General features: G+C 39.2%; 1 protein-coding gene and 1 long non-coding RNA gene across 4 annotated transcripts; one reads left to right on the top strand and one right to left on the bottom strand.

Moving 5' to 3' along the window:
- Positions 1–2,538: 2,538 nt before the first annotated feature.
- On the bottom strand, positions 2,539–39,582 carry LOC149794274 (uncharacterized). The gene is made up of 3 exons (XR_016422986.1): positions 39,198–39,582; positions 8,620–8,680; positions 2,539–2,912 (listed from the first exon to the last, which is right to left on the bottom strand). It is a non-coding gene; the product is annotated as an uncharacterized LOC149794274 (long non-coding RNA).
- On the top strand, positions 8,645–54,464 carry LOC149794275 (uncharacterized). Of its 3 annotated transcripts, none has more exons than XM_089968431.1 (4): positions 8,645–8,682; positions 40,125–40,549; positions 52,286–52,480; positions 52,989–53,381. In XM_089968431.1, the coding sequence occupies exons 2-4, from the start codon at positions 40,199–40,201 to the stop codon at positions 53,364–53,366; spliced, it is 924 nt and encodes a 307-aa protein (XP_089824557.1). In that variant the 5' UTR covers positions 8,645–8,682; positions 40,125–40,198; the 3' UTR covers positions 53,367–53,381. The 3 variants fall into 3 exon arrangements, with proteins under 3 accessions (XP_089824557.1, XP_089824556.1, XP_089824555.1); XM_089968430.1 differs by lacking the exon at positions 8,645–8,682 and adding an exon at positions 32,652–32,955; XM_089968429.1 differs by lacking the exon at positions 8,645–8,682 and adding an exon at positions 37,048–37,237 and having other exon boundaries at positions 52,989–54,464.
- The last annotated feature ends 11,069 nt before the right edge of the window (positions 54,465–65,533 follow it).

Here is a 65,533-nt window from a genome sequence, read left to right on the forward strand (position 1 = left end):
TCCAAAAATTCGAGGACCTTATACCCACCACTGTTTTTTAAACACAAAATTAATATCATTCGTATACTAGCATTATATTTGGGGTATGGGGGATGTATAATGATAATCCAATTAGTTGGTAAATGTGTTATCATTAGTGAACTCCACAATCAAGTACCCCAGATTGTATGTACAAATTTAATGCCGCAATCAGCGACCTACTATAAAAAATTATACAAAATCAAATACACTAATGAGGTCAGAAAGGTCCATATTTTTATACCTATATTGAAACAAAGCATAAGAAATAAGAATATTATCCACTTGACTAAAGAAGTCAATGGCAGTTCATAGGAGAAGAAGTGTATAACCCCACCCCCAAATTTCTACCTGCATTTTTCACGTCCGAAGGTCATTTTTGGCACCATGTAATGCTCACAGTGCAAACAGAAGCCCTTTTCCTAGATGACAATTCTGCAAAACCGTGTGCACTAAACAGGCTAATGCAACTGGAAATAGTTGTCATCCAAGCCGTTTCTGAGATATTCTTCTTGCCCCAAACCCATGTGCTGACTGCTATGGGAGGCTAGCTCTTCTTCCTAGCCGAATTTTGGTATTTCATTAGCAACATACTGCAGAGTAACTATGGAAGGTGTACATGCCTGACATCAATTTCGAGAACAACACAAGCCTGAAACACCTAGTTCACAAATATATCCATGTCTTTAAGTAGTAAACAATATTAGCCTTAATTTAAGAAATTTGCCAGGGGCCAATTTACGAAACTGGACCCTGCCACCTTAAAGTGTCGTGACCGCTATGATACACTTTAGATATAGTAAATGAACAGATTAGTTGAAAAATTATACGAAATAATATTTACTAAATGATCTTGAAAGAAATTTAACCTAATTTTAATTTTAAGCTTGATCGTTTTTATTTATATGTATCCGTTGTTTATTTACATCCTGCCAAATAAGCGCATTCACTCCGAAGTAGACCGGAAGTTGATCTTTGGAATGGTCGCCTGTGTGTGGAAGACACGAAGCTATGGATAAACTTTTCACAAAATTGGCCCTTCAGAATCAGTAATGCTGCTTAAACTGGGTTGTTTACGAACAATGGAAAAATACATTACGGACCCCCCCCCCCCCGGGCACGATTATGGACAAGGTTTTTAAAAATCACCCTGGGCACGATTACGGTTAATGGGAATTTAACATGGAATCTATATATTATGTATATTGGACCTGTTTACGGACAAGGGAAAGTTGGGTCTGTATAACGTCTGACGTCACGGTACGGGAGATTGGTAACAATGTTGCAACAATGTAGGAACAGGTAAGGTGACATCACAGTACTGGAGATTGGTAACAATGTGAGGTAACGTCAATAGGGAGCAAAGAGCGGGTGTGCAGGTGTGCACCGGGCTGACCTCAATCGGGAATGAAGAGTGGGACTTCGATTTATATAACACATACAACATACAACATACAGTCACAAACACTTATACAACACAATTTTTAAAAAAATGTTGAGGCAAGAAAGCAAATCTTTTCGAGGCATATGAGAGCAACGCATAGGTCTTCTTCTAGTTCTAGAAGTAGGTCTTGGCCGTGGCAAAGGCTTAATGCAGTTACAGGTGATTACGTCCAGTTCCTGAGTTTGTTTTTTAAACAAATACCCAACAGTCCTTTTCAGGGCCACCCACTTCTCTCGAAAAGAGATAGTATTTCAATTGCCAAAATCAATTAAAACTCGAAAGCCCTTTTTTACCTATGATGTATGTGTGTGAGTACGTGCGTGTAGGCCCATATTCTAAAAATCAAAACCAAGAGACACCTACGATTTATGCCTAGTCGATTCTGGTACAAATTGTACAATCCAATTCACACCACAACACAAGACTTTAAAAAGTTCATAGACTTATTCTGTGTCTTTCTTCTCTCCCTCTGTTTTTTGAATTTCTTCACTTTCACAGTTTTCCCTCCTCTTCTTCCTCACTTTCTCCTCTTCTTCTTTTCTTTTCTTTTTTCTCTTTCTGCACGTTTTTGGGATTGTCCCTTTGGGGAGTGTACCTCTTCTTCCTGTTCGGAGCCCTCCTCTTCCTCTTGCTCCTGTTGTTTCTTAGGGCATTCTGAAGACCAATGTCCTTTTTCTTGACAATGATAACAGCTATCTTGACTTTTGTCTCTCCTGGCACCTGTCTTGCTTTTTTGACGTTCTGGACACTCTGAAGACCCAGTGACCTTTCTTTATACAGATATAGCAAGTATCATGACTTTTATCTCGAAAGGAGGAGGAGTAGTCCGTCGGCTTATCTGAAGAAAATTTTCTTATGACACCTCGTAAATCTCTGATCATATGTTCTATCTATTTTGGGTTTGTGACGGTTGCACGCATTGGGGTGGGGTTCTTCCAATATATATTAATTAAATTATGATGAAAGTTCCACCCGGGCTCGTGGGGTTAGAAAGTTAAATTAGTGACGAGGTAGATTTACAGCTCTGAGCCCCCAGTCAGCAATGTCAACGGCTAAATTATAGAGAACACGAAGATGAAATTCAATTAATAACAATTTAATAAATTCGATAATTTAAAACGATAAACTCTCAATCACCCTTCTTTCCCTCGACCAAGTGACAGCCTAATTCATCCCGTGATTTACAGTGTGAGTTCGATTTTCCCCCTGTCCTTGCGTCTACTCATCTTTTTCTTTCCCGCTAATTACTTCCTTCCTTCCGTTCCTCCAACACCTCTTTCAACTCCGTTTCCCTCTCGACTATCTCCTCCTCTAATTTCGCTCCCAATTTCCTCTTCCTCCCTTCTCTCCCCTTTTCCTCCTAGACTTCAACTTCTCCTGACTTCTCTCCTTTCTTCTCCTATCTGAGACTACGGGACCAAACCGTAACTGGTCTGTCCCTCAAAACTTCCTGTGAAAAACCACAAGGCGTTAACATATGCTTTATCGAATCTCACCTCACACTAGATCAACAATTAATCATCAGATAAGGCTATTACGGTTTCTGTCACGCATGCGTACACATCGAAATTCCCACACACTTCTTGCAGGGTAAACAATGGCGTAATAACACGGTATCAGCGAATTGTCATACAGACATCAATACATTGCGTCACATCAGTATATACACATATATATTTAATCTCATTGTACTACAATCTGACAACAATCAGACGCATGTCTGTACATTACACTCCCACAAGCGTACACACATATTCAACAATGGCAAAATCTATAATCACATGAACACATGTGCTAGTCTACTATAAAATACCACATAGCGAATTACAATATTAACTCTTACGACGGCTAGCAAGCTATATAATTCTTTACAAATATCAACTCATTCCTTCAAAATATGCAAACATATTAACACCACAAAGTAATTCTTCGTACTACGATTCTAGTAATAATAAAGTATACATACGACCTTGTGAAGTGGCAAATTTTATGTCGATCTAACAAGAATACATTAGCTGAGACCAGACAACAATTAATTAGATTTATGGAGACAAGCGCGTATCATATCGCCATACTACCGTGTACGGTAATGTCCTTTAGAGGGAGAATTCTGTTCCTAATTAAACATTTGTTTATACAGCAGCCAGGCGGACAATTTAGGACAAGGAAAACTTCATTTTCATGGTAAAGTTGTCACAATTGAGAGAACGCAGAAACTCTGTTACTCAAACTACCAGGGTCAAGTTGACCCTGACTTTGGCGCCTCTGGAAAAAAGGCGGCAGAGATATTTGATTCTGATTGGTACGTTAAATGAGAGGGCGTGTTCCAACACAAAATTTCATAGGTTTTAATATCGCCGCATCGAATTTTAATCAGTCTAAGCTTTTCCTACAAGAGGAGACCCAAAGGTTACGACTCCGGGAATTTGCAAGAAATTTCCGTAAAACTGTTGTCCAAAAAGGGGACGATTGTCGAAAGGAACCGACGAACTAATTTACCGATTAGAGGGAGAAAACGTTGACAGCAAAGGGAGAAAATAGCTCCAGAGACGTATGGAACGAATGAGGTGATGTTATTCTGAGACCTATACGGAGAAGCACAGAGAAGAGTGCAGTGAGACATATAATCCTGTGACGCAACCCTGCGACGTATTAATTTCTGAAGAAGTATTTTGAGAGTGTCCTGAGACGGGTGGTAGAAAGTATCATCCCGAGATCCAGGGGTCTGAACAGCGACAGAGGAAGCAAAAACAGACTGAGGACGAGCAGGTTATGAAATCGTACAAGACGTTGACTTCGATTGTTCACTCGATGCTATGATGAACTAAATCTATCAGTAACAGATCGACTATCTTATTTAGATCTATTTGCGTTTTTTCTTTGTATTTCGGTGAAAGTTAAATTTCTAAAAGCAGAGTACATTCCTGATGTAATGAATTTTCACAGTGTTTGTATGTAATTGATTAAATTGTTTGTTTACATGTACGGGGGCTCGTGTTGGTTTGTTCTATATACCTGCTCAGATCTCTATCTATTCCACCTATAAGTTTCACCACTTATATTTATATTTACTCGAACCGGGCAATAACATCGAGGGCGGTCAACCCCCTAGATAAGGAAAACCAAATACGGAGGGACATTCACTTCCCCCGTGTAACAGACCTACAATTAAAAATGCAGTCGCATTCCGCAAAGACCGAACAACTAGCTCACTGACCTTATTTGAAGCTGTCTGTACTTAGAATTTCCTGTTCTAAGATATTCCCGCCAATAACGAATGGCTGTTCGGAGTTACTCTATCCTCCTCTGGGCAATCTCTCTAGCGAACTAATTCTTGCCGGAAGACGCGGAGATATCATTCTAGCCAAATCAGGGTCTCTCCGCAATCTCGATTCTGATTGGGTGGCGCTGTGACCCTATCCAATCATCTTAGCGCCAGTTCAACCTGGCTGTCTGTCTGCAGGGAAAATAAGTTAAGACACTCCCACTTCTTCTGGCAACTTCTTTTGATCTGGACAAACGTTTCCACATCTAGGTGATAATTGATTATCTGGCGGCCTCGCAGCTCCTAAGTCTGGCTCTCCACTTCTAGCCACGGCAATCTTACGTAAGGGATTAGTGCTAGCCTGCGGCAATGTTTAACATCAAACAATGGCTTGTCAGAATTACCTTGATTATGCATGTTTCAAACTGGGGCTACTCTGGGTCGGGGTAAACGTGATAGGGTTCTTCCATCGTTTTGCTCAGTTTGAGAGTGAAATCAATATCGGAAGGGACGACACACACCCTTTGTATATATACTCTGGTTTGGCATGGATATAAAGTGACCTATGATGTTTAAAATTTAGTCATTTGACTTTTCGCAGTCAAGATGAAACGATCGCATCATTTCGTGAAGAAAGGAGAAGAAAGTAAGAGGCAGAAACGTGATTTATCACCTCGTACAGTAGCTGAGGTCTTGGCACAAGTTCATGCCAGTGAATTTGAAGATGACATGAGTGAGCCAGAATCCAGGCCTACACCTAGTCAAAGTTCACCACCATTAGTAAACCCTGAAAAGTACTACCACACTGGAGAGACGGAAAAGTGCTCCTCTAGAAAATTTAGAACGACAGCTTACACGTACACGGTGAAGTTTAAAGATTTCAAGTCAGACGTACCGTTGTAGAAAGCAGAGGGGTTCATCACCGAAGTGTGGAATTCTTTGATAACCATACTGAAACGGCAATGTCAAGCCAAAGAAGACGATCGCTTGAGACTTTCCATTCATCACGACAATTTAAAATGCCCCGTTTGGATCGGCTTTAGCAGCCCAGCAGAACTGAGACCTTCCAAAGTCATCGACAAGATTCAACCCGTGCAACAATCCATCGACAAGTTTCACATCACCGATGGAAAAACCACACTGTTCATGACCCACGTGTCTCTTTCCCAAGGGACAGGACGCAAAAAGGTGCTTATGGTGGACGAACTTCGCAACACCAAAAAGAGCGTCGTCCAAATTAACAGCCCTCAATACCAGATGAGTTTAACCCGTGCAATGGTGGTGGGACGAACGTATGCCAACAAGAACGACACGGCAGGATGGAAAAGAGCTTGGCAAACAATTCAAAAATCGAACCGAGCCAAACAACGAAGTAAACGAGAACTCCTGTTACAGCAAGCGGGGCTATCCAAAGACACACCCTGTGGCATTCCTGAAATGCAAAACTTGCAAGACGTCTTGGCTCCACGCTACACCATGAAAGTGTATCCTCAAGAAGTGCGCGGACCTCTGTTGTTTCGAGGCTAAAATTTCAAAGACGGAAAATGCATTCATGTCTATCATCACGATGAACATTTCGATACCATCACCAGTATCGCTCCATTCCTGGGATACAGTTATTATTGCGAGAAATGTGACTATGGCTTTAACAATCCTCAGCAACACAAGCATTGTGGATCGAAATGCTTAGGATGTTTGGCCTCTCAACCCTGTCTGGACGAAGAACAAGAACGAGTGTATTGCCCTGCTTGTCAGAGCACTTTTGTCAGCCCTACCTCTTACCAACAACATCTAAAGACGCAAGGTTCACAGCAGAAATGTGCTTGTCAACTCCTGTGATTGTACCCTACTTGTGGACAAGGCATACGTACCAATAGTGCCAAGGGGCACGTATGTTCAGGAAAGAAACGATGTCACATTTGCAGCCAAATAATGGACTTGGAACACCAATGCTACATTCAAAAATACCATTCCAAGCATCAAGAGGAAGACGATGACCAGAAGAAAAGGAATTTCATCTTTTACGATTTCGAATGCATGCAAGAGACCGGTATTCACATTCATAAATTCTGCGTGGCTCATCGAGCGTGCAAGAAGTGCATCCAAGAACCTATCTTTAATCATTGCCCTCACTTCAGCAAGATTCCTGGAGGACTTGAAAAAGTTTTTCGGGGACCGAACACGCTGGCCGATCTTAGATCCCATCGACGAGACAAGGAGCCAAGAGGACATCGAACGTTATGGAGATTGTCATCGCCATGCCATGGTGATGGCTCACGATTTCTACGGATACAATTAAACGTTTCTTTATTTATCGTCTCGATGTTTCAGACACTTGACTGACTCTTTACTTTCTCATTGAGGTGTGTGTGTGTGTGTGTGTGTGTGTGTGTGTGTGTGATTTGGATTTTTAACGTAGCTTTAACAATTTTTCAGTCATATCGCTACGATGTCTGCAGTGTGACCGTTTGTAGTGAATGTGTGTGTGTGTGTGGTTTGGATTTTTAACGTAGCTTTAAAAGAATTTCAGTCATATCCCTACAATGTCTGTAGTGTGACAGTGATGTCTAGCACTGGGGCACATTATCCTGACACCAGGCCGACCAGTCCTTACACTAACCTCTTAATGCTGAGCGCCAAGCGAGGCAGCTGTTAGTACCATTTTTGTAAGTCTTTGATATGACTCGGTCGGGGATTGAACCCACGACCTCCCGCATCCGAGGCGGACGCTCTAACCACTAGGACACCGGAACGGTTCGTTTATAGTGATGTCTAGCACTGGGGTATCATGCCGCAGACATGTAGCATGATATCCCACCCAGTCACATTATTCTGACACTAGGCCGACCAGTCCTAACACTAACCTCTTAATGATGAGCGCCAAGCGAGGCAGATATTAGTACCATTTTTGTAAGTGTTTCGTGTGACTCGGCCGGGGATCGAACCCACGACTTTCCGCATCCGAGGCGGACGCTCTAACCACTAGGCCACCGGAGCAGTCTGAGGTGAAGGAGGGGTGTGGATACACACATTTAATTAATAATAAAGGAATACAAAAAACCCAATGGTTTCAGATAATTATCTTCGGATATATTCATTATACATTTACATGTTTTCATCAACATACGTCATTGATAAAAACTCCATCTGACAAATATAGTAGAAATGTAAAATTATTATGCATACTTCTAAAGAGTAATTACTTACTATTTTGTCATTAATTTTCAATTTATTTACTTCTAAGGCAGCATACAAATTAAATTTATAGGGATACGATTATATCCTAAACACATTAACATCTTTTAGAGCGAATTTCCTTTCACATGAATAATTCTCAAACAGCTTTAAAATTATTTATTGATATAAAACTATAGGTTATTATTATACGAACTTGAGCCACACACACACACACACACACACACACACACACACACACACACACATATATATATATATATATATATATATATATATATATATATATATATATATATATATATATATATATATATATATATATATATATATATATATATATATATATATATATATATAGTCTACCGCAGTATAATTTATGCAACTTTAAATTTTACATTTTTTAGAATAATACAAATCAGTTTTAATAAAAATCACTCTAAATGAAGCATGTTTTTATGATGATATTAAATTCAGGAGTTTTGCTAGGTTATACTTCCGCCTGCATGACTATTGAGAATTTGCATTAAAAACAAATTATGAAAAACGATTAGACTTCATAATCCACTAGTAAAAAAATTAAAATATCAGCATAAAAGAGTAAATATTGAATGTTTGGAATGCGAATGGATAAAATAGTGTACCAGTATTTTATAGTACTTTTAGTACTTTGATTCATTGCAACTGGATGAATTACCTGCTCTTGGTATCTGTCCATACGGATATGTTCATGGATGCGGATGATTCATTTACTCAAGCTGTAAGTACAAGTATGTTAAAAAATTGTGAGTAAGCCAGACCCTGGCATATAAATCATTTTAACTTAATGTACCAACAGTGTTATTTGAATACATTTTAAGACAATGGTCTTTTAAATCGGGACTATTCTTATTTGTATGAAAAGAAACATTATTGTTTATGAATTCCACCCGGACTTTCCTTTGTTGCTTGCTACGATGGCTGACTCACAGACTGTGAGTGGTCATATAAGCCCAACCAAATGTAGAATATAATATTTTATTTAACTTTAAATATGCACAATGTTTAAAACCCTAATGTGAACATTGCTAGCATAGTTTGCTTATTTCAGGCCCTGAATTCGGGAAACTCGTCAACCATGAAAACTCACTCAAGCTCAAAATTACATTCTCATCAGTTTCAATATTTGCTAAACTGTTCAAAAATAAACTACACATATTTGCTACTTTAATATATCTTATATTTCAGTTAGTTTCTTTATTGTAAACTACCAAATTTTAGCTCTGGTCCGCAATCAAGTTGAGGAAAATTGTGAATCACAGAAGATTTTTAAAAAAAATAACGACCTAGGCGTGACCTTTCTGCATATGTTTACCATTGTTCCCGAATGACGTCATCAGCCGCCATATGTGTGGTCAGCGGGCAGATTTATCGTTGACTTTATGTGGTGTTTGGAAGTTGAAGTAAATTCATTGAATCTCAAGATACTTTTACGAAAATTAGATGCATAAAGCTTTCTGTTAGTATCAATATTTGTGCCTTTGCTTCAGTGTGCCTTGTTAAAAATGGGAAATTTTGGTGATCGCATATGGAGAAACTGCCAGGTTACCCATCGTCCAGGTATAATTGGCAGAATATCGTCTGCTAGTGACCTTATCGGGAAGCATCTATTAATGTCATTGCTTTCATGAATGTTGAGTGCTTTAAAGTAATCCTGGCTGAATATTAACTAGAATATTGCTATTACATCTTGCTTTTTTGTTCACTCTGAATAATTTACAGTCTATGGTTTCTGAAACTTCACCCCAAAATTTACCCTGTCCAAAACATTCTCATGCACGTGTGAGTTGACTCATTAAACCTGAAGTTAGGTTCAGGTTACTCACCCGTAAAATGGCTACCAGTATAGTTTCAGTACATGTATAATCTGGCGTGAACTCGTGTTGGCAAATCATGCGTGGATGTTGCAATAAAAATAGTTGACATTCAAAATTTGATGTTGCAACAAACACAATTTACACAGTAGAAATGCAGATTCAGTGTAATACAAAATTAGCAGAAATGAATACATTAAGACATAGTGAATGAGGTATTTGTAAAGAATTTTGTCAAAATGACATCATTTTTAGAATTATAGTTGTATTTAAAGTAAGTTATTTTTATGTTTGTTTATCTTTTTCTTGATTCATTTTAAAGATATGAAAATTGACACAAACTATCTTTTCGTAAGTAATTTCTAAAATGGCATTTGTTCTCTAAAATATTGTGATTTCAGATTAATGAAATAGCAGAATTAGCTGAACTAGAACACTGTAATGAATATACACTAGTTTTAATGGTAAGATATAATTTTAATTTGTGTATTGACTCTTCATTATCGTATTGGGGACGGGGTCACTTTAAAAAGGCACAAATAGGCTACATTAGTACCTAAAACAATGTAAAAGTGGAATCTGACAAAATCTTGGGAATACACTGAACATGTTATTGATTCTAAATATTTGTTTTAAGACAAAACAAGCATGCTAGAAAGGCATTTTCTCTGTCAAAGACAAAGGTTTAAAAGGGATTTAAAAAATGAGTAAATCACCTACCTATTCGGATGAGTCAGATAGCACAGTTTGATTAGCTGAATGCCAGGAGTAGTGAATAGGGCCACCTTACGTACAATGCAAAATAACATTACAGAGACCCCTGGGCCACTTTACGTACAATGGAAATTTAACATGGCGAAAAATCGTGTACCACTTTACGTACAAGGGGAATTAACATGGGAATAAATTGTGGGTCATTTTACGTACAAGGGGAATTTAACATGGGATTTTTTTTTTAAAAAAAAATTTTAAAAAAAGGGTAGGCAATTGAAAAGTCATTCTCTTTTCGAGAAATATGGCTGGCCCTGAAAAGGGCCTTTGGCTTTCTTCTGCTTCTTCTTCTATTTCCTCCATTTTCTCATCCAGCCCCTAATCTTTCCCCAAATTCCTTTGTTCTTCCTCTTTTCTTTTTCAGGTAACCAGTCTGGGTGACCCATAGCCCTGAACTTCTCTTGTATCTTGATCCAATTTTGATTGACTTTGTCAAAGGCCTCTTTCTTCTTTATTGTTTCCTTATCCTTTTTTTCTTGACTCCATTTTTCTTTTATCTTTTTCACCTCTTCAGTCATCACTTGTTTCATTATTTCTTCTCCTTTTTTCAACCTGTTCAGTCCCCTCTTCATATATGACAACTCCGTCCAATACACTATATGTTCTAGGAAGCACCGGACTTGGATGACATAATCCAGTACTTCCTTCAAACTCCCCACTCTTACATAAGGTGGGTCAATAAATCCTCTTGATTTGTTGACTTCATCTTCTATCATTCCTTCTATTATATGTCTGGCGGTCTTTATACGTTCGACTTGACTGGTTACCAAGTGTTCTTTATCTTCGTACTCCCATTCCTTTTGTATCCTTTCTATAGCATATTCTGCATCTATTATCCAGAAATAGATTAAATAAATTAGTCGCTTGCGTCATCTTGTCTAGATTATTCTTTGTAGAATGGTTTGAACGACGAATACTGTGGGTTCTTATACGAAAAGCGCGAACGTGAAGGAAAACATCCCCTAAAACATAAAATTGATCTTACCTAGATCATGACCAAACAAGGCGCGTACGTGAAGGTAAACATCCCCCACTTTTCTCATTTCATATAATAAAACCCAAACTATACTCTCCACATACGCTAAGAAACAATAAAGAAACTACTATTCACACAAACTTTACTTGATCAGTTACAAACACAAACACACATACACTCACACTATTAATAAAGAGTTAGTGTTTATATTCACACTACTCTACCTACACACATTGGCAAATGGATAGTTATTTCTTTTCTTGAGTATTGGGTAGCCCTGAAAAGGGCTGTTTTTTTTTTTTGAACTTCATGGACACCTGGTTAATGGTGGCACCTTCCAGGCCTGGCGCCACATACACATCTTGTCCCCCAGTTACTTTTTACCTTTTGGGGGGAGAGAGCAGAGGCAGGATATGTGGCTTCAGAATCCCAATTTTCGCTCTCTGGGATTCTGAAATTTCTTCTTCTTCTTCTCTCATTTTCCTCCTCCTCTTCTTTGTTTCTTCTCTCCTCCTCTTCTTTGTATTTTCTCTCCTCCTCTTCTTTGTTTCTTCTTTCCTCCTCCTCTCTCATCCTTCCGTCTTCCACAATGGCTTCCGCGACCAGTTCATTCAACAGGCGCCTGGCATATTCCAGATGCACCTGAAGTTCCAACAGTTTCGCCAGTCTCGTGTTCATTTTTGGTGTTGATCAATCAACAAGGGTAGTTGGACTGCCGAGCGAGTTTCAATTTATACTGAAAGCGCGGACGTGAAGGAAAACATCCCCCTAAAAACATAAAATTGATCTTACCTAGATCATGACCAAAGAAACAACGCGCGGACTTAAAAGAAACACTCACTTTTTTATGCTACCCATTCCTATTCTAAAATTTTTTATAAATCACTTCAATAGACTATTTACATACGCAAAGCAATCTAACCCCAAATCTACACCTCAAACACCAAAAAAAGACATCATTTTAATCTACTATCCACATCAACGTACATGATCACTTACAAACACACAATCTTATACACAAACACATGCCCTCACATTTTTTTTAAAAAAGAGCTAGTGTTTATATTCACACTACTCTACCTACACACATTGGCAAATGGATGGTTATTTCTTTTCTAGAGTATTGGGGTAGCCCTGAAAAGGGCTGGGTTTTTTTTTGTTTGCTATGGCATTCTTTTTTAGTTTCTAAGAATGCGATGTCCTCTGAGGATAGACTTTCTGGCGATAGGTCTGCTTCTTCGGAAAGAGAAGAAGATCTCTTTGGTGTCGATACGACAATCAACAAAGCCTTTGTCAGCTTCAGGTTGCTGCTGCTGTTGTTGTTGTTGTTGTTGTTGCTGCTGCTGTCTCTGAAGTCTGTACTTCTCTGTCCATTCTTCTTTCTCCCTGTTCATTTCTTCTCTGAAGAGCTCTTTTATCAGGTCTTCAGTGACTTTTAACATTCTCACATTCTCTATTTCTTCTGGCTTCGGTATAAGACTGTGTCTGACCCTATGCAAATTCACGTAGGCTTCGTTGAGCTTAGCTAGTTTGGAGCACATCTTCTTAGGAGGATGAGTCGACAATGGATGGTTAGACTGGAAACAACCCCCGGTTCTTAAAGTCAAAGCGCGGACGTGAAGGAAAACATCCCCACACGGTTTTCGAGCCGCAACGTTCAGTGAGTGTCATGAGAGGGATAGTAAGAAATGAAAGAGCATCAATCCAACATTCTTCTAGCTAAACAAAAGACAAAGGCATTTTTTTTCAAAACACAACATTTTTTATTCAAAAATCACTTAACACTAAACAACAACTCTAACATTTTTAACAATAATCCAACAATATAACATCAAACAATTGTTTCAAATCACAAACATTTTTTTCTCAATTGACAGTCTACTTTAAACAGGGCTGACAACGTTGTGAATGAAATTGTGATTTCCACTGTTGGAAGTCATTAGGCCATTGATGGACACTACGTTTCCTAGCTTGAGACAAAAGATAAGCATAATGGTCACAAAACCATCGATCTACTTTCACATCGTTTCTAGAAGAAGAACGAGGATCAAAATGAGTCACTAAATGTTCTAAGGAATAGCCCAGGCTGCGATGATGCAGAAAATACACACAGTACTGTCCACACACCAAGGAATCTGTGCCTTGTAATTTCACATTATTGAATCGGGTGGTTTGAGCATTTCTTCTCATAAAGTCGATGATATCGTCTTCCAAAGGGGGCAATCCATACGAATCGAAATATTCCACACATCCTTCTTGAGGAAAGTAGACGGCTACCCAGTGGGTTCCTGGGAGATGACTGTCGTCCGTGTTGATCACGTAAGCTTGATGGTCTTTCGGTTTGCGATGAGGGAGTTCATCTTTAGCACAGACGACAGGATTCCAAGAAGCCGTATACGAACTGTGGTTCAAAAGGTAATAAAGTTCCCAGGTATCCATTGATTTGTGTGTGTTTTTTTCTTCTTCTTCTTCTTCACAGGTAATAATAAGTCGTCAATTCGATCCTGACTTTTTGCTTGAAAATGTCTGACGAATAAACGGTTATTCGTTCTGTTTCCTCACTCTGATTCAGGAGAGCTTCGATACGATGGATCTCTTGAGTGGTTAATGGTGGACAAGAATGTTCACGCAAGTCTTTATACCACTGGTGCAACACGTCTTTGTTCGAGATGAGACTCCAAGCTTCGTCCAGATACTCGTCCAATTTTTCTTCTTGACTTAACATTAGGCATTTATCGTGTTGAATTTGACTGGGATGATCGTTTTGACATCCATAACAATTTTTCTTGATCAATTCCGTCATTTTTTCGACCAAGTGTTTGGCAAAACTGGAGACTAAATGGGCTTCTTGTTCTGGCCATCTCGACTTCATCATGACAACTTCTTCGTCTTTGTCTTGAGATTCTTCTCCTTCCACGGTCTCCTCACATTTCATGTCCAAAGTTTCTCCACTAGGTAAAGAGGGATAACAGTCTTCCATGGCTTCTAATAATCTAGAATGACTTCTCTCAAACTGTTGATTTCTATGGTATTATCGAATTCTGCATACAGGATGACGTTCACTGTCGCTGGTAGTTCTTTTGCAAACTGAAGTTCCACACGAATCTGGCCGGATTTTATAGGGTGGAAATGTCCCTCGTCGCTGCCTTGGTCTGGAGTGAAATCAAAAGCCCACAAAGCATAGCCTCCTGCATAATCCTCGTACTCAATGCCGTGACTGGTGTTGGTTCCTAACTGGCCGGTGGCTTCGTACAGGGACAAGTACGATCTCAAGTAATTCATCTTCTTGTCACTAAAGTCAGGTTCGAAAGGTCGGGTACACAAGGTCTTGCCATCGCGACTGACTTCGATTTTCTTCACGTTGAAGTGTTGAAAGTTGAAAGGATTTTCAGCGAAGGCTCCGTTGAAGGCTGAATTCGAGACCATACCAAGGATTAAACGCTTGGGTAACTGTCCTTGAAACAGATGATCTTCGATCATAGAATGCTGTCCCTTGGGAATGGTGAACGTTTTCACTTCCACACGTTGTATGGGATACTTGGCGGTCGTTCTGCTCAACGTTTGACTCATGTCGTTTCCCACTTTGGGTAACACTTCCACGCGTCGTACGTAGAGTTTGGCCTCTTCGATTTTGCTTTTAGGAGCCTTAGCAGGATCAGCCAGCAAATGGAAAGCGGTACTGCTGAGATTCAGTCTCAAGCGGACATTGACTCCGTTCAGCAAATATTTCTCTTGCAACCACATGTCCAAATGCAAACGATCCATCAGTTCTAAACTCCTCTCATTTATGATTTTGCTTTCTCTTGCCTCAAAGCCGGAATTGCTTCCATCCAATGCGTCGAACTTGGTCGCTTAGTCAGGTTCCCACAGCACACAGGCATTGAGATGAGTATCCTTGGCATCTATTCCGTACGTCAAAAGACTTTCCAGGTAGGCACGGTAAGGGTAAGTATCCATGCTGCTGCTAACTAGTTTGTTATTCAAGTACAAATCCACTGAGCTGAACAAGGAATGCATGAAATTGTTGACGGGAGCTATTTGTTCACTGTCATCTACTCCACCATTATCCTTATCTAGAACTTGGACTTTCAAGTACAAGTAACTGCTATTCAGATCGATGTAATCTTCGGGTTGTCCTTTGATTTCAAACTCGATGGGAGCGGAATCGGTCAGTGAGGAGACGGGGTGAAATTCCACCCACTGGGATTCTTGCATCGTCATCATCGTGGGGGGGCATGGCAAACAGATATAGTTCCGTCTTGGAACAGGCGCAAGACTCTCGGTGCATCATTTTGTTCTGTTCTTTCTCAATAATCGAAAACGTCTAAGTCTCGAACGGTTCTTCTTTTCTTGGCCTTTCTCGCTTGAAGTCTGGTGAAAGGGTGTTTTCTTCGTCGTCTCTTTCTGCCTTGTCCTTGCTGAATGCCTGACTCGGTAGCGTGCAGGGCATTTATAGGTGTGTCTCGTCGGCCTAAAATGTCTTTGCCCGTTTGCAGCAAGACATTTTTGCCAGCCCTCATGAAGGCTTCTTTAGGGTTTTGTTTGTCGATGATGACATTTTGGAGAAATTCTTTGCCTTGCGTCAGTGCCGCATCTTTCAAGGCGTGCAATCCGCGTGTCACCATCGGTTTCAACACTGGGGCCACCGAACGAAAGGCCGATTTCAGCATATCTCCTAAACCGTGTCCTCGCTGTCGAGCAACCCATCGGTACACTGGATACATGACTTACGAGTCGTGAGAGAACCGTTTTCGAAAATGGAGTTTCACCCTGACTTTTCCTTTGGTGAATGAAATATTTTGTCCCAAATCTCCTTTTATAGTAATGTTGACCGTATCCAAATACGACTTGCTGACCGGCAAATAGTGAGGATGGACAAATTCGCGGTGGACGTGGTAAGTGTTTCCACCTTCCTTGTCAGCGTTCGTGGCAGAATCCACTTTGAAAGGAATGACACGCAGTAACGGTACGGAGGTGTGTCCCACCACGTTGTACTCCACCACATCGGAATACACAAAGATCAAATTCAGTCCTTGGTTCAGTTCTACCGGGGTACGAAAATACTTGGCAAAAGACTCGTTGTCGTAAATGATTACTTGCTCACCTTTTTGATCAAATTTCTTTCTCATCTCCATGTCTCCGCCCAACATGTCAAACAATTCAGGACAAAATAAAATGGACATGATTTTACTCCGGTCAGATTTCATCGAGAAGCGACGAGCTACTTTGTGGTACTCCATGGTGACACTTTTGTTGTTGACATTCTCAAAAGCTTTCCCAAACACTCCATTAAACCTGGAGGCTATGGTGCTGACCAAATGATGACCACTAAAATAATAGCCTGGGAGAATGGACAAGTGGTAGGTCCACGTCTTAGTTTTCTCATTATAGGTTTTAATGTCAGACATGGCTCTCTTATTCAATTCCTGTTGCAATTGCTCGTCATTAACGTCCACCTTAAAAAAATTTTGATTGGGAAGGACATTGAGGACTTGGGTCGGGTGAATCATTTCTACTAAAGTCACTTCCCAATGGGCTTCGTGATCTAAGGGGATGGCCTGAGGTAATTTGGCCGTGTAACAGAACAACGTGTTGTTGGGAAACACCTCCATGGAACTGTCACTGGGTAAGGTTAAGTAAAATTGGTTTCGGTGACTCATAATTCCAGAGTTATGTGGCTGTCCGAGGGGTTAGTGGACGTCAGAGGCGTGTCTCCATCTAAAATGGGGTTCTGATTGTGGCTGTTGTTGGAGTGGTGACTGACACTGGCACTGGACACAAGGTTCCCGTTCCAGGAGAATTTCGGGGAGGGATTGGGAAGCAGGTAACCGATGCAACTGCTCAATAAAATGGTCCACAATTGTTTGTCTCCTTGTTGCAAACTCAAATTGGCGATGGCTGCCCCGATGACACAATACACCACGAAGATTTGGCAGAAAAAGACGATTTGCGTTTTAGGCACACGTTCTCCACACCACACCCACAAGGGTTGTTTTTGTAAATCTTGCACAGAAGAACTAGGTGAAGAAGGAGTGGTCGACGTAGCTGCGTCTGCTGTGTGAAAGGGCATGATGGTCACTTCTTTTTATAGTCGATGACTTGCGAAGCGTCGATCCAAGAATCAAAACTGGGCGGATATCCTTTCCAACGTACTTTGACTTCTTTGACACGTCGTTTGCCCACTTTACGGGTTCTGCGTTCGAGAATGCTTTCGATGTCGTACACGTCGTCTTCTTTTTTGGTGACACGTTGTAACTCGGGCAAAGAAAACGTTCCTTTGAGTACTTCTCCGTTCATGTCTTCCAATTTATAGACGGCAGGATGACGGCCATGCACTCGTCCAGTGACGCGAAACAATTCGGTCGTCCAGTTAGGTAAGTAACCTTTGTCGAAAGTGCGTTTGGTTTTGCCAATGCGCACCCAATCTCCTACGGTCAACTCTCCACTTTTCTTGGGGACAGCCCTCGTCGGGGACGTACCAAACAGGCGCTCAAACAGCAGCACTTCGTTGTCGGGAGTCACGTCTTGCGGGGCACGTCCGATGCTTCGATGGTAAGATTGGTTGTACGCTTGCACACAGGTGCGGTAAGATGTCGATGTACTTAAGAGTGTGGTGATGCGTAAAATATTTCCACATGCGTTCTTTCAAAGTGCGTTGAAAACGTTCCACGATGCTGGCTTTGGTTTCGGGATTCTCGGTGGTAAAAAAATGAATGTCACGTTTCTTTAATTCTTTTTGGAAAGCTTGGTTCAGAAATTCGGTGCCTTTGTCCGTTTGCCATCGAAGAGGGTGACGACCGCTTTGTTCCAACACCCGTTGCAGGGCTCGCACTAACTCGCTGCTGGATTTGGAAGTCAAGGGCACGACCCAGGCAAATTTGGAAAAGACGTCGATGACACAAAACAAATATTTGTAGCCACGATTGTAGCTGGCCAAATGAGAGACATCGGCTAAATCGGCTTGCCATTGATGATCGATGCCTTCCACTCGGGTGCGACTTCTGGCAAACTTGCGTCGAATGGGTTTGTGTAAAGTGTAGGTAGCTTGTTCTTGTAACCATCGTTGCACTTGAGGTAAACGGAGACTTTTCAGTTGAGTTTTGGCAGCACGATACAATTTTTGAACTCCTGCGTAACCTGCAGGATGCGAGGGATCGTAGTAAATGCTGGCTAAGACTTTCTCCATTTTTGGTGTTTGTGTGTTAATAAGGCACCCACTCTTGGAGGATGCTACTCTTTTTCTCTTGGGGTATTTTCTTGCATTGCAATGCTTTGCGTGTGCGACCTGCAATAGGTGTTGAAGAGGAGGATGTCTGAGCGGGGGATATCGGTTCTTGTTTCACTTCTGTCTTCACTTTCTTTTTCTCTTGTGATGAAGAAGGGGTGGCCATCATCTTTTTAATCCATCCAATTCTGGAGGTAGGTGGTGTTGTTAACTTGCGTACTTTTTCTGGTGGAGTTTGAAACCCTTCTTCTTCTTCTTCTTTTTCTGTCTTGGTCACTGGTACTGGTGGTACTGGTACTGGTACTGGTGATGGTGCTGGACTTTTCATCAAGGTCTTAAAATCTTTCAGAGTGGGTAAAGCTGTTTCGTCTAAAGCTTTCTGGTGAAAGAGTTGCATTCGTTGCAAGAGTTGACCGTACTTTTGCGATTTTTCTGTTTCGGACAAATCTTGGCGATCCATCAATTCGTGTTGTAACTGGGACATCTCGCTCAAATTGGGATTGGGAGGTAAATGCGGGGTGCGTTGTTCTTGCCACCGATGGTATTCCATCCATCGTTTGTAAGGCACTAAAGCTAGTTTTCGTCCTTCCATGGGGTTGTCAGGGGTCGATTCTGAGATCTTGGGACTTCCGAGGGCCTTTTTATCTTGCTCCCACCAGTCCTCCCAACATGGTTCCCAAGACTCCTTTCAGTATGGGGCCTAACAAGAGAGGTAAAATGCCTCCACGTTGCACTAACATCTTATTTTTTTGACGAATGGGAATTTTCTTTCGAACCATTTGGCGAAGAACGTGACGATGCTTGCTTAAGCATTGTTTCTGGTGTTTGGACAAAGGAATCGTGCCTTTCAAAACGTTCAAACAACATTCGCACACGGTATCGATGACCTCTTTGGAGGCCGATTGAATGAGTTTTTTTCGTAGGAGTGGAGAAGCTTTGGACAGGACAGATAACATGTCCCCATGTTTGGCTAAACGTGGTGGCAGTCCTTTCCTTTTCTTTCCTTGGGGTTTTCTGGAGGGTGACATCTTTGAGTCTTCAGGAGCACCAAAAAAACACTGATACCCTACTTGGTCACAGGCCTTTTTTATACTGGAACGCGTCGCCACTGATTGTCTTTACGTCGTATCAGTTTGAGGACAGGCATGACACGTCGTGCAGGGGTACGTAACGGACTAAATCGAGCCAGTTCTTGCTTGGACAAATCCAGTAAACTTTGTAACATGCCCGATCTTTCTTGGACTTTGATTTTGGGAGAAGGTACTTTGTGAGCAGCAGCCACTGCCACTAAATTGGAGGGTCCTGCCACTGGGGAAGTTCTTTTGGGGGTCATCAACGGAGAAGTTCTTGGTGTGATCAACGTCTCCAAGTACTCTTCGGTTCTGGGTGTCATTAACGGAGAAGTGGATAAACGTGAGGCTGCCGGAGACGCAGTCACCGCTGTGGCAGGTCGTGGTTTGCGAGTGTAAGGTTGCGTCCTGGCCGAAGTGCCTCTCTTGCGACTAGTTTTCTTCTGTGGACTTTTCTTTTTCTGGGGACTTTTTTCTGTTTCTTTTTCTGGGGGCTTCTTTTCTTTTTCCGGGGTGGTGGTGTCTGGTCAGAGGAGGGTCCTGCCACTGGAGAAGTTCTCCTTGGGGACCTGGTCTTTTTCTTTTTCTTCTTGGGGCTTCGTTGGACTTTTGTCTTGGAGATAACTTTGGGGGCATTAGGATCCCATCTTAAGAGAGAGCGAATGATGACCCCTCCTAGAGTACCGCTCCCTCCAGGTTTCAAAATGATTTGTTTTTTGGTTTGAGTGTCGATGCGGGGATCGGCCAGTTGGACCAAAGCGACTTTGTTTCGATCGAAAAAGCGTTTGGTTTGATGAGGAATCTGAATGATTCCTTGGAGTATTTGACGTGCCGTCACCGTGAACCATCGTAAGACTTCTTTGAGACTAGCTTCTAAGACACGGGCTCGTGTTTGTGGATTTTTTTCTCGACTGATGCCATACAAGGCACGAATCAATTTGACGGGAAGATGCGACTGAAGGGACGTCATGTTGACGTTGTGTGAGACAGACGAAAAAGGGTCTGAGGTTTTTATAGATTTTTTTTTTATGGGGAGTGAAATGAAGTCGAGGACGGAGACGTGTACAGGACAGGCCCTCCGTCTTGGCACCAGTGGTGAAACAAGTGGGTACGAAATCGCAAATCCTCTGGGGTCGTAGGTTTCAAATCGACGAGTAAATAGGCGTGTGGCGTTTGAGTGGCATCGTCGTACGCCTGAGTCAGCCAAGGCGTTCCTAACTGTTTGGCTAAGACTTGCACTTGCGATTTATCTCGAGGGCTTTTAAACAAGACCACGTAATGCGCATTGAGACTGATGGTACGATGGGCTTTACTTTGTTGAAACAAATTTTGGGTGATGTAAACGACACTGGCATTACGGTGATGCCCTTTGCGCGTGAACCACAGTTTAATTTCTTCTTCGTCTTCTCCTAACATGTCGTCGAAAATGACCAAATGGGTTTGACGGGAGTCAGAGACGATGCTGTCGTCTTCTTTAGGAATGCCTTCCACAAACACGATGGAATCGCCTTGACTTTCTCGCAAGAGGCTGTACGCCGATTGCCACTCTTTGTAACACCACACGATCCGCTGAGGTTGGCGATCGATCAAATGATGTTTATGTTCGATCAAACGTTTGACGAATTCGGTTTTGCCTGAACCGCTAGGTCCAGCAATGAGCATGTTAAAAGGATGGCGAAGATACAAAGCCTCCCAACTGGCACGATCTAAGTGTTCGTCGATGACTTTGACAGTAGAGGAAGAGGGAGTAGAGACAGCAGAGGTAGCCATTGTGTGAGAAATGTCACTTGTGACGCGAAAAACAAACAAGACAAGAGTTTATATACTTTTTCAGAACACGTTTATTGAATGTTTTTTTTTTCAAACATGAATACGAAAGACAAAAATACATAAAAGCCAAAGGCTTAAGTGCAAGAATAAAAGGCACATGATAACCATTAACGTGGAATAAAAACAAGTGTCTGTACAACAACATGTTTTGGGTAATGTTCTAACCGGTTCTATAGTAGGGGGTAAGGTCACACAAGTGTCCTCCCGAAAGGGTCTTTCAGGCCTGTCCACGACAGTCCTGTCCTGGGTGACGGGTTCTTCTGGCACCGTCACTAACACGGGTTGAAAAGGAACTTTTTTCCTTGAACAACTCTCGTGCATACTGGGCCACTTCTTGGGACCAAGCCTCAAAACCCCATTCTTTCCAGGCACGGACATCTGTCCAATGGGGATGTAAGTCACAAGCTACACACACATCGTCATACACGTCTTGGGTAGCTAAAAGTTGACGAATCTTTTTTTTCCTGTTGAGGTCGAGAAGTATCCAGATGAAAACGCAAGGCTTTGAGCAAAAGGAGTCTTTCGTGACCATTTAAGGCCATTGAGGTGGTAAGTACTGATCGTAAAGAGTCCACAAAGAATCGGCTGGTAAACGAAATCCCAGAAAACAAGTCACTAAGACACACACCACTTGTCGTCCCAAATTGAATGGATACAGTTTTTGTAATAATTGATGGTAATGATCCACGGTTTGAATATGGTCATTGAGCACCTTCCACGGAATCTGTTCAATAATATGTGACATAATCCGTGGCATGGCAACTTGATTTTATAGTGTCTTTGTTTCGGAAGCAGTAAAGGTAATTTCTAACCAAACATGTTCGTTCTCCAGTAGGGAATTTAAATGTTACATACTGTAACTGAAACGTCAGAGTTTGTCTAGATGTTTCGTCTTTTTCTAAGCAGATTCCATGTAACAAATGTTGGTAATCCTTTAACTCGTCTTCCACAATACGTTGCAGTAAGTGAATCTCGAAGTAACCAAAATTACGAACGTCTAGTCCATCATCATCCCCAAACTGAAAGTGTTCAACAAGGTCTGACCACTGAAAAAATTTCTGACGAATCAGTCCTCTTATACCATTCAGGTACCAGTGGTTAAAGATCTGGTGACGTAACGGATGCAATTGTTCTTTACGTTTCACTTGTATTTTCACCAGCTCTCGGTAAATCCTTTCTCTCAACTCCTCAGGCAAGCCCAAAATGTTCTCTTGTAAAGTATCCATAAGTATATACACTGTTTTTGGAATCGTTGGGTGGTGGCCAATAGCCTCGTTTAACTTTGTGCCTAATGTAATATCCACTCATAATCAGTCTTCTTGTACTTTGGAACAGAGCATAATTTAAAAGCGGATGAATCACTTTGAGTTTGCGTTTCACTTGTATTTTGATCAGTTCTCGGTAAATGCGTTCTCTCAACTCCACAGGTAAAGCACGAATGTTCTCTAGCAAAGTATCCATGAATAGGTCATACTAAATCCTCTTTGGTCTGACACAAGAAATGTACTGTTTGCACAAACATGGTTTTACTTCAGTGTCGAATTTAAATCCTTTAGTTACTAATTTGCACATTACAATTCGTTCAGAAGTTTCCTCTTTCACTAAGTTGACATTGTGTTCAAGATGTTGGTAATTCGTTAACTCTTCCTCTGGAATTCGATGCAGTAAGTTTACAATGATGTAGGTAGAATCGTCCATAACAAACCAATCCTTTTTAAAACCAGAGGATCGTTCATCAATGTCTGTCCGATGGAACACTTTCAATTGAATCAATCCTTGTATAGCCTTCAGGTACCAGTGGTTCAAACACCGGTGACGTAACGGATGCAATTGTTCTTTACGTTTCACTTGTATTTTGACCAGCTCTCGGTAAATGCGTTCTCTCAACTCCACAGGCAAAGCACGAATGTTCTCTTGTAAAGTATCCATGAACAGATTATGGTAAGTTACTTCAGTGTCTCGGTCCCACTAAGGGTAAGTAATGACAATTCGGTGACCATCGAGCATGTTCTACGTAGGCCGAATCTTGCGGTTCCCAGTGGTGAAGTGACACACCGCAACTGAAGCACTTGACTTTATCTCCTTCGCCCAAGTAGAAAAATCCGGCTCTGGCTAATTCCCAGATACTTAGGCCATTTTCCTTTGAACGATTGAAGACGATTTTCAAAGTCGCAGTATTCCGACAAACGCACAGGGAACGAATATTCGTCTTTCACAGGTTCGTTTCGATGAGGGTTGAGTGACATGGGCAGGAGTTTGCTCAGGGCTGGATGACATCCGTAGGGGGGTAGACGTGAAGGTGAACATTCCCCTTTAAACCCAGTAAAGTGTCCAAGAGGACGAGCGGCATCACGTTCGCATCCCACAGGTTTGACACGCACAGCATCCCTTTCCATGATAGGGGTAGTGACACTAAAGTTCCCATGATGCTTTACGGCATCGCTAAGGTCACAGCGTACAGCATCGTACCCATCGCAAGGCTCACAATCGCATTCCACTTCCGAAGCCTCACACTTGAATTGTGCCTTTCTAAACAACTTGTTCTGTGTTTCTCTGAAAGTATTCATCTTGTTCGCTCGGTCTTGGTAGTCCCAATGAACTATCGATCTTGACCATAGCCCCTTTTTATACTAGTCGCAATGCAGTCTCTAGCTTGTACATCGTTCCTTTTTTACGTTTTTTATGTCCTGTTCTGGAAGGTACCGTCTCTAAGGTACCGTCAACATTGTACCGTAGTGTGATGGGTGGAAAGGCCATAGAAAGGTAAGGGCAGTGCGGAGACCATCGAGTATGTTCCAGACTAGCTGAATCTTTATAGATACATAGATCCATTCGTAACTTCAGTCCGCAAGCGAAACACTGTACCTCGTATCCCAATCCTGACTCAGGTCCCAAGTAGACAAATCCTGTTCTAGCTAAAACATGCGAAGAAGGTAATCCTTCCCTATCCGTAGGCCATTTCTGAAACGTGTCCAATCGACGGGCACAATCACAATAGTCAGGTAAGAAGACTGGAAAATGGTAGGGTTTGAACTTGGAGTTCTCATCGGGTTTCTCACTCGATTCTTGCTGTGGCGAAGTCATCTTTCTGGTGGGGTAACTATCCTCTTACAACCAATGTTTTATACCAACGTGTCCATACGGTAAGGTGAAATGATTGGGAAGTCGCACTCGCTTCTGGTACACGATTTGATAGACTTTTTCCAAGGGCCGACTGACGATGTGATGAGTGGGTAAACGCACAATCTTGTTCGGTTGATAGGTGGTCACTTTAAAGTTTCCATCCTCTCCCGATTGCAAGGCTTCTTTCAATACCCCAAAATTGACCACTCGACTGGTACGATAATTCAGAGTCAGTCCTTTCACTTTGCACGTCGTGTGCACTTCTCCTTGTTTGTCGCGGTATTCGTAGCCGTAATTTTTGGGACCACCACTGACGAAACTTAGAATCTTGTCGTCGGGATGCTCGTCTGTCCAGGCTCCTAAACGGTCTCCTTCGATGTTAGGGTGCTGTTGACTCGGGTGATGGATGTAAATGCAACTGTCCGTGTCAAAGTACAGGACACGTTCTTCTAACAGTTCTAAAGCTTCGTACAATTTTAAGCGAGCATGAGCTGACACGTAAGCCGCAATGATGACATTTCCAAAAGGGTCGTCTTGTACAAAGTCCAGATCTTCTTCGTAATTGACCAAAATCAAATTCTCTCGAACGACGTCCACGTGTTTCATGTATTTGGTTTTGTCGTGAATCATCTGGAAGTAGCGGGAAAGTTCTGTCAAATATTCCGTCTTGGGTAAACACGGTCGTTGTGCCATTTTACCCCACAAGCAATTTAACATCACTTTGGCAAACGATCGCCTGCCTTCGTTTTTCTCGATGTGGTCTAAAGTGATGCCTTCTTGTTCGTAGTATTTCTCTTTGAATTGTATTTGGTCTTCGGGAGTGTGACACCAGGACGGATAGCCGCTGGCTTCTTGCTTCAGTTTCAAAAAGGCATCCACGTAGTCAGTGAAAATGCCTTTCTGACTGGGATCACCCTTGTGGTATTGTTGTGTCTTGGGAAAGTGGCAAATTTCGTACACTTCTAACAGTTGGTATCCCATGTCCAGAGCTTTGAACAATTCTACGCTGACCCAGGTTCCCGTCAAGACACGTTCTTCCTGGGTGTGCTGGCAAGGCTGGTCCTGGTTGCACGTTTCGGCACAAGTACGGCACAAGGGAAACATCAGTTTGCCTTGACAATGGTGAGGTAAGATGGGATGGTATAGGTTCGTGGGAGGCAAAACTTTACACTTGATGAAGCCTTCGTATTGTCGAATGTTTTTCAGGTCGATGTGTTCCGTCAGCAATTGCGGGTGCCCTACAGGAAAGCGACAATATTTGCACACGTAGGGATACAGCGAACACACGTCCAAGTATTTGATTTCTTCTCCTTTCTCTTCGTCGGCTTGGTACAGCAAACAGGTGGCATTGGTCCTTCCTCCGTACAAACTATCCCTCGGGTTCAGCGGGTCCATGAACTGGTAACTTTCCACGAGGCGTTTAAACTCGGGATCGGTTTTCATACGGTGATCGTACTCGTGTTCCCACATTTCCACCACTTGGTATCCTTGCTGTTCTAACTTTAGGCGCCGCTGACAAGTGTCCTGGTACAAGTCTTCCATGGTTCGTTGCAAAAACTGATTTCTAGTGCTACAGTCAGGGTAACAGACGGGACATCTGTGAAATAAGCAGCCGTTAAACTCGTACACGATCTTGGGGTTTTCTAAGTCCCAGCCATCGACCTAATACGTTCCGATGGTCTTTTCACCCCCTCCGTTGCGGGCATGCTGAATCCATTTGTCTTCCTTGTCGCACAAGTAATGTAACCAGCGTAGGGCTTTGACCGAGTATTGACGCTTGACATAGTGGGTCGTTTGAGGACTGATGACAGCCACGGTGTTTTCAGGCATGAATCGTTGGCGGTACACTAAGGAACACGCTTTGGCAATGGTGCAAGATTCTTTCAAAGGATCGACCCCTCCGTGTTCCATGAACAGTTCTCGAAATTTTCCACAGCAACGCCGTAAAATGTCCACGTCGGAACGACAATACTTTAGCATTTCTTCCTGAAAGTCGAAAGGGTCCGAGGCATGAGCCTGGTACCAAGTGTAGAAAGCTTCTCGTTGTTCGGTACGCATGTTGTCGGGGTCGTAATAGTGAGCCTCAGGTAAATGGGGTAGAACGGCGTGTTGATTGGCTTCCGTATTGAAAAAGTGTGGAAAGTACCCTTTAGCCATTTCTGTCATTCCAAACGTTTTAGGCATTCGACTCAAAGGCATGGCCAAATAGCTCATCGAATCTTTAAACTGTACTTGTCCCATTTGCATGAAAATGATTTTGGCTCCGTTCAAAGTCACTTTAGGACGTTCGGTGCCGTGTTCCATATAGTATCTGAGAAGAAACTGTCCATCGTATCCGGAGAAATTGTGAGCCATCACCGTGGCATGACGATGACAATCTCCGTAACGTTCGATGTCCTCTTGACTCCACGTCTTGTCGATGGGGTCTAAGACCCATTGGGCAAAATCGGCTAACGTGTTCGGTCCCCGAAAGATTTTTTCACGCCCTCCAGGAATCTTGCTACAGTGAGGGCAATGACTGAAGATAGGTTCTTGAATGCACTTCTCGCACGCTCGATGAGCCACGCAGAAATTAGGAATGTGAATGCCGGTCTCTTGCATGCATTCGAAATCGAAAAAGATGAAATTGCCTTTCTTCTTGTGACCGTCCTCTTTCTCTGGTGGGGGTTGGTATTTTTGCACGTAGCATTGGTGTTCCAAGTCCACGATGTGGTGACAAATGTGACATTTTTTCTTTCCTCGACATACGTGTGCCTTGGCAGTATTGGTACATATGCTTTGTCCACAGGTAGGGCACAATCTCAGGAGTTGACAAGCACATTTCTTCTGTGAACCTTGCGTTTTCAAATGTTGTTGGTAACAGGTAGGGCTGACAAACGTGCGCAGACAAGTTGAGCAAGGCACTGGTTTTTCGCTCAAACAGGGTGGAGAGGCCAAACATCCTGGGCATTTCATTCCACAATGCTTGTGTTGCTCTCGATTGTTATAACCATAATCACATTTCTCACAGTAATATCTGTATCCCAGGAATCCGGTGATGGTGGTAATGGTATCGAAATGGTCATCGTGATAATAAACATGAATGTATTTTCCGTCCTTAAAATCTTGGCCTCGAAACAATAGAGGCCCGCGCATTTCTTGAGGGTGCACTTTCAAGGTGTAGCGTGGAGCTAGGACATCTTGCAATGTTTGCATCTCAGGAATGCCACAGGGTGCGTCTTTAGACAGGCCAGCTTGTTGCAACAGGAGTTCTGCTTCGTTTCGTTGTTTGGCTCGATGGGAACGTTGAATAGTGTTCCAGGTTCTTTTCCATGCTACCGTGTCGTTCTTGTTGGCATAGGTTCGTCCCACCACGATGGCACGGGCTAAACACATCTGGTCATGAGTGTTGTTAATTCGGACGAGACTCTTTTTGGTGTTGCGAAGGTCGTCCACCAATAACATCTTTTTGCGTCCAGTTCCTTGAGGAGGAGAGACGTGGGTCATGTCCAGTGTGGCTTTTCCATCGGTGATGTCAAACTGATCATTAGATTGTTGTACGTGTTGAATCTTGTCCATGACTTTGGAAGCAGTCAATTCTGCAGGGGTGCTAAACTCGATCCAAACAGGGGATTTCAAACCGTCGTGTTGTATGGAAAGTCTCAAGCGATCGTCTTCTTTGGGTTGACATTGTCGCTTGAGTGCAGTGAGCAAAGAATCCCACACCCCAGTGATAAACACTTCTGCTTTCTCTAACGGCACTTCAGCCTTGAAATCTTTAAACTTCACCGTGTATTTGTAAGCCGTGGTTCTAAATTTTCTAGAGGAGCGCTTTTCCGTCTCTCGAATGGAATAGTACTTTTCAGGGTTGACTAAGGGCGGTGAACTTGGTTTAGAGGTTTCAAATTCTGGTTCACTCATGTCCTCTTCAAAATCACTGGCATGAATTTGTGCCAAGATTTCAGCCCTGGTACGAGGCGATAGATCACGTTTCTGCCTCTTACTTTCTTCTTCTTCTTTCTTCTCGAATGAATAGGATCGTTTCATCTTGAGTACAAAACGTCAAATGACTCAAGTTTAAACACCATAGACTAATTTATAGTCATGGCAGACCAGCGTATATAAAAGGGTGTGTGTCTTGTCCTTTTCACTATTCATTTCACTCTCAAGCCGAGTACAACGATGGAAGAGACTAACCAAATCGAACGTTTCATCAGAGCTTTGCGATGGGTCATTAGAAAATTCTCTTCAGACCAGCCCACGGACTGCTCTCCTTCCTTTCGAGATAAAAGTCAGGATACTTGCTATATCTGTCAGAAGAAAGGGCATTGGTCTTCAGCGTGTCCAGACCGTCAAAAAAGAAAAAAAAACAGGGGCTAAAAAAGACAAAAGTAAAGATACCTGTTATTATTGTAAAGAAAAAGGACATTGGTCTCCAGATTGCCCAAAAAAGAAACAAGAGGAATCAGAAGAAAAGAGGAATTCTTCAGAAGAAGAGAGAGATTCTTCAGAGGAAGAGAGGGATTCTTCAGAGGAAGAGAGGGATTCTTCTGAGGAAGAAAGAAGACAGGTGAAGAAAAAGAAACAGGAGAAGAAAAGAAGAAGGGAAGAAAGTGAGGAGGAAGAAGAGGAAAAGAGTGTGACGGTGAAGAAGTTCAAAAAACAGAGAGACTAAACAAGGAAACAGAAGAAGTCAATGAACTTTTAATTAAAGTGTTCTGTTGGGAATTGTGAATTGGATTGTAAAAAATGGAGAAAAGAATAAATTAATGATACAAGGTAAGTGTCTTTGAGTTTTGATTTTAAAATAAGAAGCTACACTCACGCACTCATACACAGACACGTACTATAAGGGTAAAATGGGTGGGTTTTTTTGAGTTATTGGCAAATTGAAATTGTATTTCTTTTCGAGAAATGTGGGTGGCCCTGAAAAGGGCCTTTTTATTTTGGTGTAGGGGTGAGTTTAAGAAATCAACTTTAACTGCCTTAAGCCTTTGCCACGACCAAGGCCTACTTCTGGACTGCGTAATGTTGATGATGATGATGATTGGGTTGAAATCACTAAGGGTGGTACGGTAGGCTTAGTCACAGGGTTAACGTGTTTAGCTCGGGAAGGTCGTATTCTCTTCGGTCGTAATAAAGAAGTCTGATACATTTGTTTCAGACTTCTTAACTCCGCTAAAATGTCCAACAGTATCGTGACCGTTTGATTTTCACCCTCTTGTTTCTTTGCTGCTACTTCTTCTTGCTGTTGTTGCTGTTGTTTTTTTCTTACCTCTTCTTCTTGCTGCTGTTGCTGTAGGAGAAAAGCTTGTTCCGCTTCCTTTTGTCGTTGTATAAATTTCTCCAATTCTTCTTTCTGTCTCTGTCTAAAATTCTCCACTTGTGGTAATGAAGAAGGTAACGAAGGTTCCGGAACAGATTCTTGCGAGGAGAGAAAATCCACAAAATCCCAATTCACCTCTTCTGAAAGTAAGTCCGGGTTCCCTTGGGCAGTCTCCCCTGCTGGTGCACCCCAATGGATCGTTTTCTGAGTTTCCGTCATGTTGAATCACTGTCGCATAGATTGACTGCACACAAGCGCTAACGAATGTATATAGACCACGTGACGTCACAGACTGTTCTCTTCGGATTGGATGCGAGCTGACTGAATTTTGTAACGCGTGTTTGGATTGGTGAATGAACTCAATCCGTTTCAATCCTACCTCTACCTATAAATAAGCGCAGTTCACTGCATTGATTCACCTGTTCTCGTCGCTTCAAGATGTGGACCACAGTTGAGTCATCCACCCTTGTGTCTTCCATGATGTTTAGGACGGACATGCTCATGTATGTCCGATCCAAGTGGACCGTTGTCCACAGGACAAACACCAGTCTGTGGATACGTAGGATCTACGTTGAAAGACAAGGATGCCTGAAAAGAGTGCTGATTTACGGGCCAACAGTGAGACGCAGCCTAAGAACAATAAGAAGACCAATGCGGTGCCATTTATGTTAATGAATACATTAACATAAACCCAAAGGCCCTTTTCAGGGCCAGCCATATTTCTCGAAAAGAGAATGACTTTTCAATTGCCTACCCTTTTTTTAAAAAAAATTTAAAAAAAAAAAATAAGTCCCACGTTAAATTCCCCTTGTATGTAAAATGACCCACAATTTATTCCCATGTTAATTCCCCTTGTACGTAAAGTGGTACACGATTTTTCGCCATGTTAAATTTCCATTGTACGTAAAGTGGCCCAGGGGTCTCTGTAATGTTATTTTGCATTGTACTTAAGGTGGCCCTATTCACTACTGCCAGGAATGTTCTGTCGAAATTGTCAATATTGGCGTCGTACTCAATTGGCTAACATTTCCGAGTCTGGCAGTACAACATTATGTGAGAATTTGTTTTGTATTGTCAATATATGAATAGAGGATTCTACTTAACACGGATTTTCCGTTGGCCACAAAGGTCAGCTCACATATAAATGAATTCACCCCACCCCTACAATCAGCCGAATGATAATAAGTTCATGTGCGTATTAAATTGAGGCGTTCTAAAATCATATTGGATGGGGAAAAAATAGTGGAACATACCTAAACATTATTACTAAAATGTAGTCAGGTGAAAATTAATGATGTAATAGAATTTATTTATCAAACGATTTCGGAGAAGAAAAAAAAATAACTGTCATAATGGGGGAAAGAGTTTCAGAATTTAAATGGCTTTCCTTTAACGTCAATAGCGGGCATATGATTAAGCGTATTGGATAATGGGTCAAGAATGTACACATCTTCCTCGACATACGTATAATTAGCACGTGAGTATCACTATATGTCTATACATAACAAAGATGAGACAGGTCTACATATCTGAAGTACTTGAGCAACAGTGCCAGATTACCAAATAGCCAGAGTAGGCACCGGTCTAAGGGCCCGTCGACAACGGATCAAAATAATATTGGCAAAATATATTAGGGGATAATTTGCGAGGTGGGCCCCAAGATGTTCACTGCCTAAGGGCCAACACAGGGTTTAATCCGGCACTGTTGAGCAAGTATATGACAGGCTGTCATACGTGTCAAACAAATGACAGGCTGACCGGACCCTGACATGTATAACACCTTCCGAAACACCTGGAGTAATTTCCTCCCACTCTAGTAGTAGGACATTAAACTTCACTTTCACACATTAAACTTTACGGACACGTGCTTCGTTATTCGCATCCGACCTTGAAGTAGAAAGACTCAGTGTTGTTGAGCCATATCATTGCTTACATTTATCAAAACGAAAGAAATTTTTTTAACCTTGAATAGGTTGAAATAATGCAAAATCGTTCTAATTTGACATGATACAAAATGTAAAATTTGCTCCTTTGGAAATATAGTGACACTAATGTATTAATTGTAGCCACTTTTGCCCTCAGGTGCTGTACCGCTGTGACATCATCAATGCCAAACAGGAAAGTTCTAGGTCGCGTTTGGACCGCAACGTTAAAAAAAAATCCAAATCACACACACACTCACACACATGGTTGTTTCTACAGAAATTAAACCTTTAAATGTGCTGTGTTTCAACTAGTTTATTTCAACTTGTTGCAGATACTGAAAAATATTTTTATTGAGCTAGAAATCGATGAGCCATAACATATGTTATTTTATGCCAAATTTGTTCTTTCGTGAGATCGGATTTAACATTTACGAAAGAGTAATAAACTGTTTCTATGGCAACCATCTTTAGTCAACTCTAAAAAAAAGGCAATAAGGCATAAGTTGCCTTGGAAACAAAATAACAGACTGTGCTATATTGCTGAGATACATTTAGGAGATACCAAATATCAAGTTTTTTAACCGACATGAAACGTTTTACAACAAATGTATAAAAAGAAAACTGTTTTGGAAGCAAAAGCTGCAGCTAGCCTACACGCGAATCTCCAGGCATCTGGCTCTATATGGTCGAACTGTATCATCTAGCGGCTTTCTAGCTGATCGATATTATAGATGCATTATACAGTGTGCTAAAGGTTCGAAAAAATGTAGTTCAGTACAGTAGATGCTGTTAATCGTGTATATCTGAAAAAGGACGAATACGATTGCCTTACGTAGCGGATTTCAAAATTAGACGAAGAAAAGCTTATATATTTACGTATGTGAACTGTGCATTGAAGTTATATGTAATGATGCAGCCACAAATTCTGCCGCTGGATATTTCCATTGAAAGATAAGTAAGTAATCCTTGTGTTTATTTTTATGCAGTCGTCAGTTCTTCTAATCGTAACATGAGTCAGGATAGTAGTAGATCCAGAATTGGTTGGGGTGTCAGGCGAACTGCGTTTTGTTTGCCTAACCACGTTTCCTTGCTCAAAAGTCCTATGATGCTTTACGCGAACATCCTTATTGTTGGGTATTTTTGTTCCATCCACACATTTTTATTTCTTTCTTCAGTGAAAAGAAGGTTGGCTACGTTAAGTAACAATTACCACCTATTCCTCAAGATCAACTCATCAGTGAAAAACAAATATCTCCAATCAGTCCGTGTTGGAACGTTTTTCTTTATGATAATAATTTCAACAATAGCTTCATTTCCGACCATAGTCGAGACATCATTTTTCTTCATAAATGTACCTTTACCTCGTTAGTGTTTATCTTAAAATGAAGAAAACCATTTTCAAATTGATTCTATTTTTATATACGCTCTAAATATACATTAGAAAAAAATGGCACTCACTGAATTCGAAGAGTAGTGCGGTACAGTGCCTGTCATTCTCACAGTACCTTTCGTTTTTACTTGTTATCACTGGGTTATCCCCTGAAGTCAACTAATAACGTATGGTTGTGGTTGAATTCACATGTATATGAAAAAGATGGCATGCAACTTGCGGTCTCAAAACATGCGTTCATGTCACTTTATGTGCATAAGATTCCCTCTTCTCCCCTAGTCTTTTTGCTTTGTATTATCATAATTTCAAACTCCGTTTTCGTTCTGATACACAATTTCATCGCATTACTTTCTGCTTTCCGTCCCCCCCACCCCACATAAGAGACAAATTAAGCAGAAATCTGGAGCGAGAGTGAAAAAAAGTTAAGTGAACTTAACGCCAAGTAACTTACAAGAATATGGTTCGTCGTAACGGTACGTGTACACTTCCTCTGGATTTATTTACACTGTTTATACTTTATATAATGAATGATGCAGAGTTGCAATAGCCTACTGACAATTTACGGTATATTTCTTGGTTACACAAACTAGTATACTGTAATGTATTTATTGCTTTATTGTTGTTGTTTCTTAAACCTATTATAATATTCTAAAAATAGATTATTATTAATTAATCATGAAAATGTCCATAGCCCCCCCCCCCCCCTCTGGACCATCGGAGCATCAGACGACGATGTCTCTGGACCTATGAACGTTAAGTCAAACCAATCAATGAGAGAGAGAGAGAGAGAGAGAGAGAGAGAGCCTTGTATTGTCGGTAGCAATGTTGATTAAAGTAGAATAATGACTTACATCAACTATAATTATCTTAAAACATTTTAAATACATCTTGTTGGTTCGTCATTTAGCTTATTGTCTATACCACACTTATTTTCATGCGCCGGTACGTGAATGACTGAGCGTTCAGTGTTCAAAATTATAATCGTGCATTTGAAGTGCTCTACTTTAGTCATTTAAACCAGCTTTCATGTTTAAAGCATAAGTCCTCAGTTTACAAAGGTGACTGTGAACGGCCACAAAAAGCACAGAACTACATTTTGTAGCGAACACACTCTTCAGGGATGTGGGGAGTTCGTTCACTTAGTCAATGCGTTAGTTATATATTATAATACATTTAGAGCATGTGCATTTGGTTATAGCGCCCCGGTTTAAGGAATTCTTAGATTTGTGTGATTACTTGCGTGATTATTGAAATTCGGCGCCATGGAAATATTCCTATCCAGAAATAATGAGCCAATTATTAGGAGCAAACGTCATTGAGTGAAGTGTTAGTGTGTTTCCATGATGATATGGTTAACTAGTAGTGAATTCAGGCCAAAACCGAATGAATGTCCCTGTCGTAAGATAGTCCATATTAAAATCTAATGGTGTCCATTGGTGGTGTGACTGCAAGGGCAGTACTTACGGTGAGAAACCGGAAAATGACACAAGGGAATAAATAAGAAGGGACTTGGCAGATACCGTTTATGTCACCATGTGGGCGAATATAGTGCAGTTATAATGGCGAAATGTGCCTGGAAAGCATACAATGACTGGCCTAATGTGGCGGAGTTAAAATAGTTCCCGGTGATAGGGGATACTCATATATTTTCTAAGGCGTGAACGGTTGGCGGTACGTAAATATGATGACTGTAAAACATGCAGATGTGCGGTTGATAGATATTTGGCAGTTTGTTTTATCTGTGGTCTTGCATTAATTAGAGGAAAATTTAGGTATAGAATGGACACGTCGGTTTTTCTAATTTCAAACTGAAGTTGTATTGAAGTCTGGAAAGTCGGGGTAAACATATGACTTCTAGCGAGAATCGCGCCAGGGTTTGACAACCGCTCGGTCAAGTAAATACCCGTGCCCGTGTGCGTTTAGTGCGTGTAACTATATATATATATATATATATATATATATATATATATATATATATATATATATATATATATATATATATATATATATTATGTACTCTGTATCAGTGATATACCACGAGATGTATGCATGTTTCATTAAAAGGTAACAAGCCTAGTTTCCTTTTAATGAAATATTTATACATGTCGCGATATATCTTTGATCAGGGTACATATTACACACACACACACACACATATATATATATATATATATATATATATATATATATATATATATATATATATATATATATATATATATATATATATATATATATATATATATATATATATACATACATACATACATACATACATACATACATATATATATATATATATATATATATATATATATATATATATATATATATATACATACATACATACATACATACATACATACTTGATGCCATTTAACAGAGTTTGGATAGGAACGGTGAAATTAAGGAGTTGAAGCAATATATTGGGGGGGGGGGCAGGTAGAAAAGAAACCCAAACAGAAAAGATGATGCAAAATGTTGTGATTCGTATGGAGTCATTTAGTCATTCTAATGATATTTTGCTCAGACAAAACTATTTTCTTATTATATCTGTTAAGCACACAGTATTACCAAGCAATGCAGTTTTAAATGGTGACAACACAAGTTGTGATCTCCTTGTGAAGGGATTTGGGAAAGTCAGACTTTAAAAGAAAGTGTTTAGCCGTCTCTGTCTATTTTCGAAAAATGGATGGAAGATAAACAGTAATGTAAACTACGATACAGTGTTATGGTCTATCATTCATGGCCTGTGACATTCGATCACCAACGTAAATAGTATTTAGTAGCAATTGTTGGTTTTAGATTGAGGTAGACTTTGTAACTACGTCAGGATGATTCTTTCTTACTTCTTCAGGTGGCACGTTCCATGTTGGAACGCAGGAGCTAATCTGTGTTACATTCAAATGCTTGTAGTGGCGAGAGTTTTGGTTTTCCTATTTAGTTTCATGGAAGACTTGAAAATGTTGCACCTTTGGTGATATCTGTTATTATTCACATCGTTTCGAGAGAAAAAAACATTCTTAGGAGTTGTTTCTCATATATTGTACAGTTTTCACAAATGTGACCAGTGTCATCAAATATGGGTAAATACTACAAATTTTGCAAATATCTTTACAAACAGGCAATGGATCCAGTTTAGATTTAATACATAGTATACAGTTTACGTTCTAACAGGCTGTCTCATAAATACATTTAATATGCGCGTGCCAAATGACATCGCTGATAATTATAATGCTCATATGTTTGCGCAGTGTTACCTCTTGAATATTTGTTTCGGCCATGATTAATGGTGGATGGCGATGATATTGGATGGTGGTTATGGTTTGGTTTGCGTGATAATAACATTGATTTGTGTCTTAACCTGATTAAATGTAACCAAACAACACCTAGACCATTCAAGTACCTTGTCAGTATCTGAGATTAAGATTTCACTTGCTAGCTCTGATCATCAGCTATCAATTGGTTATCATAAGAAAAGAGTAAATTGTTTATTCTTTATTGCCTGCAATATGACTGATACAAAATAATAACGATCCCAAAATGAACGCTGTTTTGTCCAATTTAGCAATGCCTGGAACAAAGTTAAATGACGGAGGAAGCCAGACCTACATATAGGAGGATATATATATATGTAGATATATACGGTGAATGAGTGCGCATCGTATTTGCCTTCTTAGTACTAGTGTTTACATATACAGCCTCGATAAATCATTCGAGAGAAGTGCATATGGTGCTATGTTCGATTCTTCGTCTAAGTGAAGCATGCCGACAAACGCGGTTGTAATGGTTCCACTGGTTTCGTGGCTGTTGAATGCGTAAAGGGGGAAGCTAACAGGCAATTGTGGTACGTAGACTGATCTATGCATTCACTGAGTCAAACCGTTAGACTCCATTTTGTATGAACTATAACGGATCATCATGTTTTATCTATATTTACAGTCTCCTTAATGACATTAGCGTAAAAAAATGACACATGTACGTATTATGATTTAACGGCACGTCAGCACATTGATTGCTATATGGTGCAGGTTAAAGGTAATGTGAACACGAAAATGATTCATCTAGACGCGTGTCTTGGTGGCTAGTCCTACGATGTAAGACATATCACGTGTTTTTATTGTAATGCCATCATCCCACCCACCAGAACAAAAATAGCGGGTGATGTGTCTTACGTTGTAGGACTAGTCTTAGTGTCCAGCTGGTGCTCCCGACCCACATACTCCTCGCCTACTTCTTTATGCCCCACCCACCGATGTTTCAAGATCGGCCACTGACTGCAGTATGCCGATTGCTTAATTATTTATAAAGAGAATATTTAATTAATTAAGAAAAGAACAAAATATTTTTTGATAAAAGAGAATATTTAATTAACTGACAATCAGGTTCGGCCCTAGGGCAAGGCGAACGAGGCAACCGCCTTGGGCCCCGCGCGTTCAGGAAATAAACTCCGCAGTGCAATTTATTTTTGCAAGGGGCCCCGCGCTCATCGCTTGCTGCCTTGGGCCCCGCATGCTGCCTTAGGCCCCCACACATCCTAGGGCCGGGTCTGCTGACAATGGAACAAAATATATTTTGTTAATTACACGTTTTAAAACTTTGTACTACAGCAGTTATAATTCATTATAATACTTATAGCCGTGATATACCAACTGTCACCTTAGCCTGCGAGAATGTTAACAAAACGTAGCAGGGATGATTAAAAAACGACCCAGATGCATATATTTGAGTCATGTGTTCATGCTGTTAGTCTCCATATCATTAAACCATATGACCTCTGTAATTCTGTTGTTTATATAACGTACTAATTTCTCACACTGAACAACAAAATACAAGCAATATTAGTTGATATTTATATATGGTGGTGGTCTACATTTTGTGTTGTTGATAGGTTTTTAGCAGCACTTTTAACCAGTGCTGGATTAAGGTCCTTAGGCCTTGGGCACTTCTTTAATAAAAACATTGACATTGATATGACTCAGCCTCCATATGTATACACTTTCCAGTAGAAAGGTTTCGTCGGTATAACCGGTAAGTTTAAACTAAAGAGGATAAATATAGTGACAAAATTATCTAGATCATAAAAATGAAAGACTTTATTATTATGGAATAATGCAGGCTAAATGTAAATGACTTTAGAATATTTGTGTTAAATTCATAATTAAGTTGCCTTTAAAATGTTAGCGATTTGACTACATTTAAAGTAACTAAACTAGTCAGATAACATTATTTGGTTTTTAAACAAATCAATGATGAATACAAATAATAATTATATTTTAAAAAATGCCTTATAATTTATCACAAACCTCCCAGAATAATATTTTGACCTCTGCGAATTCAAAAGCGCCGAGCAAATATTGTCGTTTTTCGGAGTAATTTCAACGACATCAGATCCTCCCGTAGTAGTTATCGGTCCCTGTATACCGACGGTTCAAACGATTAGAAAATGCTGAGGTGGCGTTGCAGTACCTTACGGCACCATGTTTACCGGATAAAGCTCTATTTTTTTTGCCGCCGCAATTACAGCCACGCTCAGAACTATATTACGACCTCCCAAAAATGAAATGTTGTCTTTTTGGATTTCTTTTTCTCACTCGAAGTCTTGTAAAACCTGAAATTTGATAACCGTTCATATCCGAAGTCTTAATGAAACATGATATGCTCATACAGCCTAGAAACAAAACAAAACTAGTCTGTACTGTTGGCTGCCTGGCCACAATGGTATAAAGGGTAATTAAAGCTCATATCAAGCAGCCAACGCTTCCATGCAGTCACCCGTTTCCGAATGGAAGATTCCATATTCTTACCTCTGTTGTTATATAACTCGGCATGCCTCACATATTTGGCAAAATATGTGGAATGAAAATTCCACAAACGGTCTTCAGAACACCGAGCCCACCATATGAAAGTGCCAACCGTAATGTAGATGTACGTGTGTCGTTAGCGTATCGGCCTCATATACTCGAGTCATGCATACATCCTGAAGGTTGTACCACTACCAGGGTTTATGTCATGCAAGTGCCCGCTGACACTGGAACACATTCTTGTATTTTGTGTCTACTTCCACACTGTGAGACAGAACTATTTTGATGTGAGCTCCTTGAAGAAACTTTATAAATATTAGGTTCGTCCACTCATTAGTTATCGCTTTAGTTTGGTTATCGTTATTTAGGAGATGATCGACCACGGTGTTATTGCCTCTCAAACGGTGTTATTGCCTCTCAATCTGTCGTTCCATTACCCTAGTTGGTCCGTATGAAAAATCAATTATACTCCTAATAAGGAATCTTAAACCATCGCAGGCTAGCGGTTTATCGCGGGCCTAGCTCATACGTTAAAGTTAATTGTTATGTGTTACGCTGACCGCGACAAGATTGACTTTATTGATCATACATTAATATATTTCTGTTACAATGAAGATGTACCTTTGGCTTTTTGTGTGAAAAGAATGCGGTTATGTATGTTTTGACCTTGCATTTTGTAGATTTTTGCATATGTTGCCTTTTTCGTTTATTTTGCATATCTTACCGTTGGATGAGTTTGGGTTGGCTCCTGTGGCGACGCCTTATGTCGCCTAGGCACTAAATAACATACATGTCTTGCTGTACTATAAAACGTCAAATCAAAGCAAACAACTATATGCTCTCACGTGAGATAAAGTCTAATATATATTGAAGGATCTATCAACTTGGTCTTCCAGAATGTATAATAATATATTTTTGCATTCATTCCAGAAAGTCGCGTAACATAGCTGACAAGGCATATTCTTCAAATCAAGACACTTGTAACTACATGTGCAAAGGTAGAAATGAAATACAACTGTGGATCAAGATCTCCGTTACTTGGACGACCCAGACGTTCATACCTCATCTTCCTAAGCTTCGTAGGGTCTCTTTTTCTAATGACTTGGATTTTAAAAGGACCAATATGGGGCATTTCAGAGCCAGCAGTGGACATGAATATGTATAGTCAAAAAATGAACAGCCTGAAAAAGTTACTTCGAGAAGGAATTACGGATGATGATCCTAATTTAATTCAACTCATACGAACCAATTTTGTTTTTTTACCCGAGATAAAGCCTTACAACTTGAAGAATCCATATATGCTTGATTATTCGTGTGGTCAGAGTGGTGCTATTGATAAAATCCTTAGTCAAAAGGTAAGTGAGGTTTTCTTTTACCTTGACTATTAAAAGTTGTCGCGGGTATCCTGACGTGGCTGTTGGCTTGAGCGTTTCATGCTTTAGCATTCCATTTGTTTTAAGCCTTTGGAACAGGTTGGCAAATTATTTTACTTTCTATATTTCTTTAACTTTTTCTGTTATCATGTACTTTTGCACAGTTTGTATTTGACTGCCTGGTTATAATATATTGTAGAGATTAGTTATAAGACCAGCCAACTGACAAAATAAGGTCCTGATTTATAACATGAGCCATATGTGTCCGAATTAGATGTACCGTTTTTCTCTTTATTCATTCCATTATATATAAAAATACATAGAATTAAAAACAGTTCATGCGAACGTAACAATAATGTAATTACAAATCATTTCCTAAGGTATATTATTTTGAATTGTTAATATGCGCAAGAAACCTGTTAAATGTAGGAAGAACCGGGCTGAGGTGGGCGCATTTGGTGATGCACTCTGAGGGTATCCTGCTATGTGTCGCCATACCATTAACTAAGGGAAAGTTTACCTCTCCATTACTTTCATAACAGGATGATGTGAGAGGTACACTGAGAGAAGTTAATGATCAAAACTGAATATATCTGAAAATATTTAGCTTACAACTGATGCCTGATACTTCCACTGATGTCTTAGTGAAGTCATATAGCTGATCAGGTTGTTACAGTACATGTATTGCTACTAGTCGGTCAAAATCATATAAACTATTCTCCCAGTTAATCGGAGGAAGTAGGTTATGTTGTTCTACCAGCTTACTAGCATTATTGTTCGGGGCTACTTGACGCAATAAACGGGTTAACTAGAATCATTCTTCAACATTGAGACCGCTCGGGTGGCCTAATGGTTAGAGCGACCGCCTTGGATGCGGGAGGTCGTGGGTTCGAATCTCTGACTGAGTCATACCAAAGACTTATAATAATGCTACTAACAGCCGCCTCGCTCAACATTAAAAGGTTAGTGTTAGGACTGGTCGCCCTGGTGTTCAGGATAATGTGACTGGGTGGGACATGATGCTACATGTCTGCGACATGATGCCCCACTGCTAGACATCAATATAAACTGCCACAGTGGAGACATCGTAACAATATGACTGAAAATTTGTTAAAGCTACGTTAAAATTCCACCACACACACACACACACACACACACACACACATTTTTTATCTTCTCCATTAAGCAACGTGAAACAGGATTCCATTTAATTGAATCATAGAGTAAGATATATTTGTCGGATATCCTGCTTAGTTAAAAGGTATGGTCAAGTGTTGTTAAAGACAGCTTAGGTGTTAAGTACAATCTCAGACTCCGAAAGCTCTACTTTCGCATATCACCCCACACCCGCGCATACTGATTTTTATGAGATTTATTCCTAAATATGCCGGGTCTGGGGCCTCATATGTACTATATTGCTTTCAAAAGAAAAACAAAGACGAGTTTTAGGATATATTTGTCCTGACAAATGCTGGGTTTGAGATCCAAAAATTGTACATTTTTTACAAAGAAATGCATGACCGACTTTTATGGGATTTTGTTCGTTAGCAGGATATGTTTGAGACCCAAAATAGTGTACGGTATCATTTTGGCCTGTTTTATATGATTGATTTAATTATATCTGAATTAACTGTTTGTAATTTTTTTAATCTTTTAGTTTTTCTTTATATGTCAAAATAATGTAGTTTTGTTTGTTAGGACCTTATACTTTTTTCTCAGAAAATAAAATAGTTTGACCTTGACTATTCGTTTTAGTAAACACCAGGTGTTGACGTTGATCCTGACCTTGATTCAAAATTAGTAGCAACCACGTAAATAAGTTCTATTTTTATTTTAAAATGATTGGTTGCTGTCGAGGTCATGATGGGGCTATGTGGTGTAAAATGTAAACAATTTTTTAAATTTTATTTCCTAGAGTAAAATGATTGCTTTTCGTCAGGGTCACACCTGTATGTAATTTTTAACAAGTAAATAATTTCTACGAGGTTCTGGAACATGATCACGTGACCGCACTTTTGCGTTTTAGAATACGATATAACATTTGTTTTGGAGACATAATCTCAGTTGGTTTTTTCTTTACACTGGAAGGTGTTGTGTCGCTTGGAGTTATTTCAAATTACGTGGATTTAAAAGGATTAATTATTTTTTCCTGGAAAATACGTGTGCTCATATGAAATTCCTGAGCAAAGACAGCTCTTATGAACATTTATGCAGATTTCCAAAACAGGAGAGATATTGCATATTTCTTCAAGGAACTGTAGACTTCAACGCTACAGGTTACAGCATACGTCATCGCCTTCCATCTTGGATTCTTCCCCGGGAATTGAACTTGAAATCATTAGAATATTTTGTAATCAGGGCTTCAAAAATTTTATTCGTGGATTATTCTTGGATTATTTTTGGATTTGATTCCTAAAACCGTAAGTTCATATTTTTTTTCATTTTTACAGAATATCTCCAGGGAAATAAATTATTATATTTTTCAAACCCTGTTATTTTCACTCTTTCTTGTGTTACTGTTCATTCGAGCCTAAAGCCTTAACATAAGAGCCCCCAAAATACAAGGCCGATTTTCATCAGATTTTGTCCCTAAATATGCCGGGTTTTATATCTTTTATTTTCCAAAAATGTACAAGGATATTTAACAGGATTTTTTTCTTCTTTAAATATGCCTTGTTTGAGACTCAGACGTACGATATTATTATTCTTTTACGTATTAACCTTTCAGACCCAAGATGAGTCCTGCTGCTTTAACCCTTAGTCCGTTTACTCTTTTCTCTAGATCACCAAATCACCTCAGGTTTTTCTGTGTATTGGTTGTTTATAATTTTAGAAATATAGAGAACACTATAGCAGCATTATTGCTTCAGTGTCTGATACTACAATATATTGATAATAGGGTGACAGGCGATTTGGTGATTGGAAGGCAGTTATTTATAACTTATACGTGGGTCACCGTCTGTGAGTATTCAACCAGACTATCGTCAAAGCTTAGGGACCAAGCGTTTAATTTTTTCCATGTACGTTTATCTGCTGGTGGAGGTTGCTATTTCTCAAAATTATATGGAGGCCCGAAGTTTTTATTAGCATAAAGAATGTCATGCTCCTGACAAAGAACAGTAAATGTTCGGTCCTTTAAAGACCGTATATTACTATAAAATTAAAGTCTTATAAAAATCTACCTTTTTAAACCAACCATCCAAAATCTTACTTTCAATGATAGGCAAATGTAACTGGCCAGGATAATTTGGATTTTGCCATCACTTTGTTGTTTGTTTTTTTTTTTGTGCATTAATAATTATTTCTTGTCATGTATATATTATGTATTTTATTAAAACTGTCCCTCCCACTTACTTGTATGAAATATTGACCAGGGGCATAGCGGCATTAGTTTTTAGTTGCGCCCCTACTGTGCCACAGAGAACAGTTATACCAGCTGGAAATGATTAGAGATAGAATAGCCTGAGGGACTAATTCTGAAAAAGTAAAAGAAAAACTTTTACGAGATTAACTGAAACTACAAAAAGCACTGACTATATGCAGTGTAGACGAATAATCCATAATGCAGATTCGAAATTTGCATAATGAAGCAGCTACATCAGAAGTTCATGGTGTGAAAATGAAGATAAAAGGAAAGAAAATGACATGACCCAAGAAAGCGGAATCGACGTACAGAAATACAAAAGGAAAGAAAATGGCACGACCAAAGAAAGCGGAATCGATGTACATGAAATCAGACTCCAGATTATTCAACTGTGGTAAATGTGGCAAACTACATGCATAACGTAGGTGTCCAGCCTATGTAAAAATTTGCTACAGGTATATTAGGACAGACTTTTTTAGTACAAGTAACACGATTGAAATTTTCTCTAAATTGTATTAAAGTAAGTTTTGATTAGATTATATTGAAAGTAATTTTTTTATTAAAATATATTGATATTAAATCCATTTATTTCGGTATTACAATAATATACTATTTAATTAAGATTGTGCCCTTATGAGCAAAAGGCAAAACCGTCTTGTACATACATTTCCCATGTATCATAAGTCAGCAAAAAACTACATTCAGTAAGTTGTGTAGATAGATGAACTAGACGAATTCCAAAGATTTTTCTAAATGAGTAAATGAGCTGATCTAACAGAATTGTCTACATAATGACGCACATAGACCCAGGCGATAATCTTTAAGAAATTATGGAGCCTCACTTTGAGATTCTGACGAACCACAAGAACCTGACCTATATTGGCTTTGTCCTAAGGAACTGATATTAAAAGCGTCAATCCACGGGCATGCCAGTTCTTTAGTCAGAAACTCAAAGAGTCTTCTGTCTTTACATGTAAGATTATCGTCTATATACAAATTTTCATATTGTATAAGGATTTTTAGTGTTAAGATGTTAATCTAACATCAGTACGTTGCAATATTAGACTATTTTAATATTTCTTTCCTATTCTTTAATATAATGTATTGGAAAGTCTAATTGTTTGAAGAACTTATATTTACTTGTAATTATATTGTTGATTATAGTAAAAAAGCAACGTTCGTTACCAACTTCATATTCAGTAATAGTTAATTTAGAAATAAAATACTCTTTAAATAATAGAGTTTAATATGTTGACATTTTAGAATAAATTCAGTAAAATATATTTCAATTACGATATTAGTCTGAAATACTGAATTTTAGATTCTTTGGCATATTGAATTTTAGATTCTTTGGCTGTCGTGAATCCATTTGATATTTAATTATCTGTGTATTCAAAGTGACATCTCTTTCAAGAGGACTGAACTTCTCTCTCTCTCTCTCTCTCTCTCTCTCTCTCTCTCTCCATGGAAACACTTGACCAAGAGTTTATGAGACAGTTCTTCTCATAAAAGCACACTAGACTATATTTCTGATAAAAGGTATAAAAACAGCATAATTTTCTGAAATGCAGCAAGACAAAATGTATTTCAGAAATATCGAGTTCTCGTAACAAAATCTCCGTATCTTGCATGCTTTTTATTAGACGTCCACTGGCTTGTTTAATTAGACGTCCACTCCTTGTTCGAGTCTCCCCTGTGTGGTTTTGGCTCATTGATAACTAATGGCGTCTTATCGTTTAGTTCAGTTTCAAAGTCGTATGATGTGATGTTGTAGTTGTAGGGTTTAACGCCATTTTTCAGCACAAGATAGGCTAGTATTAATGGTGGAGGAAGAACCCGGAAAACCCCCGGAAAGAACCAGCGACCCACGAGAAGCTACTGGCAAGCTTTCTCACATAACCACATTAGCCGAATCTGAGACTCGAACCCACGCAGAGGTCAGATGGCAGTGATCCGTAACGGTGAGCGCTTTAGGCCACTCGGCCACTCGGGGCCCCCGTATGATGTGAAAACCTGGATGGTGCTATATACATGAGAAAGCAAAGACGTTTGTTACAAACAAAAGATACATTGCCAGAGATATTATGATACATACGAAGATACTAACAAGGACGTTACTGAACTGACGGAGAAGACATCATTAGTTATCACTGAGTAGAACCAGAAAAGAGATTCGAACAAGGAGTGGACGTCTAATTAAAAAAAAGCCTGCAAGATACAAAGATTTTGTTACATGAACTCGATAATATTCCAGAATAATATTTTGTCTTGTGACTATTAGAAGTGGTTAAGACTGTAATAATACATTTGTTATATCACTTCAGTTTATATGCAGTGATAAAAACTGGACTGAAGAAACAACAAAATATTAGGACACTAGAATTTAATGGCAATGACAATCAGGCACCTTGTGTTTGCGTTCAGGAATGTAAGAATGATTGTGAATGTTATAGGGCTAGAACTTAATTTTAACTACAATTAGAAGTACTCACCAGCAACTGTTTGAAATATATATTAATGTGTAAAATAGAACTTGGCCAAGTTTGAATATATTTACAACAAAGATATTAAAAAGAAAACGGAGAAATGACCATGTAAATAATTATTAAATTCAAAACAAAAACCACAAAGCTAATTTTATGGGGAAGTTGTGGTAATATATGGTTCCAACATTCTTTTGATTCAAATGATCTGACAGTTACAGTTCACATAAGGTCAGCTCCAATATCCACGTTCTGTTGTAATGCTCGATGCCTTGTGATAACATTAGCATGTGAAAATGGAGTGTTTATGTTTTCTCTGTTGTTACTCTTATGTATGACAGGCCCGAGGAATGTGGATAGTTCCCAGCTGAATGTCCCTTTGCTATTAACATGAATGTGAGCTAGACCGAGTTTTCTCTGACCCATGTCGCACCATTTTTGATATTTGGACATTTATGTTAGGGTTTAAGGTCAGAGTCCATTCCCTATCAAAAACTTGGAATTCGTCGACACCATATGGTGTCGGCATGGGGTAGCCGCTTATTAGCCCTAAGCCGGCCATCTCACCTCTGTCTGCGTGGGTTCGAGTCTCAGATTCAGCCAATGTGGCTGTGTGAGAAAGCTTGCCAGTAGCTTATCGAGGGCCGGTGGTTCATTCCGGTGATTTCCCGGGTTCTTCCTCCACCATTAATACTGGCCGCCAGGTATAGCTTATCGTGTGCTGACAAAATAGCGTTAAACCCTACAACAACAACAACAACAAAATACCTTATAACTATGTTTATAAACAATTACTGAAGGCTATACAAGCAGATATGTGTTACTCAGAAGTGACCCCATCATAAATACAAAAATTCACTCCTTGGACCCCGACTAAATAATTTGAATAGAGTTTTGTCTTCGTGTGTTTTAAATGAAGGTCTTATTTTGACTTACAAATATATTTTCTCTGACACAATTTGACAGATATCCTACATTGGAGCTTGTATATGGTGTAGGAATATATACATGCTGATATCATTTAATATCATTCCCAAAAAGCATCATACATGTGCATTGGGGAGGGGGTCAATTTTTTAATTTTTTAAAACTTTCATCTAAATTTTTCAAATAAAAATTAATTTTTTATTTTTAATTTCATTTTATTTTTTCATAGTCAATATACATAACATATTCAAATTTCATGTGTCTATCTTTAATAATAAAGATTTTATGCCAGTTTAAACTTTACTCGAATACTGCACTGAACAGGACCCAGAACACAATTACTTTTACTATATGTTCTCTATATTTGTTTCTGAGTACTGACCTTTCCACTGTGTGACAATCAATACAAACCATATGTTAATCTAAAATACCTTCTAACATGATTTCACGGTGAAGTTCTTGTCAGAGGTTGACCGGCTCTTTTTCGATATGCTAGACTGTTAGCAGAGGAGCATGTAAACAGAACACAGATTTCTCTTCCGGATCATCACCAAGGCCCTATTGCTTACTGTTCACTGTCGCCAAAATACACACGGACAACCACACACTAAGCTCATATTCTCAAGAATAAAGAATTACCTTTAAATCCCTACCAAAAAATGTATAAATAAAACTCTTCTATCACCACCAAAATGAGAGAGGAAAAAAATGTTCCAAAAATAGACTAGAACTACATTTGTGGGTACTGAACTGGAAGTACTAATTGTGACCTGATTCCTGAAAGGCCCCCAAAAAATTGGCCAATTTTATTTACACTTTTATATCTGCATGCCACACGTATTTCAACTTTATACATGAAGTCTTTTTGAATTTCCCTGCAAACAAGACATTTGACACCTGCCAGAAAGTGTGTAGTGCTGATGTTCCACAGGGAAGTTTTGGTCCAAGTGCTCTTGATGTTGTTGTTGTTGTTGTTCTAGGGTTTAACGCCATTTTTCAGCACAAGATAGGCTATATAACTGGTGGAGGAAGAACCCTGAAAAACCCACGAGAAGCTACTGGCAGGCTTTCCCACGTACCCACGCTAACCGAGCCTTGGACTCGAACCCACGCAGACAGAGGTGAGATGGCAGTGATCCGGAACGGTTAGCCGTTTAGAGCACTTGGCCACTCCTGGCCCTCTAAGTGCTCTTGAGAAACCAAAACTAAATTTGCTATATCTTCTTCAATTATAGGAATTTTTCAATGCAGTAAAAACCTAATTGTAATTCAAGATAAGGCCTGTCTGAATGTATGTTTGAAATTTAAAAATATTTATAAATTAAATTTTACTGGAAATTTAAATAAACATCTGAATTTTTAAAACTAAATTGTATTGAAAACTTAAATTTTCATGCAAGTTTTAAAACTCATTTTGACAAATTTTAAACAGCAAGGATGACTAATGAATGTTATCTAAAACAAAATGTTAGTTTGGGTCTGTACAAAGGATAACATGTTTCCCAGGGATAGTGAAGCGACATAGCTCATAGTGATTTTGGCAGCAAACCGCAGTATGCCTATCCAGATGCATACAGGTTGGTGTACACACTAAAGAAACAATGACAGGTGTCATGTTCCACATTTATTGTGTCAGGTACTTAGGCAGTTGTTTGTATAACTAATAGTGCACTCAGATTTAAAATTCTGATGGGACCACTACCATGTTTTATAGCAAAAAATGCATTCCATTTCAGTGTCGATAACTACAAAAGGCGACATTGGGATAGGAAAATACAGTTTCTAGGAATGCGATACCTTACTGAAAAATGGTGCAAATCTCTCTCATGAAGACCTAAACCATGTCTTTGAGGTTCTATATATCAGTGTTGTGATATGAACTAATCTTGGTCGCTTATAACAGTACACAGCGCATGTCCTTATGAAACCTTGCTATCACCACTGGGCTACTGAAGAGCTTCCAAGCTGATCCAATTCTAACACTTTGTTTCAGATACCAGGCTAGACCTGAAAAGATATAACATGTTTCACTCAATTTTAGAAAACAGTAAGATGTAGGTAAATGAAGTTTAAATGTGTTAGATATGGTGATTGGGAAAAAAAAAAACATTAAGGTTGCAAGCATGGGAAAAATATTAAACTTGACAGAGTGACATTAAGAAATGTGAAGCAATAGCCATGTATTAAAGTGATAAATTAGAGATGGGGTTTAGTGTATATATATATATATAACCTTTATTACCGACAGAACAGAGTTTAATTGATTTGACATATGCAAAAAACCACATAGTTAGTACTGTTCATACAGAATGTGTGTGTGTGTGTGTGTGTGTGTGTGTGTGTGTGGGAATTTTAACGTAGCTTTACAAAACATTCAGTCATATAGCTACGATGTCTACAGTGTGGCAGTTTATGATGATGTCTAGTACTGGGACATCATACCACAGACATGTAGCATCATGTCCCACCCAGTCACATTATCCTGATACTAGGCCGACCAGTCCTATCAGTAACCTCTTAATGCTGAGCGCCAAGTGAGGCAACTGTTGATAGCATTTTTATAAGTTTTTTTTGTATGACTTGCGCGGGAGTTCGAACCCGCGACACCCTGCATCCGAGGCGGACGTTTTAACCATCATACAGTGCACTGTTGCATGCATGAGTTAAAAAATGAATGAAATAATAAAAAGCTCAGGTACCTTGCCCACGGCTAATTCGAGTTTCCCTTTAATTACGGCTTATCGTTTGTGTGAAGTTAATGTGCCAAAAAGCAAAATATTTTTTACTGTGAACTGTTATTACTGTGAACTGTTATTACTGTAACTGTTATTACTTAACTGTTATTACTGTGGAATGTTATTACTGTGAACTGTTATTACTGTAACTGTTATTACTGTGAACTGTTATTACTGTGAACTGTTGTTACTTAACTGTTATTACTGTGAACTGTTATTACTTAACTGTTATTACTGTAACTGAAATCAACACGATCCAATATGTAGTATGAATTTTTTTTTTAAAGTCGACAAATAACCTTTAACATCGCCTTTGTGGTCAAAATATTGCTTAATTGTTTTTTTATATATTATAAAACATCTTTTTTACATTAGCTTATATAGTTTCAGAGAAATGAGGTAAGTGAATTGTCACCTGTCAGTCATATAAAAAAAGCTTGAAAACATTTGCCGCTGTGGCTGTCCATTTAGCTTTGGAAAAGTGATTTTTCCTGGCCAGTGTTTTTTTTTTTTTCTTTTTTTTTTCTTTTTTTTTTTTAAATTATCCCGTTTTTCTATTTATATCTTCTTCATTTTTCAGTATCTAGTGTCTATAATGGAGTCTAAATACAGTATGATAAATGTCCTGGGTGTATTGTACTGTTTGTTATTAGTTACTGGATTATGTTCTTCAGTTTAACTTTGCGATGCCATTTAATTTTGATGTACATGCAGTTTCTGTTTTAATGAGTAAATTGTTCGTGTTACTTTTTTTATTTGCATGTTTGCCAGAATTGCAGCTTATCTGTTTTTCAAAATGTCAACCGTAACTAAAGTATCCCGCAGTTAGTAGTAGTCCAACCTATAACGACAAAGAGAATCGAGACCGACAGATATTTCTAGTCACTGACACGGGCTGGTGGGAGTCATCGGGAAGCAGACCGAAAATAAATATTGCTAAAAGTGACAGGATGAAAAAGTTAGGCTGGAAGGGGTCTAATCTAACGGGGCATATCACTGTTATCCAATTGAATTCATATTATAGGCAAAATATGTTAGATCGGTATTTCAGTGTGAGAAATCGTGGCCGCCTTAATGCTACAATCATAAATTTTCCTGTCGGCATACCGAACTAACATATTTGGCATGTACATTTCTTAAACGTATCGGATGTAAACATAAATGTCACTGCTCGAGATCAATTGTCGTCCCGTCAGCCACTTGTTCCAACACTTATCTTCCGTCTGCCCCCGACTACAGTTTGATTAAAATTAGACATCCGCTGTCGTACGTGAAGATCTGACGACGACCGCTATAGGGTCATGTTGGTGACCTTTGCATTAATCAAAGGGAATGCAGCTTCCAGAAATGTGAAAAGTGAATCAGATCGTTCGGTACGCATTCTTGCTCTTCATCCACACTGCTAAGTCTCCAAACGCGAAGTGTGTGTGTATGTGTGTGTGATTTGGATTTTTAACGTAGCTTTAACAATTTTTCAGTCATATCGCTACGATGTTTGCAGTTTGGCAGTTTATAGTGATGTCTAGCACTGGGGCATCATGCCGCAGACATGTAGCATGATGTCCCACCCAGTCACATTATCCTGACACCAGGCCGACTAACCTCTTACTGCTGAGCGCCAAGCCAGGCAGCTGTTAGTACCATTTTTGTACGTCTTTGGTATGACTCAGCCGGGGATCGAACCCACGACCTCTCGCATCCGAGGCGGACGCTCTAACCACTAGGCCACCGGATCTGTCCAAACGCGAAGATGTAAAATGTCATCTGATTGTTTGATAAAATTAGCGATTATGGTAATAGCATAGGTTACCAGAACATGACCCCAAAGCAGCAATGGAGATAATATTTTAATCAGATTGCCCTTGCCTAACAACAATATATACCGCATGCAGATAAGAAACAGATGTACATATATGATGGGAAACAGAAGGCGTACATATGACATTTTTAATCTAGTTGCGGGTTAACTAGAACAGCTTTTGCAATAAAATCTTGAACGGAAGAACAATTATATAAGACAGTAGTTGAAATATTATACCCAATATATCTCTTTAGCTTTTGTTTTCTTTTCTTTCATATTCAGTGGAGAGAGGCTGCTACATAGAGGCATATCTATCTGTTTTACTTTTATTCCCCTTCTTATTCATAGGAGAAAGGATTTTACATAGAGGTATATCTGTCTATTTTACTTTTTTCTTCTTATTCATAGGAGAAAGGATTCTACATAGAGGCCGGCGCTTATGACGGAGAATCAATATCCAACACACTCTTCTTTGAGAAGGTTAGAAAATGGAACGGTCTGCTGATCGAACCGGATCCGTTTGTGTTCGAAAGACTAAGGGCCAAGAACAGGAAGGCTATACTGGTTAATTCATGTCTAAATATTAAACCACAGCCTTCCATAGTAAGTGTTCTGGCAATTTTTATGCTGGAGTTTTTGTTATATTGTGACCTTTAAAGTTAAAATAATAATAATAATAATAATAATAACAATAATAATAATAAAAACATGGTGATGATTTTGATAACAAAGGTAATGTTGACAAGAATAAAGATCGCAACTACGAAAATGAAGACGATTTTGATGGTGACTACTGTTTACACGATTCGTGCTCGTTTTCTTTCTTAATTAGGATTCTGTTAAAGAAACTTTGTCAAACTTATGGCTTTGTAAAGGAATGTTTGTTTGAAATTTATTATTCTGTAAAAGAAACTTTTTAATTTAGGACTGTAAAAAAAAACCAAGATAAATAGCGATAGAGGACTTAAAGATGAAATCACTGTGACATACATACATACAGACAGACAGGCAGACAGACGCACACAGACAGACAGACAATAGTCTAGTAGAGCATCCATCAAATTGTTAGCACTTTTTCACACTGTTTAAACTGCATACTTTTGTATTTCAGCTTCAGTTCAACAGAGGTAATGAAATGGGACGAGTTTGGGTAGATCAAGAAGACAAAAACTGGGTCAAAGACATGAAAATGAAAGTGAATGTTATCGAAGTGCCATGCTTTTCCCTGTATTCAATTCTTTTGGCTGTGAATCAGACTAATATCGATTACTTTAGCCTTGATATCGAAGGCAGAGAACTCTCGGTTCTGCAAAGCATTCCGTTTGAGAAAGTTAATATTGACACTTTCACTGTAGAATATTTGAATGGTGAAGATAACTACTCCAGGGAGATAAAGTCCTTTATGGAGAAAAATGGCTACCAGCACGTTACAAATCTGCCCGGAAATAAAACATGTACAGCTCGAGACGCTTTGTTCAAAAAGAAATAAATATGTACCAGGAAATCCGTATTGATCTTCGTCCAAGGATAGTTGATTTAATTATATCCCGCCAAGAATTCTCCCTCCGTCGATTCCTCCGGCCGGCTAATCTGGTTTAACTTCTACGTTTAAATCAGTCTTACGCATACTTATCTATAAGGTCGTGCAGTTTGAAGATTGCGGGGCATTCGTGTTTCATGAACACACTCCAAGTTTTAAAACGAATGATTGTTCAAAGGTATGACTTCGTTTTGGAAATTCCTCTAAACATGAGCACGAAACAACTGGAACGTTGCCTTGAGTAAGTTGTGTTTATTCTTAGACGATTAATATTATGCCATGGAAATAGTTTTTTAAAAAATGTTCCTGACGGCTTCACCTCCTGGGCCCCCTTTTATAGGTTCTATCCCCACAGATCTCTTATTAACTTGCTTACGTTCCCATCTGAGCATTTCTGGATCCGCCCCTGATGACTAAAACGACAACTGATGACTAAAATGACAACTGATGACTAAAACATACGACAACTGATGACTAAAACGACAACCTTTGACACAACCTTATATTATCAGTGTCCCAAAAATTCTCCCTGAATTTCGTGCACTTAAAAATAATAGTAACAATGTTATCTTTCATTGTATTAATGTATGTGACATTGCCGGATGGGAACATTATGGAGCTCGATAACGTACCGTAAATTATGAGAATGTTGACTTAGACACTACCATTAGTACTTGCTCATAAGACGAGTCCATTTACAAGTTGCACAGACCCCGATCTCCCGTCACATAATGCGAAGGCAAATCTGTGTCCTTACAGTTTGTTCGGAGTAATCAGTTGAACAAACATCATAGAATCTGATCTGCAGGTGCATTATGCTGCTGCAGATCAGTATCTTTGTTGTTGCAATATGATTTGTCTTATAAGCTAGTATAAATGGTAAGCATCTCTTAAGCTGCGGATAAAATGTATATTGGTTGGATTTATATTGGCATATCAGGTATTAAACGTATCGAGTACTTTTTCCATGGCCTAATGGTTTAAAAAATATTTTTTTTTACCAGCATATGTAAATAATCAGTGAGTGATAAACAAAAATCAATACTTTTTACTTGTATGTTATACTGTGCCCTCAAACGTATGTTATACTTTGCCTCAAGCGTATGTAATACTGTGCCTCAAGCGTATGTAATACTGTGCCCTCAGTAGTATGTTATACTGTGCCGTCAAGCACATTAAGACCCTACCGGTGCAGGACGTGAACGATAATCATATTATTGTCGAGGGCCATACATAACATATATACTTGCCTACAAATACAGAAGTGCAGTAATGGATGCCAATACCTTGTGACACTGCTAGATTTTTTCTGAAATACTCTTGGCAGGCGAAAGTTGACATGTTTTCAGAGAAACATTGAAAGAGCAGAAATCTGAAGAAGAAAATTATGTCTGACGTGGAAAACGATTTACATCAAATAAGGTTAAAAAATTGCTGGAAAAGGTTGTTTAACGCCATTTTTAGCGTATCATAGGTTATATATGACGGCCAGTATAAATAGTGAATAAAATCCATTTAAGAACCACGGATTGACGGGAAGCGATTGGCAAACATTTTCATATACCCACACTGGCTGAGCCCAAGACTCAAACCCACGCAGACAGATGAGATTTCAGTGATGAGTACAGACGAACGCTTTAGACTACTCGGCCAAACGGGGCATCTGCAGGAAAAATGAAAACACAGCACACATTTCATATTACTTTAGACTTTTACTTTTAGGATCTAACAAATATGGAGAAACAGCTCATTAGGAGATGAACGCATAAAAATATGCATGGCGTTCGATTCTGTTTTTTAATAAATAACGAAATAAAATACTAAAAAGAAAGTATATATAGAAGCATCATAAGTAAAGAACATAATGGTGTATATGACAGACTTGACAGGGTGACTACAGCGTGGACAATGTCCTATCATGGGAATTAACGACATCACAGAAAAAATGAAATAAGGAAACATTCAAAACTATGAAGTCGATTCCAACTACATTTTAAATAAAGCTGAAAACCAAATGCAATGTTAAAAACTACAAACCGGTGTAAGATGACTTGAACAAAATAAAGAGTAATGAAATTCGCATAAATGTTAATGAAGTCACGAGGATATGTGTATTAATCAAATTTCAATTATAGAAGGTACAGGAACGATGCCCACACATACTTAATCACTTTGCATGTTGTCTTGCGAAAAATGTTTGCCACTTTCATTTTTAACGCGTTATTAAAACCTTCAATCAAAATGAATTTGTAGAAAACTAACCAAAATCAGCTGATGTGGAAATAGTTGTTCAAAATCTGGATGAAATTAAACTCAGTATATCAGTCATAGTGTTAAGACACAGAATGTGAAGGTAAACTCAGTATATCGATCATAGTGTTAAGACACAGAATGTGAAGGTAAACTCAGTATATCGATCATAGTGTTAAGACACAGAATGTGAAGGTAAACTCAGTATATCGGTCATAGTGTTAAGACACAGAATGTGAAGGTAAACTCAGTATATCGGTCATAGTGTTAAGACACAGAATGTGAAGGTAAACTCAGTATATCGGTCATAGTGTTAAGACACAGAATGTGAAGGTAACCTCAGTATATCGGTCATAGTGTTAAGACACAGAATGTGAAGGTAAACTCAGTATATCGGTCATAGTGTTAAGACAAAGTATGTGAAGGTAACCTCAGTATATCAGTCATAGTGTTAAGACAAAGTATGTGAAGGTAACCTCAGTATATCAGTCATAGTGTTAAGACACAGAATGTGAAGGTAACCTCAGTATATCGGTCATAGTGTTAAGACACAGAATGTGAAGGTAACCTCAGTATATCAGTCATAGTGTGAAGACACAGAATGTGAAGGTAACCTCAGTATATCAGTCATAGTGTTAAGACACAGAACGTGAAGGTAAACTCAGTATATCAGTCATAGTGTTAAGACACAGGACGTGAAGGTAAACTCAGTATATCGGTCATAGTGTTAAGACACAGGACGTGAAGGTAACCTCAGTATATCGGTCATAGTGTTAAGACACAGGACGTGAAGGTAACCTCAGTATATCGGTCATAGTGTTAAGACACAGGACGTGAAGGTAACCTCAGTATATCGGTCATAGTGTTAAGACACAGGACGTGGAGGTAACCTCAGTATATCGGTCATAGTGTTAAGACACAGGACGTGGAGGTAACCTCAGTATATCGGTCATAGTGTTAAGACACAGGACGTGAAGGTAACCTCAGTATATCAGTCATAGTGTTAAGACACAGAACGTGAAGGTAAACTCAGTATATCAGTCATAGTGTTAAGACACAGAACGTGAAGGTAAACTCAGTATATCAGTCATAGTGTTAAGACACAGAACGTGAAGGTAAACTCAGTATATCAGTCATAGTGTTAAGACACAGAACGTGAAGGTAAACTCAGTATATCGGTCATAGTGTTAAGACACAGAATGTGAAGGTAAACTCAGTATATCGGTCATAGTGTTAAGACACAGAATGTGAAGGTAAACTCAGTATATCAGTCATAGTGTTAAGACACAGTATGTGAAGGTAAACTCAGTATATCAGTCATAGTGTTAAGACACAGAATGTGAAGGTAAACTCAGATATCGGTCATAGTGTTAAGACACAGAATGTGAAGGTAACCTCAGTATATCGGTCATAGTGTTAAGACACAGAATGTGAAGGTAACCTCAGTATATCAGTCATAGTGTTAAGACACAGTATGTGAAGGTAAACTCAGTATATCAGTCATAGTGTTAAGACACAGAATGTGAAGGTAAACTCAGATATCGGTCATAGTGTTAAGACAGAATGTGAAGGTAACCTCAGTATATCAGTCATAGTGTTAAGACACAGTATGTGAAGGTAACCTCAGTATATCAGTCATAGTGTTAAGACACAGTATATGAAGGTAACCTCAGTATATCAGTCATAGTGTTACGACAAAGTATGTGAAGGTAACCTCAGTATGTCAGTCATAGGTAAACTCAGTATATCAGTCATAGTGTTAAGACACAGAACGTGAAGGTAAACTCAGTATATCAGTCATAGTGTTAAGACACAGAACGTGAAGGTAAACTCAGTATATCAGTCATAGGTAAACTCAGTATATCAGTCATAGTGTTAAGACACAGAACGTGAAGGTAAACTCAGTATATCAGTCATAGTGTTAAGACACAGAACGTGAAGGTAAACTCAGTATATGTCATAGTGTTAAGATACAGAATGTGAAGGTAAACTCAGTATATCAGTCATAGTGTTAAGACACAGAACGTGAAGGTAAACTCAGTATATCAGTCATATTGTTAAGACAGAATGTGAAGGTAAACTCAGTATATCAGTCATAGTGTTAAGACACAGATTGTGAAGGTAAACTCAGTATATCAGTCATAGTGTTAAGACACAGAATGTGAAGGTAAACTCAGTATATCGGTCATAGTGTTAAGACACAGAATGTGAAGGTAAACTCAGTATATCGGTCATAGTGTTAAGACACAGAATGTGAAGGTAACCTCAGTATATCGGTCATAGTGTTAAGACACAGAATGTGAAGGTAAACTCAGTATATCGGTCATAGTGTTAAGACAAAGTATGTGAAGGTAACCTCAGTATATCAGTCATAGTGTTAAGACAAAGTATGTGAAGGTAACCTCAGTATATCGGTCATAGTGTTAAGACACAGAATGTGAAGGTAACCTCAGTATATCGGTCATAGTGTTAAGACACAGAATGTGAAGGTAACCTCAGTATATCAGTCATAGTGTGAAGACACAGAATGTGAAGGTAACCTCAGTATATCAGTCATAGTGTTAAGACACAGAACGTGAAGGTAAACTCAGTATATCAGTCATAGTGTTAAGACACAGGACGTGAAGGTAAACTCAGTATATCAGTCATAGTGTTAAGACACAGGACGTGAAGGTAACCTCAGTATATCGGTCATAGTGTTAAGACACAGGACGTGAAGGTAACCTCAGTATATCGGTCATAGTGTTAAGACACAGGACGTGAAGGTAACCTCAGTATATCGGTCATAGTGTTAAGACACAGGACGTGAAGGTAACCTCAGTATATCGGTCATAGTGTTAAGACACAGGACGTGAAGGTAACCTCAGTATATCGGTCATAGTGTTAAGACACAGGACGTGGAGGTAACCTCAGTATATCGGTCATAGTGTTAAGACACAGGACGTGGAGGTAACCTCAGTATATCGGTCATAGTGTTAAGACACAGGACGTGAAGGTAACCTCAGTATATCAGTCATAGTGTTAAGACACAGAACGTGAAGGTAAACTCAGTATATCAGTCATAGTGTTAAGACACAGAACGTGAAGGTAAACTCAGTATATCAGTCATAGTGTTAAGACACAGAATGTGAAGGTAAACTCAGTATATCGGTCATAGTGTTAAGACACAGAATGTGAAGGTAAACTCAGTATATCGGTCATAGTGTTAAGACACAGAATGTGAAGGTAAACTCAGTATATCAGTCATAGTGTTAAGACACAGTATGTGAAGGTAAACTCAGTATATCAGTCATAGTGTTAAGACACAGAATGTGAAGGTAAACTCAGATATCGGTCATAGTGTTAAGACACAGAATGTGAAGGTAACCTCAGTATATCGGTCATAGTGTTAAGACACAGAATGTGAAGGTAACCTCAGTATATCAGTCATAGTGTTAAGACACAGTATGTGAAGGTAAACTCAGTATATCAGTCATAGTGTTAAGACACAGAATGTGAAGGTAAACTCAGATATCGGTCATAGTGTTAAGACAGAATGTGAAGGTAACCTCAGTATATCAGTCATAGTGTTAAGACACAGTATGTGAAGGTAACCTCAGTATATCAGTCATAGTGTTAAGACACAGTATATGAAGGTAACCTCAGTATATCAGTCATAGTGTTACGACAAAGTATGTGAAGGTAACCTCAGTATGTCAGTCATAGTGTTAAGACACAGAACGTGAAGGTAAACTCAGTATATCAGTCATAGGTAAACTCAGTATATCAGTCATAGTGTTAAGACACAGAACGTGAAGGTAAACTCAGTATATCAGTCATAGTGTTAAGACACAGAACGTGAAGGTAAACTCAGTATATGTCATAGTGTTAAGATACAGAATGTGAAGGTAAACTCAGTATATCAGTCATAGTGTTAAGACACAGAACGTGAAGGTAAACTCAGTATATCAGTCATATTGTTAAGACAGAATGTGAAGGTAAACTCAGTATATCAGTCATAGTGTTAAGACACAGATTGTGAAGGTAAACTCAGTATATCAGTCATAGTGTTAAGACACAGAATGTGAAGGTAAACTCAGTATATCATAGTGTTAAGACACATAATGTGAATGTACTGTTTTCAAAAACTTTCATTTAACTGTATTTCAGATTAAAGTACTGTTCGTGCAGTTACTTGTTACTTAAATACAACAGAGAAAAACAGAAGAAAATGGAAAATCGAAATACACAGTATCTGAGATGCACAATTGTGGAAATGACGTTCGGTATTACAGTGGAGGAAATGAACTGATTAGACATACCACTCAAGAGAACATGAAATGTGAAGGTGAAGAAGAAGAAAAAAAACAGCAAAAAAGGCTCAATGTATTTGCACAAGAACAATCCACACTAATTTATCGATTTTAAATAATGGACTTCATATTAATACAACAAGAAGGGAAGCTAATCCTTTTCCTTCAACCCAGTATATTGGATTAAATTGGGCAGCTAACCGAAAACAATTTAACATGGCAAATGTACTGTACTTAAACTCAATCTTTCACACATAAACCATTACACATTTTGACAACTACACACGATTCTGTGAAAAGACGACGATCATATTCACAAAATATTGGCAGTGGGGATGGAAATGTGATATGGGATCACCTTAATGCAGTTGATAGACAAAACATAGCCTAGTTAGTCAATTTTGTATTCACATTTCATGCATATTTCCAGATGCGAAATATGCTGTCAGAATGTAAAATAGTTTTACCTGACGACGATGCATTCAAATAAGAAAACATCCATGATACGAAATAATTTAATTTTAGTTGCAACAATTTTAAAACTGGACCAGAGCGTGATTAGTAATAATTAAAACTTGATAGGTAATGAGCCAGACAGACACAACAATACACCAAGGCTTGGGGAAGCCTACACCTTCTCTTGTAAAATCTGCTTACAATTGTAAATATAAATATAGAGTTTTTTTTAGTGTTGAGTACAACTTTATCATCCATGGACGTCTTTCTTTGTACGGTAAAGCAACGGTCTGATGAAAATCCTTTTAGTCATGGAAATTGGCTTAGATTTCTAATTGTTGAGTCGACTGGTGAGTATCAGAAGCTAACAAAGCTATCTCCTTTTGCGATAACAAGAGCACTTCATCTCTTGGCTGGAAAGCCAAAACGTTTATGAAAAGATAGCTCTATGGCGCTTGTACTTAAATCTGCCTTGTGCTAAAAATAGACCATAACATCATTGTGCCGGGCTGCCGCCATACTGTTTTCGAACAAAGCCCCGAGAGACGCTTAGTAACACGTAGTAAATCGCGACATACATGCAATTTAAAAAAAAAAAACTTTGACTTCCCTCACTATGTAATGTTTTCATATATTAAACTATAACATGTGAGCGTGTACAGTAATAATTTTGTACATTTTTTTGTCATCCGTATATATTGTTTTCCAATCTTAGTTTAGTAAAACTCTGTGTGCATATTATATATGTATTTGTATGTATATGTATGTATGTATGTATGTATGTATGTGTGTGTGTGTGTGTGTGTGTGTGTGTGAGAGAGAGAGAGAGAGAGAGAGAGAGAGAGAGAGAGAGAGACTTAGATTTTTTAACGTAGCTTTAAAAGAATTTCAGTCATATCGCTACGATGACTGCAGTGTGGCAGTGTACAGTGATGCCTAGCACTGGGGCATCATGCCGCAGACATGTAGCATCATGTCCCACCCAGTCACATTATCCTGACACTGGGGCCGACCAGTCCTAACACTAACCTCTTAATGCTGAGCGCCTGTTAGTACCATTTTTACAAGTCTTTTGTATGACTCGGACGGGGAACGAACCCACGACCTCCCGCATCCGAGACGGACGCTCAGAATTAGAAAAGGTTAATAAAATCACTAATCATAATACACCCCACCCCACCCCCCGAAAACATCGATACATTTACAAAACTTTCAGGACGTAATTATGTTCGCGTGTTTTTATAGGCTACGAGTTTTTCCGTGGAATCACGCGTATACGAAACCTTCAGTTTGTCACGGAAACCAAATTGAGGGGGGTAACTCCTTATTTTAATGGTATATACATTTTGAAATTAATATTTTCCGGGGGGGGGAGTGGCGCCAGAATCTAACCTTGCCTAGGGCGCCAGATAGTTTGGCGCCGACCCTGGCTGCAAGGCGCACTCGGAAACTCCACTTCACCGAAATATATCTATGGGGATATCTATTAAAGTTTCTCCACACCGTTCTGTCAACTCGTCAGGAGACTTTCAGCGATCAACAGATTTGGATGGATGCAGTGAGACTCTGATCTTAGAACGTCTCACAAGCAATCGACATTCCCCGTAATGGCAAGTTGATTGCCACAAATACTTGTATCCTGACGTTCGACTGCTCCAATTCCTCTTCATTAATTGCATGCCCATGTTGATCCTTTTATCCCTAATCCTATGCGCTGCCGTAACTGTCAGAATATGTCCACCAGAACAATAGCTAAGGGAGGTAATAACTTATAAGAAATGTTTCAAGAAATTTCGTAGACAGAATATGTATGTATGTATGTATGTATGTATGTATGTGTGTGTGTGTGTGTATGTGTGTGTGTGTGTGTGCGTGTGTGTGTGTGTTTATGTATGTATGCTGTGTTTTACGGCACCTCAACACAAAATGTTACTATTTAATGCCAACAAAAATTTATGTTCCAAAAATGTAGAAGTCAACTGCACAAAACTTCAGGAAGATAAAGCCGTCCGAATAATTTTATAACAAAGCACAATATAAAATATAAACGTAAGGATGTAAGCAGTCTGTAAAATGTACATAAAATAACAGGTAAAGGTAACACATTTAAAATCCTTATAACGTGATTAAAATTGTATAAATCGCATTCCTTTATAAAGTCCACTGTTTTCTCAGGTGGTTTATCGTCGTACAATTTCTTCAAGCTGTTCATTTCCAAATAATGTCTCTAGGAATGGAAATCGACACACTCAACATGAATATGTCCCACTGTCAGTGGACACTGGCAGGGTGCACACTCTGGGTTCAGCTTGCACGAGTTGTGCATGAGTCCGGTATGTGTGTCCGATATGCGATTGTCTCAATAAGACGTCATCTCTCCGATGTGTTCTATGCTAACGTTACCACTTACCTATAGTGGGTCTGATACTCTTAAGTTTGTTTGCGGAATTTCCATTCTACGTATTTTACCAATTATGACGAACGTTCTGACTTACGTTTCATGTTTCATGAAAGGTTTCATCGGAAACGGGTGACTAGGGTAGCTCTGGCTGCTTTATTTGCCACTTCATCACTCTTTATACCACTGTGACTAGGCTGACAACATTACACAACACGTTTCCTAGACTGTATGAGAAAACCACGTTTCTCTAATATCTGGGATATTAACGTGTTGTCAAAGTTAAGATTCTTCAGGACTTTCAAAGTAGAAAGCGAATCTGAAAAGAAGACGCGATTTAGTTTTGAGAGGTTTCAGTTTTGTTCAATACTCTGAGTATGGATGCAGTTTCTACACGAAAGATTTATGCTTTGTCCCGTGGTCGGTCTGGGATGGTGTCATATGGTGTCGCTTTGGCAGCTCCAACATTGTCTCCATCTTTCCAGCCCTCTATATACAGGGATGTATGGCTACAAAAAGAAGCTCCATTTCATGAAATTTACTCTGAACAATTGGAGGATTTGTTGAAAACATGTTAAATTCGCAAAGGTCATGTTCTTTTAGGAGGGTTTGAAACCACGAATACAGAATTTCGCAATACTTCTAAAATAGACTTTTGCTTTCTGCACGTGGGGATGACTTATGATGCCTTAAAGATGGAATAATGTTTGGTATCTGAACGTACATGGTGTGGTATTTGGGCCTACATTGTATGCGGGATTAAATGATTTAGAGGATAGTTTGGTATCATATTGATGAAGCAGTTTCATTCATATGGAATAAAGTGATGGTTTATTTGCCTCAAGACAGATGATTTCCAAAAGGGAAATTATAAATGTACCAATGCAGAGTCCAAGTCCCTGACCGTCCATCTGACCATGCATCTGGAGGGAGGACTGGCGGCCTGAACCGTACAATATCGAGCCACAGTGAAGTTTCGATTTTATTTATGCCCTGTATACACGGAGCTAGTCTTTACGATCAGCTGCCTAGTCTGTGTTTGCTACGATTCATATTAAATCCAATGCTTTTTGACATATGTTCCTGGGGTATCTTATATATGTAAGAATAATTAGTTTACGGTCGAAAGAGCTTTGGATCATCACAAATACGATGTAATCAGCAGAAATAGATACAGTTAGTGTTTTTTCGATTTTTTTTTAAAATACCGATTTCTGAACCTCGTTTGTTTAGGCCAAAGAAATGTGTTTTTTGCTGGGAAGCCAGCGGCCTCTCCTTTTTCTCAACTATTAGAGTCCTCTCCTCCAATGACACGAGTCGCGCCCCACTGCAAACATTTTGCCTCTACTCGGTCACATCGTATGACATGCTTCTGAGACGCTTAGTGTCTTTTCTACAACATCGAATCCCCGAGGTGGATGCGTTGTAAAAAAGGAAATGAATAATGAATTTGTTTTTCCAATTTATATTTGCATATGATGAAATAAAATTGAAATGTATTGTATAGCAACGTAACATAATCCTTGCGACAAAATGGTCTTAGGACCATAACACAAATGAATTCCTGTCAATGCTGAAGTTTTCATATTTCAAACTAGTTTGATTTTTAAGAAACTCCTTTGTTAAATTTGTATTCAGCTGAAGTTCACCTTCAGAGTACACCAACGCTCAAACTCATCGCCAATATTAACACGAATCATATCTTTATCTAGTGCAGGTTATTTGTGCGCAATTTCTCAGATCTGCTTAATACCTCTTTCAAGCTCCTCTTGATTTCCTTGTCAGCATGTTGTTCTTCTGTGAGTCTTTGACGGAATGTGTCCAACTTATAACATCACTGCTTTTTGAGCTTCCGTGGAAAAGAATGGAATTGAAAGCGACTTTAGTGATTGTCTTAAGGGATTGCGCTTCCTAATTCTGAACTCAATATCTGAACTCCGTTTAAACCTAACAATTTGATTATTCGATATAACTGTTAGTGTAAAATACTTGGCCTTTGTAAATAATTCCCTTTAGATAAGAAGAATGATGCAGTTTACGAAAAATGGGGGGGGGGGGCCATTACTTATTGCTTAATAGCGTGTCTCTTCATATAAGCAGCATAGTACTTGTGTAGATTGATTAGCAAATCCCAGACACAAAGTCTGTCAATTTGGAAGCCTTCTGTACGAAAATTGGAATACTCGGCTCTCGATAATTGCTACTTTCAACGATCGAAGTGGAATATGGAAGTAATTTCGGCGCCTACATACCCGTATGTTGAATTTCTGCAGAGAAACACCTGTCCAAGCTGAGGTAGGTATCACTCTTTCTAAACGATATCTTTATGATATGGGTTTACCTCAGGACACCATATTGCTAGATACCCTATTTAATATCAAAATGAAAAACATAGGGATATATCTTGATCAAGAAATTGAGTGTTCGCTAAACGTCGTCAACCTTTTGATCCGCTATAGATTCAAAAAGTATGCACGCAAGTAAACGCCAGCTTCGGATATGCTTCAAATGAGATCAGAAATAGACTCACGAACACAGATTCAATTGATCAAAATCTTGAAACCTTTGTATGCGCTTCTGTAATTTTTGATAAAATTAAAGATGTCTCGAAACTATCCAACGGTTTGCTTATTCCTTCTGTGGATGAGACCAAATCAGATGGACTGATCGTTTACCATGCTCTTTGATATTGTTCCATACGTCCGCAACACATTTGTAAA

This window comes from Sinohyriopsis cumingii, chromosome 8 (assembly GCF_028554795.1).
Source record: "Sinohyriopsis cumingii isolate HCF-2022 chromosome 8, ASM2855479v2, whole genome shotgun sequence".
Taxonomy (NCBI): domain Eukaryota; kingdom Metazoa; phylum Mollusca; class Bivalvia; order Unionida; family Unionidae; genus Sinohyriopsis; species Sinohyriopsis cumingii.

Excerpts from the sequence above, each read along its gene's own strand:
- LOC149794275 (XM_089968431.1), top strand. The coding sequence starts at position 40,199 with ATGAAATACAACTGTGGATCAAGATCTCCGTTACTTGGACGACCCAGA. Across the intron at positions 40,550-52,285 it reads ATAAAATCCTTAGTCAAAAG|GAGAAAGGATTCTACATAGA; the intron begins GTAAGTGAGGTT and ends TCTTATTCATAG. Across the intron at positions 52,481-52,988 it reads TTAAACCACAGCCTTCCATA|CTTCAGTTCAACAGAGGTAA; the intron begins GTAAGTGTTCTG and ends TTTGTATTTCAG.